At 40.4% G+C, this 61101-nt stretch overlaps 6 protein-coding genes across 9 annotated transcripts; 5 read left to right on the top strand and 1 right to left on the bottom strand.

Moving 5' to 3' along the window:
* Window positions 1–11184: 11184 nt before the first annotated feature.
* LOC144710506 (soluble inorganic pyrophosphatase 1) lies at window positions 11185–14176 on the top strand. 3 transcript variants are annotated; one of them, XM_078584308.1, is made up of 9 exons: window positions 11185–11318; window positions 12059–12168; window positions 12261–12289; window positions 12363–12428; window positions 12518–12625; window positions 12931–12996; window positions 13090–13210; window positions 13782–13863; window positions 13943–14176. In XM_078584308.1, the coding sequence occupies exons 1-9, from the start codon at window positions 11188–11190 to the stop codon at window positions 13983–13985; spliced, it is 756 nt and encodes a 251-aa protein (XP_078440434.1). In that variant the 5' UTR covers window positions 11185–11187; the 3' UTR covers window positions 13986–14176. The 3 variants fall into 3 exon arrangements, with proteins under 3 accessions (XP_078440434.1, XP_078440435.1, XP_078440436.1); XM_078584309.1 differs by having other exon boundaries at window positions 12055–12168; XM_078584310.1 differs by lacking the exon at window positions 11185–11318 and adding an exon at window positions 11372–11391 and having other exon boundaries at window positions 12055–12168.
* Window positions 14177–16835: 2659 nt separating this feature from the next.
* RRP41L (3'-5'-exoribonuclease family protein) lies at window positions 16836–19116 on the top strand. Its single transcript, XM_078584311.1, has 8 exons — window positions 16836–16992; window positions 17118–17270; window positions 17346–17424; window positions 17501–17603; window positions 17702–17822; window positions 17938–18026; window positions 18715–18864; window positions 18941–19116. Exons 2-8 carry the CDS (start codon window positions 17156–17158, stop codon window positions 19016–19018), a joined length of 735 nt encoding a protein of 244 aa, XP_078440437.1. The 5' UTR covers window positions 16836–16992; window positions 17118–17155; the 3' UTR covers window positions 19019–19116.
* Window positions 19117–19151: 35 nt separating this feature from the next.
* On the top strand, window positions 19152–20389 carry LOC144710505 (uncharacterized). Its single transcript, XM_078584305.1, has one exon. The coding sequence runs from the start codon at window positions 19152–19154 to the stop codon at window positions 20289–20291; it is 1140 nt and encodes a 379-aa protein (XP_078440431.1). The 3' UTR covers window positions 20292–20389.
* Window positions 20361–22820, top strand: LOC144710508 (histone acetyltransferase subunit NuA4-domain protein). 2 transcript variants are annotated; one of them, XM_078584313.1, is made up of 7 exons: window positions 20361–20467; window positions 20552–20646; window positions 21145–21245; window positions 21889–21958; window positions 22317–22344; window positions 22461–22521; window positions 22614–22820. In XM_078584313.1, exons 1-7 carry the CDS (start codon window positions 20455–20457, stop codon window positions 22720–22722), a joined length of 477 nt encoding a protein of 158 aa, XP_078440439.1. In that variant the 5' UTR covers window positions 20361–20454; the 3' UTR covers window positions 22723–22820. The 2 variants fall into 2 exon arrangements, with proteins under 2 accessions (XP_078440439.1, XP_078440438.1); XM_078584312.1 differs by having other exon boundaries at window positions 20445–20646.
* On the bottom strand, window positions 22527–26300 carry PGSIP6 (plant glycogenin-like starch initiation protein 6). The gene is made up of 11 exons (XM_078584304.1): window positions 25843–26300; window positions 25662–25782; window positions 25403–25588; window positions 25044–25207; window positions 24558–24665; window positions 24333–24470; window positions 24159–24254; window positions 23438–23729; window positions 23083–23206; window positions 22876–22995; window positions 22527–22772 (listed from the first exon to the last, which is right to left on the bottom strand). Exons 1-11 carry the CDS (start codon window positions 26080–26082, stop codon window positions 22709–22711), a joined length of 1653 nt encoding a protein of 550 aa, XP_078440430.1. The 5' UTR covers window positions 26083–26300; the 3' UTR covers window positions 22527–22708.
* A 32598-nt stretch (window positions 26301–58898) lies between these two features.
* LOC144710428 (expansin-A10-like) lies at window positions 58899–60495 on the top strand. Its single transcript, XM_078584192.1, has 2 exons — window positions 58899–59174; window positions 59666–60495. Exons 1-2 carry the CDS (start codon window positions 59042–59044, stop codon window positions 60280–60282), a joined length of 750 nt encoding a protein of 249 aa, XP_078440318.1. The 5' UTR covers window positions 58899–59041; the 3' UTR covers window positions 60283–60495.
* The last annotated feature ends 606 nt before the right edge of the window (window positions 60496–61101 follow it).

The raw sequence follows: 61101 nt of genomic DNA, 5'->3' as shown, positions 1-61101 counted from the left end.
TCTCCCTGATCAATAAGTACAAACTAGGAATAGTTGGACTTATTGAGCCGATGATTACATCAGATAGCTCCCATTCCATTGCGAGGAAACTCAAAGTGGGACGTGTTTATTGTCATCCCTCGAATAAGCTTTGGCTCTTTTAGAAGCGGGATTATTCGTTGAAACTCCTGGTCGAAGATACCTAGTACGCCACTTTTGACGTATCGTACTCCCCGAAGCCTTACATGCTTACCGTAGTCTATGCCTCACATAGACACCTCATGAGGGAGGCCCTCTAGGAGGAACTCGCCTTACACATCCATACTCACGACTTGTTGATCTCCCTTGGTTTCTAGCTAGGGACTCCAACTGCATACGGGCAGTCAGAGAACGCCAGGGAGGTCGCCCCCCTAGGCTGCAATCTATGCAGGCGTTCACCAATTTCATTCACCAGGCATCACTCGCGGAGCCTCCCGCCATTGGGGAGAAGTGGACTTGGTGTAATGGACGTCAAGCAGATGCGTGTATGTATGAACGGATCGATCGTTGTTTCACAAATAGCACTGCACTAATTCAGTGCACCATCACGATTGAGATCCTACCGAGATATTACTCAGACCACTCATCGATCCTCCTTCTCCCAGACTTGAGTAATCGAGTTCGTCGCCCTCCATTCCGCTTCCAAGCCATGTGGTTAGAGCACAACGACTTCCATTGTTTTGTACACAGCCATTGGCATGGAACGATCTCGACATCGCCTATGGAGAACTTCAGTTATCGACTGAGAAATCTCAAGTTCCACCTGGAATGGTTGAATCGACATGTCTTCGGAGATGTACATACACCTGTCGAAGCAATCAAGACAGAACTAGTTGCTGTCGAACGACAGTTGCAAGACATTTGTACCGACGACGTAGGAGAGCGCCAGCTTCGACTTAGGGAACAACTTGAGGATGCTATGCGGCGTCAGGAGATTTTCTATCTCCAAAAATCACATGCCCAATGGCTGCGAGAAGGTGATAGAAACACACGTTTCTTTCACGCCTCGATTCGTCACAGAGCCCATCCTAATTATACGACCTTATTAGAAATGTCAATCAGGACCCCGCCCAGATAGCAGGCATAGGAGTAGAGTTTTATCGATCACTCCTATCCTCACAACCAACTGTTGTGAACGAGGACCTCCTTGCATCTATCCCTCACTTTGTGACGACCAAGAAAATGCCCTCCTTACAGCCCTTCCTACTCGAGCAGAGATCAATGAGGTTGTCTTTTCCTTTGCTAGGAACAAGGCTCTGGAACCGGATGGGTTCTCGGTGGAATTTTATACCACATGTTGGGATATTGTAGGCACAGATTTAGTGCTTGCCATCAAGGAAGCGTTTACGCGAAAGTCTTCCCTCGAAGTTGGAAATCCACTTTTTTTATGCTCATTCCAAAAGTGGGCACCCCAACTACCTTTAGGGACTTCCGCTCCATTAATCTTTGTAATGTTTGCTCCAAAGTTGCATCCAAAATCATTACAAATCGACTAGGGAACTTCCTTAATAGCCTTATCTCTCCTGAATAGTGTGGTTTTGTGAAGGGTCGACAGATCCATGACAATATCATGCTCGTTCAAGAGCTAGCCTAGTCCTTAGACGCTCATATTCATGGCTCAAATGTCATCATCAAACTAGATATGGAGAAGGCCTTTGATCGAGTTGAATGGAACTTCCTTACCGAAGTGTTGAGGCACTTTGGATTCACAGATGCGTTCATCGATCTTGTCGATGTCTACATTAGAGAGAATCATTTCTCTCTTCTGATGGATGGAAACTCCACTGGTTTCTTCACGGCCACGAGAGGTCTAAGGCAAGGTGATTCTATCTCACCCACCCTTTTTATATTGATGGAGGAGGTATTCAGTCGATCGCTCACACGTGCGATCGACCACGGCCTCATCCAACCGTATTTTACAAAAAGGGGCTGCCCAATCCTCTCGCACTCTCTATTTGCCGATGATGCCATCATCTTCCTCAATGGATCCAAAAGATCCATTAGGGAATTAATGAGTGTCCTTACAGTATACGAGCAAGCTTCGGGCCACCTCGTCAATGCCTCAAAGAGCAGCTTCATAGTTGGTTCTTCCACCACTATAAAGCGCTCTGAGATACTCCAGCACTATACCCTCTACTCACGAGGATGCCTCCCATTCGACTATCTTGGATGCCCTATCTTTCTAGGGCCAGCTAGGCAACAATACTTTGATGCCTTGTTGGGCAAACTTAGAAAGAAGCTAGAGGGATGGAAACTTCATTTCCTATCCCCTGGAGGACGTATCCAACTTATTCGACATGTCCTCATGAGTATCCCACTACACATCCTCGCGGTCCACTCACTATCTCTTACAGCCCTCCGCTCAGTGGAATGCCTATGCGCACGTTTGTTATGGTCCCGTCACCTCGAGGGAGAGAGTCGCCATCACTGGGTTTCTTGGGAGAAAGCATGTCGGTCGACGACCAAGGGGGGTCTAGGGATCAGACGCCTCACGGACATCCAGGACATGCTTTAAAAGAAGCTCATATGATGTATGCGCACCACACACTCCCCAATGGGCAACTTTATTTCAGCCAAGTATGGCGAGTGGGCCAGTCGCGAGATAGATATTCGGGGCCATCGTAGATGGCGAATGTGGCAGCGCCACTGGTTTGAGATCGCTTAGGTTACACGCTGGCATATTGGTCGCGGAGAGATTAGCGCCTGGTTTGATACCTAGCATGCTGACGAGCCGTTTGGTCGCCACCCACAGTTTGTACCACAGCAAGTGCGACTCACAGTTGCCCATCTACTACTGAGCAACACGCAACACCTATGGGAGCAGCATGGGCTCCCTTCAGCCACGTTATCCGCGGTCCAGACTACCCCAATCGGGTCGACTCCTGACTGTGCCATTTGGACGTTCACACTCGATGGTGCCTACTCGTGCACATCTTCTTGGGAGCATTTTCGTGAGAAAGCCCTCATCCAGTACTGGGGTCGCTGCATATGGCATCCGGCAATCCTTACTCGTGTCTCCTTTTTCCTCTAGAGACTCTTACATCGTGGCCTTTCGATTGATGATCAAGTGATCCGTATAGGTCACTCTCTCAGCTCTCGTTGCCACTGTTGTCCCACATCCCCACACACTGAGACCATGGCACATCTTTTTTCCCATAGTGAGACAGCCTTAGACTGTTGGAGCCAAATCACACATCATTGCCGCCCACTCCTTCATACTCCACTGACCCTGTTCGAGTGTTTTGGCAAGGTGTTTCTCTCGCCAACATGCTCGAAATGGAGCCCCATCCTACACATCACCATAGCTTATTTACTATGGGAGATATGGAAAGGGTGAAACTCTTCTCGTTTTGCAGGTTCACCCATGCGTGCCGTGGATATCATGCGGCGTGTCAAGTTATGGATACGGCGCATCTCTCATCTCATCCCTCCCTGCGCATGCAACTCAGCACCCGTGTGCGACTTTCTTCGCTCTTGGGGCATTCCGGTGATCCCTACCCCTATCCGCATTCAGCTAAAGGTTCTCCGTTGGTACCCACGTCTAATCGGCATCCTCAAATTGAATGTAGATGGCGCGGCTAAAGGGAACCTGGGTCCAACAGGGGGAGGGGGTATCCTCCGTGATCATACATGGAGTATTCTCTTTGCTTTTTCCTCTTTCTATGGCATCCAAACTAATACAGCAGCCGAAGCTACGGTGATACGTGATGGTTTACTCCTCTGTGAGGAACGAAACCTTCATAATATCGTAGTAGAATCTGACTCACAAGTGTTAGTTGACATGCTCCATGTAGGTACATGCTCCCAGTGGAGACTACGCCATATATGGCAGGACATCATGCGGTGCCGACCTCGCACAATTAGCGTTCGTCATCAATTACGAGAAGGCAACTAGACAGCAGATGCCCTCGCCAACCACGCGGTACACACCCGCACCCCTACTTCTCTTTTCCTTTCTTGGCAAGCGCTCCCTCCGACAGCTAGGGGCTGCCATCACGTCGATCGTCTCGGCTTGTCGACTATCCGCACGTGTCGCATACTATCACCAAGAGGCCCGCGAGATTGGCGGATTGCGTGGAACACTCGAGGTGGGAGCGCTCATCCTTCCGCCTAATCCGAAGCCGTATCATCTCACACTAGCGGGGTGAACTAAGCCCACCTCGAATGGAGCCTCACCACGCACCCCATCGTTGCCACTTGTCGGAGGCGAGGATAGCTCCAACACTGCTCCACCATCGTCAACGCTCTAATGAGACATCGACGCGAGCACTTCTTCGAGCACCTGCCAGGTATCACTTATGTATCGTTTTCTTTTCTGCACATGGGCGTGGACAAGTGGGATCCAAGTGTAATTGGGATATTTATACTCGCTCCACGCCAATAAACATTGATAAACACTTCACTTTATAAATAAAATCCCCCTAGGTGGCGTCCAAGGCACGGATGGATCGGTTTACGGCCACAACCCCAGGGTTGGTCATACCCAACTCCGTGTTTTTTGCTAAAAAAAAGTATGAGAAATTATTTCTTGATCCATGGAGTATTCTAAGATTTAAAAGCTTATTGATATTCATTGTCTCAAAAATTCAATGAAATCAAATTTATGGTGAGGGTTCAATATAAAGTAAGTGCTTAAAGGAAAAGAAAAGATAAAGATCATGCTATGGCAATATTTTTTGTGCCTAGAAGTAATATCGTTTCATTTTATGTGTCTTTTTCAAATTCTGAATTTATGTATTTAAAAATATTTTAGCATGTTAGTATTCAGAAAAAAACTTTAAAATTTAAATTCATTTTGGATTTTCATTTCAATAAAGTAGTAAAAAATCTTGTTTATTCTCTTCTTTATTTTTCCTTCACTTTCCTTGGTATAATTTTATATTTGTTAGCAGAATTTTACTTTTCAAATAAGATCAAATCACTAGGAGGCCAAATAACATTCAAAACAAGATCATGATGAATGGAGAGGAAGAATTATCCCTTCGACAGAAAATTCCTTTATTTGTGAATTTACTCATTTCTCATGCATATAGGTCCATGCATGAAATATGAGGGGGGAGAGATTTATGCTATAACTGTCACATTTTTTCACACTTGATGCATCATTCTAAGTGGGGGATAAAAGTTTTCATGAACCTGAGTAATATTATAAACCCACCTCAGGAAGTCCTTTTATCTTTGAACATGTGACTATGTGCAGAGAAATTAGGCTCCTAGAGCCAATCATTAATATGTTTAGATGGAAAAAACTATGCTTTTAGAAACTGGTTGGATGATTCTTACATGGTGAGGTTATTTGGTTGAGTGACGAAACAGACATGAAAATCAATGCGTGAAAATTCTTTGGCCATGGACGTAGAGCCGAGGGACGTGTGAACCCCCACTTCGCCACCCCCTTTTAAAAGCCAATCATGCTTATGTGCCTTGGTTACCCAATAGCTGAATCTTATTTTGGGGTAGGGGCATGTGTATCTTCAAGTCCTAAAGTGCAGAATCCCCATTGTTTGACCCACATAAAAGTATATTTGAAACCTACAAATCACCTCCACCCATTTTCCTTAGCTTACCTTACACCATTTTGCCCACTTATTGCTTGTACCTATAAGAGCACATCTCTCTCCCATCATCTGTATATACTTATGATATGCTTTACTCCTAAGTTATTTCTCTTCTCGGCCTTATGATACCAATCTTTATTGATAGTGTTTCCTTCTTATCTACCTCTTTGAAATTACAATATATATTCTCAATCTATTTTTTCTCTATCTCACTATCATGGGAACACTTGTACCAATAGCTTTCTATTTGCTCAAACTTCCTTAATTTTTAAAAGCCTTTTTTCTCATGTTGTTGGCCCCTCTTAACAAAAGACAAAAAGACAAAAAGAGATATAAATATAAAATATATAAAATAAATATAACATATAAACATAAAATAAAAAATAAAAATATATATATAATATAAAATATACACTATAAAATAGAATATATAAAATATAAATTATAACATATAAGATATTAAATATAAAATATAAAATATACAATATACAATATAAAATAGAATCTATAAAATATAAAAAATATCAAATAAAACATAAGATATAAGATTTAAGATATAAGATATAAGGCATAAAATATAAGATATAAGATATAATATATAAGACATAAGGTATAAAATATAAGATATAAGACATAAGATATAAGATATAAGGTATAAGATATAAGATGTAAGATATAAGATGTAAGATATAAGATGTAAGATATAAGATATAAGATATAAGATGTAAGATGTAAGATATAAGATATAAGATATAAGATATAAGATATAAGATATAAGATATAAAGTATAACATATAAGATATAAAATATAGCATATAAGATATAAAATATAAAATATAAAACAGAAACTGTATGATATAAGATATAAAATATAAAATATATTATATATCATATAAAATATGAAATATAAAATGTAAAATATAAAATGTATTGTATAAAAAATAAAATATAGTACATAAATATAAAATATAAAAAATATAAAATGGAAAATGTATTATATACAATTTATAATATAATACATATTATATAAATTATAAATTTTAAAACAGGAAATATAAACAGAAAATTTATTATATAAAACATAACATATAAAAAAGAAATATATTTTATAAAATATAAAACATAAAAGAGAAAATATATTATATAAAATAGAAACTATAATACATACAATATAAAACATAAAATATAAAATAGAAAATGTATTACATAAAATATAAAACATAAAACATAAAACAGAAAATATATTAGATTAAATATATACATATAATATAAAACATAAGATAGAAAATTTAAGCTCGGATTTTGGTATGTATTAGATGATGGAAATATATGTGGCCGACAAGCCAATCACACATTCCACATCTCGTTCCATGTTCATTAATAGAACATATTCATTATAGTGAATGTGTGATGCCTATAATGAAGTCCATGAATACATGATCGGACTTAGTGAATTATGATGAGATCGTAATACGGAGATCACTAGTCTTTAAGCATGTGTTCTAAACATTCCTATTTAAAGGATACGCGAGAAGGACATCGAAGTATCCAGATAGAATAACACTATCTAGCCTCACTCATATGATGAGTATGGCCGGTCCCGTAGCCATTAGTGTGGCGACACTAAGGATAGATAGTGGGTGCTCTTTAGTGGAAAGAGTTCACTGAATTAATCCGTACGAATCCCTGAATGGTATTATACCAAACTATCAATCAAGCTGATTCACGTCACGGTTGCGTAAGTGGTCCTTCGACCTGAGACACTAAAGACATCTTGTGGACGGACGGTTGTATGGCTATGGCCAACGAGTCTCTAATCATGGGATTCTAAACGGTCTTAGTTCGAGTACATCAAGAAGTTCACGAAGACGATTGAGTGGTCAAGATGGGATCGTCCACCCACGGTATAAGAGGTGACAGCTCAAGGAAGAAAATTCAACGAAGTCCCTGGCCAAGGGAGTGAAATATCGAAGAAGAGTTCTTCGATGATTTCCGAATGCATCAGTACTAACTCGGATGATCGATTAGGGTTTGATAGTTGACCATACCCTAAGTCGTCCAAGGAGCATCAAGTGGATGAGGGATTATACATACACGGTAAATAATGACGAACAGGTTCCATGAGTGAGTCGATACACATTTCTTTGTATCTTCTAGGACACGAGGTGTAGCTTGGCACCCCACTTGTCGGAGTCTCGACCTATCGATTGGGTTAAATCGATCCGACGTTAATTAATCTATATGATGATATAGTTAATTAATTTGGAAGGCCAATAAAGGTTATTGGGCCGCTGGAGTTGTTAACTAGACTGATTGTAACACCTGTTGATGTACTTCATAGTTGGGATGTACCTTCCTCAGGTGTCAAATGTGATGTTGTACCTGGTCATTCAAATCAGACCTCCACTTGAGCAAGCTCCTTGCGGGTAGGGCGCTATTTTATGTATGCCTAGAGGGTCACACGCAAATGGTCTTTTGGAGGTTGGAAGATATACTTAAGTTTTGGGGGTTTTTATGAAAAATACCCACTTAGTATAAATAGGGGAAGGCCCTGAACGAAATTCACCCAGGCCAGAATATTTCAGGGGCCTTTCCCCTTCTTCTCTACTCTCCCCACACCCCCTCTCCATCCATGATGTGATCGGGACGATGTAACGACGCCAACGGAGAAAGAACGGGGCTCGTCAACGAGAAGGGGGAGATCCGACGTGCTGAGGACCGCGTGGATACGTCTAGAGGCTGCACACTTGAGCAGCTCGACTCGTCTCGCTCTGGGATCGAAGAAATCACGAATGAGATTCGTGCAAAGGTACTTCGTTTAATGGTTTTTGTCGATGCCGTTCGATTCACAAAAGTCTTCCGCTGCGCATCGTCTTGATTTGTTCATCCAGATCTAGGCCTCTCGAACCGAACATTAGATCGCATTTACTCCATACTTATTCATGAATTATATAAGAATGAACGTACATTTATGCATAATTTGTTGACGAAGATGTGATTGATGTGATTACACTACATAGGTTTAAATTTGCATATTTTTGCATTTCAAGATATTTTTATGATAACCCCAGTTTACTTTCTTGAATTCATATGATAATATTCTCTCTTCATCCTGTGGTTATTTGAGTTCAAGAACTTACACGGATTTTGTAACATATTGGAGTCAAGTAGAAAAAAGAAGAAGATCCACGAAAGGGCCCATGAATAAATATTTTTGCCCAAATCTAACACATTTAGGGCCCCAATAACTTTGGTAAATATTTTCCAGGTCTGAATAAATAAAAGAATCAGAAACAAAATAAAATTTCCTGAGACTCCAATTTTTATGCATCAAATAAGAGGAGAAATGGAAAATTCAAGTGGTTTATATAATTTATTATGAACATTAGAAATATTATTCTATCCCGTAAATTATTAATTATTATACATTCACGCACAATGAATCCAACCCTAATCAAATATTTATTGAGGAAAAAAATAATTTTTTGCATGAACTTAATTGCTTAAAATGGCATAATTAACCCCAAAATTTTATTCATCCATGGGATATCCACTATTTAATCTTTTGTCCTTCTTAATTAGGGATCAAGACTCATCGATGATCATGTCTTCGTTACATAAAAAATGAAATATTTGTTGACGAAAATACGATGATGGCTTGACATGGCGGCAGAAAATGGAATGCTTCATACGTGACATGGCAGAGTTTGATGATTTCCTTGACATTGGTGATATTTTTTAACAACAAAAACAGGAAAATGAGGGATTAAAATATTTTAAACTATGATATACTATAAGTGTTGGTGAAAATACTACATTAAAGCTAAAAATATACTTGTATACAACATTAAAGACTAGTGAGACGTAGAAAGAGGGATCATTGTTAGGGGGACGCTCGACTGACAAAGAAACTTCAAAGTGAGTTAAAACTTTAATTTAGAAAAAAAAATAATAAATCCAACTGTTCATTAGATTACACGCTTATTTGATAAAAAGATTGATAGTAAAATTTTTACATGAAAGCATAGACCATATTTGTTGACACCATCAATTACCATCCTTGAAGACATGATATTTTTTCTAGAGGGATGTGTGATATGAGTATTAATGTATACAGTAACTTTTTGTTGATACCATCACATTGATTATACCAACTTTCTACCATTATCACCCAGGTATCATCCCCGAACAATCCAAAACCTATGCCTATGGTAAGAAGTGTTGTCCATCAGATTGTATGGTGCCCCATAAGAGCTGCCAAAATTTTAGTAATGAATTACTTTGCACACCATCCAAGCGGAGAAACATGGCCTTGGGGATTGTGTACATGTGTACATGTCCAGCCTAGCATTTTTATGACCATTTAATGTATTTATTTTTCTCCCTTGACGTGGTTGTCCCTTGATAGGTTGTGTTATGTACTTTAAAAATTAAGCCCACCCATCATGTCCATCTAACTAGGTATTTCACTTTTCATAAACACAATAAATCATGAATACCTTTAAATTACAAAGAATGCCTCTACTTTAGGGTAGAATCACCTGGTTAATCATGTTTTTATAAGTATATATAGAGTACATGAAAATTTTTATTAATGAATTCATATATAGTCCAATCATCGTTAATATGTTTAAAATCTCGATAAAAAATTATAAATTAAATTAGGACTCGACTTGCATGTGATAAATGGTTCATCATGTTGAAGCATTTGGACTTTTCTTGTTGATAAAAACTTGGCGGGTTTATCCCCACATCAATAAAAATAAAATTTAAGGGGGGATTTCTACGCCATTGTTCACCAGCAAAAGGGTTTATCCCATATGGGAAAAAAAGGAGTATGGTGGTTGATCCCTTTGTTGCCTTTGGTCTCTATTATCCCACAAGCCTGCCTTTAACAACTAAATAGGAAATAAAAGGCTCATCTGATGTCTATAATTAAGAGATGCAATTTACTGCATCACCCATTGGGTTAATACTTAAAAGTCCTTGGTCGCCTGGTCTGCTAACTTGCTTTGTTGGAGAGGCATGATCCTTATCTACCTCACAATCACAATGGAAGTGCCTTGCTGCCTAGAAAGTTGCAGTCTATCTTGTGCTCATTAAAGTATCAATTTGTTTATTGTTACATTTTCCATAAAAACAAAAAACTCCATCCACACTTGTTTGATCATGCAGAACCTGTCCCTAATTAACCAAGCTTGGCTGGCTAACTCGTTTGGTTGGTGAGGCTTGGTCCTTGCCTGCATCAATGTTCCCATTTGACCTACCCGGTTTATAGGGAAATTGCATTCCATCTTGTGCCCATCAAATGTCCCAAATCTTGTCAACATTACTTTGGTCAAGCAAAACCCTTCCAAAATGGCTAAAAAATCCCACTTAATTCAAGTTGGTGGCAATTCATCTAAACATCAAATTCCAAAATTCAGATAGAAATCCCCAGAAAATTCAAACTTCCAAAGTTGAAATCCATCAATTTTATTTTACTCCTTTTAGGAGAGGTGAGTCAAAAATAGATGAACAAGTTTGACCCTTTCCCAGGGTGGACCCTACACCAATGCTTAGACAGGCCACGTGACGACTGCTAAATTCCCTTTCCTCTATATTTAGTTTTATGTTCGCGGAGAACAAGGCCGGGAAGAACACTTCGTCGAACCTTCGGCCTTCCTTCTCGGATAAAACTCCGATCGATCTTCTTTGTTCTCTCCATTATCCCATTTCCTCTCAATTCGGAGCGTATCTCAGGTAAATGCCGTCTGCTGTACCCGCTTTCGATCGACGCTGTTCTGGTCTCAAACTTTCGAGATTCATACACATGGTCTCTTCAACGCGTCTCTCGACGTTCTTTTAGCTTGTAGATCTTATAGTCGCATGCGTTCTTTGTTTCTCTGTTAAAATGAAGTGTTAATCTCTCTTTTGTTGTTCGTGGGTACACTTTGCTCATCGAAAGTTCCAACCGTGGGATTCTTTTTATCGAGATTATAAGCTGCAGGCGCTGTTTCACCGTTGTAGGGGCCGCATTTTTTCCGTGAAATTGATGTGATAGAGTTCTACTTGCAGAAAATCCGTTCATCTTTAACGCTTACATGGTTCACGGTAGACTACTTTTTTTTGTCATCTCTGGTTCCACCTATTTCCGGTGTCATGTGGCTCCCAAAATCATATTACTTGCGAAGATAACTTGATTTTGAGAGGTAGTCTCGATAGCATACGGGTTCTGAGACTATTCTCATCCTTATCATGGGTTCAATTTCACAATGTGTAAATTTGTATGCTGGTATGATGATAACATGATTTTGACAGTGTCTCAATAGCAGACGGTTTCTGAAACTATTCTCGTGCGTATCATGGATTCAATTTCAGAATGCGTAAATTTGTATTCTGGCGAATTTTAGGGACTGTAAATCCTAGCTGATCGATAATGTATCATCAGCTCGTTGAGAGTTAAGGAAAATATCAACTCTCTGCTATTTTGTCGTAGAAAGAATGAGTGAAGAAGGAAGCAATGGAGCTGCTCCACGCTTGAATGAGCGGATTCTTTCATCTCTATCGAGGAGATCAGTGGCCGCACATCCTTGGCACGACCTTGAAATTGGTTTGTAAATTTATCGCTGGGCTTCATTTTTCTTGAGAAATGAGGCGGTATGACACAAAGTTCACCACCCCTCTTTGTTAATTTTCCTGCAGGCCCCGGAGCGCCATCGGTGTTCAACTGCGTGAGTGGAATAATCAACAGGAGAAATTTTCTTGCATCTGCGTCAGTTCATCTCATTCGATTTGTTATAACAGGTGGTGGAGATCACCAAGGGAAGTAAAGTGAAGTATGAGCTCGACAAGAAAACGGGTTTGATCAAGGCATGCATCAATTTCTTACATCCATCTGATCATCATTCAAAGGCTGAAAAATCTTATTTTTTAATATATTTAATGGAAAATTCTGTCAGGTTGATCGGGTTCTGTACTCCTCCGTTGTCTATCCTCATAATTATGGGTTCATCCCCCGAACGCTCTGCGAGGATAACGATCCCATGGATGTGCTGATCCTCATGCAGGTTCTTCAATGAGCTCTTGGCCAACTCTTGTTTACTCTTAATTATCGAATTGTTCACTATGATGACGATGAAATTATGTGGCTTTCTCTATTTTTACTCTTGCGGATGAAAGGATGATGATGAGTCATCATTGTCCTTGTCTTTCATCTGTGGCTATGATGATGTTGTTGTAGCCAGGAGTGAGGATGATGACATGTCTTCGTCCTCCCGCCTAGCTCATGAACAAGTCATTGTTGCCGAAACCTATTTGCCATTGAACCAGGAGATGCATTGATGTTGACCATAGTTGGTTGACCCATGGGCAGGAGCCAGTTCTTCCAGGCTGCTTTTTGCGGGCCCGCGCCATCGGCCTCATGCCCATGATTGATCAGGTTGGCAGCTGGAGCTCGATCTTTCAATGGATGATTCATTTTCTCACTCGTTTCACCTTTTCTCTATCACTGTCTCTTGCTTGCTTGAAACAGGGAGAGAAGGATGACAAGATCATCGCTGTCTGCGCTGATGATCCAGAGTACCGCCACTACAATGACATCCAGGAGCTCCCTCCTCATCGCCTTGCTGAGATCCGCCGCTTCTTCGAAGACTGTACATCTCTCTCTCTCTCTATCTCTCTCACTCTCTCTTCCCCGTCATTCTTCCCTTCATTCTCTCTCTTTCCCTTTCATCTCCTTTGTGTGTCTCTCTCTCCCTCCCTACCTCTCATTTCTCTCTCTCCATCCCTCTCACTTCTCTCTCGTCCTCTCGCTCATTGTTCATCTCTTTCTCTGTCTCTCACTCTCTCTTGGCTTCTCCCTCATTCTTCTCTCTCTCTCTCTCTCGGATTCTCCCTCATTCTTCTCTCTCTCTTTTGGCTCTTCCCTCTCTCTCTCTCTATCTTTTGGCTTCTCCCTCATTCTTCTCACTCTTTCTCTCTTGACTTCTCCCTCGTTCTTCTCTCTCTTTCTCTCTTGGCTTCTCCCTCATTCTTCTCTCTCTCACTTGATACTGGAGTGAATTCAAGTAAACCATTTTATATGGTGTAATTCTAAAAGTATCAGTATCATTTTGAAGAAATTATTGTAAAATTAATGACTAAAAATACTAATTGAATACTATGTTGATACTAATTAGTTATTTATGTCTCACTGGTTTATTGGATTTTGAATGATATCTGCAGACAAGAAGAACGAGAACAAGGAGGTGGCAGTCAACGATTTCTTGCCTTCGACCACTGCCTACGGGGCCATTCAGTACTCCATGTGAGCCCTAAGAATGACTTTAATTCATATTTACATTCACAAACAAGCTTATCCTAAAATCTTGGTCAAAATTCTGCAGGGATCTCTATGCACAGTATATCCTCCAGAGCCTCCGCCGGTAGAGCGTTGACATTGGCGGGATTCAGTCAACGGTCTTCCCTCCTTTTCTTCTCTTTTTCATGGGTCTCCTAATTGGCCCAGTCATAATATTTCCGTCTATTTCTGCTTGACTTTTCTGGATGAAGTATTGGTCAACGTTCTGATCGTCGTTGACATTTTGAGTGGACTTAATGCTACATCAATTTCCTCTTAATTGATTGGGTCACTGAATCGCAAACTTTTTTCTGGTTTTTTCTCGCCTGAGGGCTTTTTCCTTGGTTGCATGAGTAGTTTCTGTCTCTGATTGATAACGTAGGAAATATAAATAATAAGGAAATTCTTTAATTGAATCAAGACAATGGTCCTGAGATAATGCGTGAATTATAGATGAAGGAGATGGGATAACTTGCCTAATATCTTGAAGCAGAACACCTCCTCCATCTACTCAGATCATTCCAGATGGAGAAATAGATGAAAGAAAATTATAGGTTATTTTCATTCATTAACCCCTAATTTGGTATTTATAAAAAGCACTATATGTGTACAAGAAATTCAAAAAGGTTGATTAAAGGACCATATAATTTAACAAGTAGCCTATATACCCTAGACTTGAAACTTCCAGCCTCCTCTAGACGGAATTCATACTCATGGTTAGGGCTTGACAGTCCTGGTTTTTAAGCAAGGACCCAAACCTAACCTAAAGTTTAGTCTGGTTCAGGTCTGGCCTTCTCCAAAGCTGTCATGGTCCTATCATGTGAGAGTGAAAAGAATAAAAGTCAAAACAAAAAATTGGCATGGATTATCATAAAAGAATAATGTATTGCAAAGTAATCTATAAAGTCAATCTTGTGAGACAAAAATAAGGTTAAAATAAGAATAAAAGAAAATGAAAGTGAAAAGAAGAAACAAGGAAGACAAAAAGGAAGAAGGAATAGAAACATAATAACAAATAAGAAAACCAAGAAGAAAATCAAGAGAACCAAAAAGAAGAAAAATAATACCATGATTAGGGATTCAAGGAAGATAAGAAAATAAAAATAAAAATAAATGGAGAAGAAAGGAGAAGAAAAGGAGAGGGGGGGAGCGGGGGAACAATGACTAACGTGATAAACGATGTGTATGATCCCATTAGTCTTTAAATGACTAACGCAAGAGATATCTCAATAATATGATGGTTTCCACAGAACTAACATCTCCAACACTTGAGTCCACAAAGGGTTGTGCTTGAATCCACAAGCACTAAAGCACTCTCCAGCAAAGAGAACACTAAGAGGGAAGAAACGATAGTTTTGACAAAATAATTGGCTTCAATAATAATCCTTTAAGGTTACATGGGGGCCTTACATAGGCCACAACAAGTGCATGGTTGTCCATAATAACTGTACCCATGAAAGGAAAACTCAAAACATTAAAAAAAACAACTCTAACAAGCTAAAACAGAGGATATGCGATAAAACATGCCCGAGCATAAATATTATGCGGATTCTAAGGCCTGTAAAAGTTGTCCAGAGATATTTGTGTGGCTCAAGAAGATCCTAATGGGACACACAAAATATCAACAGATGTGACAAGTTAGACAAATCCTGTCATAGAAAATTTGTTAGAGGATACTATAAGAGAAAATCTGGCACAGGATCTTGTCAGAGAAAATCTGTCAAAGGACCTTTTCAGAGAAAATTTTTCAAAGGACTGTTTCACAGAAAATATTGTCAAATAAAGTTTGTTAGAATATTTTGAGGGACTCCAAGTACTTTTCTGCAGATCCTATCAGCTCTAGAGGGATCTCCTTCTTGGGCTATCAGTTGCTACTGGGCCTCAAAATAGGCTTTTGGGCTACATCAACGACCCCAGGTATTATGAATATTAATACTCACTATAAATAAATACCAGTTATTACTCACTATTTTTTATGTATTAATTGTAAGTAATACATATAAAATACATAAAATTATTTGATTATCTATTACTTACTATTTGGTCCTAGTCATGTTTGACACTAACTAGGCAGTCCACCCTACAATGCCGTACCCATGGATTCGGTTATGTTTGATCCGGGCGGTCCCTTGTCCAGATGGAAGAGCCCTAATCCAGTTCATCTCATCCTGTTGATTTAATAATAATAAAAAATAATTCTTAAATCAGAATTCTAGGATGCAATCAAGAAGAATTATTCACAAGTCGACTATTCACTAGACATGGTTGTTCGGTTTGCTAGGTGCGAATCTATGCAATTTGTTCATTCTGTTTGGTTTTTCGAACATAACCTTAACAAATTGGCAAAGGTCATCGGACACACCCGTGTGCGGTTCGAATTGTTCGATTTGTGCGAATTTGTTTTAATCCATTTTTAAAGAATAAACATATGTTTATCATTATATATATTCATTATTTAAAAACATATTAAAAAATATACATATGCGAGTTGTTACTTTGTTAGGTTCTGAACTTTCAAAAGATGCTCTCCTTCCGTGGTTCCTCTCTCGCTCGGCGATTTCCTCTCTTCCCTGGTTCCTCGATGATCTCCTCTCTCCCTCAACAGCGCAGCAATTGCCTCTCTTCCTCTGTTCCTCGGTGATTTCCTCTCTTCCTCGGCGGCTCGGCAATTTCCTCTCTTCATTTTACAAGAATCATCCGACCGAATTCCTTCAACAATCACGGTAAGGTATGAATCTTCTTTAATATCTTTTTCAAAATAAAAAAGAAATTAATACATCCACATTTAGTAAGAATAAAATACTCTAAATATGTTTTTCTGAGAATTTGTATGAATTGTGCAAATTTTGTGCGAATTTTACAAATTGTGCGAATTTTGTTCCTTTCATAAGAACAGAACATAACAACCATGTATATATTCACATGTATATATACACACACACACAGGCACATGAGGGGACTGCCTCGTCTATCTTTACATTCACAGGGTTTTCGAGGAAGTAATTTTTCCAGAAATAAGCTCTTCACTTCCTCATCTCCCGCCCGCCGGCCGAAGTGTTTCTCTGCCTCCCTTCTCCGCCGGCGCCCCGTTTCAAGGTAGCTCATCAGTCTCGACTCACCTTGATTTCGTTTAGGGTTTCTCTGCGATCTGCTCTTCCGGTTTCCCCCTTCCTTTCGAACTCTTCAATGGCGATCTCAGGCCCTATTCCTTCTTGTTTCAGGGTTTTTTGAGAGAGGAAGAAGAAGGTGAAGAAGCTCCATGGCATCGCCTGCATCGTATGCGCTCTCCCGCCACCAACAGCAGCGGCGGCGCCTCCACGACGGCGACTGGGTCCGCTCCGACGGCCGCGGCTTCCACCAGTGCCGGCCCGCGTGTAAGCCCTCATCACGATCATAGTAATCATGATAATGATGATGATGATGATGATGATGATGATTGGTGTTTGTAGTTTTGAGAACTGGGGCAGCCACGGCTGCCTCGGGGTCCGCCTACGCCGAATTCGGCGCCACAAAAGTCCTCGTCTCCGTGTGAGTTTCCCCTGTTGAATTGTCGCCATCTCTCTCTCTAGATCGTCCCTGTTGTCATGGGTATCTCTCTCTCTAGGTTCGGACCCAGAGAGAGCAAGAAGGCGATGAAGTACAGCGGCATTGGCCGGCTAAATTGCAGCGTAACCTTCACTACTTTCTCCTCCCCAGCCCGAGGCCAGGTAAAGTTCTTCTTCTTCTTCATTATCTTCTTCTTCTACAGAGGTTCATTATCTTTCGATTTCCGCTGTTCGATCGAATTTGATGTAGAATTGGGCAGGAAGTGGATTGCAAGGATTTGTCCTCGATGCTTCACAAAGCCTTGGAGGGCGCCGTCATGCTCGAATCTTTCCCAAAGACCACCGTCGACGTCTTCGCCCTCGTTCTCGAATCCGGCGGCAGTGAGTCATCCATCATCATCATCATCGTCGTCGTCGTCGTCGTCATCATCTTCTTCTTCTTCTCCTTCCCGGTTCACTGGCCGGCGTATCTCAGCCGTCGATCGCGTATTTTCAGGCGATCTCCCCGCTGTCATATCCTGCGCCAGCCTCGCTCTCGCCGACGCCGGAATCATGATGTACGACATTGTCGCTTCTGTCTCCCTGGTATGTGCTCTTTCGCGTCCATCTCTCTGTCTTCATCTACCATCAAAACCCTGCTTCTCATCTCTCTCTCTTCATCTACCATCAAAACCCTGCTTCTCATCTCTCTGTCTTCATCTACCATCAAATCCCTGCTTCCCATCTCTCTGTCTTCATCTACCGTCAAAACCCTGATTCTCATCTCTCTCTCTCTTCATCTACCATCAAAACCCTGCTTCTCATCTCTCTGTCTTCATCTACCATCAAATCCCTGCTTCCCATCTCTCTGTCTTCATCTACCGTCAAAACCCTGCTTCTCATCTCTCTCTCTCTTCATATACCATCAAAACCCTGCTTCTGATCTCTCTGTCTTCATCTACTATCAAAACCCTGCTTCTCATCTCTCTCTCTCTTCATATACCATCAAAACCCTGCTTCTGATCTCTCTGTCTTCATCTACTATCAAAACCCTGCTTCTCATCTCTCTCTCTTCATCTACCATCAAAACCCTGCTTCTCATCTCTCTCTCTCTTTCTCTCTCTCTCTCTCTCTCCGTCTACCATCAAAACCATGCGTCCCATCTCTATCATCAAACCATGTATCTACATCTATCATCAAAACCATGCGTCCCATCTCTATCATCAAACCATGTATCTACATCTATCATCAAAACCATGCGTCCTATCGTTCTCTCTTCATCTCATGGTTGAAGGCGAGCATCGGGAAAGCCCTCGTCGTTGACCCGGCGGCCGAAGAGGAAGACTGCCAGGACGGCGGCGTCATGCTCGCCGTCATGCCATCTCGCGGCGAGATCACGCAGTTGACTCTCACTGGCGAATGGTCAACGCCTCGGATTCACGAGGTACCACTCCAGTCTCTCTCTCTCTCTCTATAGAGATATAAATAGCGTCGCTGACTTTTGACTTATCGGTCAACAGGCGACGGAGCTCTGCCTGGACGCCAGCTCGAAGCTGGGGGAGATCATGCGGTCCTGTCTGAAGCAGGCCATCGCCTGAACGCTACACGTCAGCGGGGTACGTGTCAGGCGGAGATTTTATCGGACGAAAATTTTGGTTTTTTTGGGGTATATTATATAGCTTTTTCGCGTGCGAAACTCGTTTTTTTCACTGGCCCGACGGCGTAGCGGCGATGATCGGCGGCGGCGGCGGCGTGCTCCGCCGGTCATCGGCGGCGTTCCTGTGGGCCCTACCCGCGCTTCTCGCCGTCTCCTCTCTGCTCTTCGCCTACCGCCTGGTCCTGCAGGCCGCCGCCGAGCGTGCGGAGCAGGTCCTGGTCAGCGACCCGCAAGTCCAGTCACTCCTCCGCCGCCTCTCCGCCGCCGCCGCCGAGCCCCGCCGCCGCCCGCCGCTCTTCCGCCTCCCCCGCGCCGTTAGCCCCGCCGACGACGACGACGACGGTGGCGACGACCTCCGCCGCCGCAACGGCGGGTTCAACGCCTCCTCCCCGCTGCACAATGCCGGTATGGTTAGGGTTAGGGTTAGGGTTCGGGAGGACGACGTCCCCGAGGGGGGGCTCCGCCTGGCTTATCTGATGGCCGTGTTCTCCGCCGGGTACGCCGCCGCCACGGCGGCGTTCCTGGTCTTGTACTCGTGCGCGGTGGGGGTCGTGTTCCTGGCGGTGGCGGAGTTCCTGCTGGGGCGGCGGCGGCGGGCGGCGGCGAGAACGCTGTACGAGGGGAGCCGGCTGGGAATCCGGCGGGTGCTGGGCTTCGTCTTCCTGCGGTGGGCGGCGCGGGACGCGGCGGCGCAGCTGCTCTACGCCGCCGTGCTGTCGGAGGCGCTCAGCCGGCGGGCCATGGTGAAGCTGCTCGTGCGGGCCAAGGCCGTGCCGTTCCTGCAGACGGCAGCGCCGCTCACGCAGTGGGCCGGCGGGGACGAGCGCGGAATGCGGTGGTTTCTGCTCGCCTGGGGGCTGCTCGAGAGGGCGGCGCCGCCGGCGCTGGGCTTCGTCTGCTGGGCGGCGGCGGCCGGCGGCGCGCGGCGGCGCGGCCGCGCGGAGGTCCTGCGGGAGGGGCTGCGGCGCGCGGCGGCCATGGGGGAGCGCGGGCTTCTGCTCAGGCAGGCCGAGATGTTGCTCTGCTGGAACGCCACCCGCCGCGTGCTGGCGGCCGCCGCCGGCCCGGCCGTCGCCGCCGCCGCGCAGGCCGTGGCGGAGGTCTTCTTCCTCGTCGTCTGGCTCCTCTGCTACCTCGACCAGCGCGCCGGCGACGCCCGCCACGCCTTCGGCTCTCGCCATCTCGAAGACTCCATCCGCCCCTTCTCCCACTGATCCTCCTCCAATCTCGATTTTTGTTCTTGATCGGAGCGGTGGAATTGCAAGTTCGGTTCGTGGGATTTAAATAATCACTTGAGCGTGAGTTAGGGTTAGGGCTTCGCTTTTGTTCGTCGCGCTTTCGGAGGAGCGCGAGACGGAATCGAAGGTTGTTCGCGGGATGGATCAGGAAGGTGAGTGCGGGATCCTCCGTCGCCATTGTTGGCCGCTGCCGGATGAATGTTTCGCGCCGTGTGTGTATGTTTTCTTGGTTTTAGGTCAGAGAGGGGCGTCGAATCCATCGGCGATGCTGACGGCGCTGCTGAGCAAGAGAGATCGGCTTCAGGAGGAGCTCCGCCATATTGAGAAACAGGTGCGGTCTCGTTCCGGTTGAGATTTTCTAATCCCGAGAACAACTCGTGATAGTTGAGCATCTTCTTCGCGGAAGTTGCCACCGCATTACGGATTCCTTCTATTGTTTCCGTAGATTCCTCTCGATTCCTGGAATTTTCTTTGTTTACGCGCTGTAACTGTAGTATGAATTGGACATCATCATCATCTATCCTCTCGAGTGCTCGAATTACCACCATCTTAGCTTTCCTTTGTTCTAGATGATTATGCTTTTCTCGGTAGTTCGGTGACATTTTGTGATTATTCTTGAGTTCTTACGAGTCGCCGGTGCTAAAACTAGAGGTTTAGATGTCTTCAAAAAAAAAAAAAACTAGAGGTTTAGAGCGCTGGAATTTCCTTGCGGTAATATTTTGATCATGATGAATGCTTTTTTTTTTTTACTTGTCATGGAAAACTGATTTGGTGCGAGAATGCATAGCAGTATGTCGTCTTCTGATGTGTGATATCCTGTGGAAGGAAGGTCTATGACTTGGAAACTAGTTACCTGCAAGATTCGGCCCAATGTGGGAATGTATTGAAAGGGTTTGAAGGATTTCTCTCATCTTCCAAGAGCACTGCAAAGTACGTCACCTGAATTCCGGACTTGTTTTTACGTCAGATTGTTCTTCTCCAGTTCAGGAATTGAAAAACCCAGTTGTCTTTTCTCTTGATTCAATCGCCACGTTCTTATGTGATCAATGCACCATTTCAACGTCCAGGTTTCAATATCAAGTATCTCTTTGAGATTTTGATACTATGCATACTGGGATTTCTCTTTAGCGTTCTCCAAAATTTGTAGCAGGATTGAGACGCTGAGTCAACTTCTTGTTGCGGCTTTATGTATTGACGTGGGCATTTCATGGCTCCTAAACTTATCACAAACTCTTTCTTGCAGTTTTTACCTTCCCTATATTTTTTGAAAAGTGATTGGAATATCGTCATGTTAATTTAACCGTTAAAAGTGCATATTCTAAAATTACACTCCATCTTTTCGTAATTGGTTTCTTAAAAAAACTGTTTCATAATTGTTAAAGCTCATTCGCGATATCTAGTTCTAAGCCCAACTTTTACACCAACATCTTTAGATATCTTTTACCGGTATCCTTGTTTAATGAGACGATGGATTACAGTTTTTGTCTCGTATTCTTCAGAAAAAAGTGTCTTGTAGGTCACTATTTATTTGTTTTTTTGGCGAATTGAGTCATAATTTTCCTTCTGGCTGCAGCCTTAAACGTTCCCGAAAATTTCAGCCAGAGGACAGGCTGTTTTCGCTGTCGTCGGTGACATCTCCCGCTGTATGAAGCTACACCTTCATTTGTGTCAAAGCAATAGCTCGTACTGTCCCTGAATTCGCTAAATTTGTGAATATTTTGACATTTCCGGCCTAATCTCATTTTCCCCATGTTATAAGAGAGGCAAGGTCGAAATGAGGAGTGTGAGCGTGAACATGGCTCCCTTGATTACTTCATATTAACTGATCCCAGAAGCCTAAAGAGAATAAGTGATCAGTTCCCTCCGGATCATTTATTCTCTTTAAGCGTTAAAAAAAACTTGTTTGTTCTCTTCAGCAAAATTAATAAATCCAATGTGCCGTATAATTATGATTGTACATTTCAAGCAGTGTGGCCTCACCTAGTCTTGGTTGGGTTTCAGGTGGAAGAGCAAACCGCCGGGCGCGATGGTAATTTCATAAACCATGGCTAGCTCTCTTTTAATTAACAGTTCTTGAAACATTGACGGTATACAAGTTTAATCTTTCACCTGTGTTTACTTAATTTTGTTCCTCTATGTTCGTAGATGGAAGAGTTGAATATGGTCCAGGACGATCCAAAGGAGGAGGCAACCCCGCCAATGGGCAGTCAGTGGAGAAAAACATATCTCTCATTATTTCTATCTGAATATTAAAACAACCTTTACGAGAATCAATATTCAACTTGTTTTATCTCGCAGAGGAAAGCCCAAGAAAGCTGGGCGATCTGCGCAGAGGGAGGCCAAAAGGATGAGGCCAAGTGAGCTTGAGCTGGAAGATGACGACGACCAGGATCTCAGTTTGAGATAAGAGTTTGCTCCTCTCTGTTTATTCCCTGCATCCCTCTGATATTTCCCTCTCTGAACTCATTGATTAGCATAAGAGCAATGAAATGATGGGCTTATAAATAGCATCATATTTATACATGATGAAACAGGCGGGCCAGCCCATTAAGAGTTCAACCTTAGCGTGCGCATTCCCTGCTCCTCCATCCCTCTTGCAAAAGCCTTGAGCGCCAATTGCTCGGAAGCATGAGTCATGAATGATGCCAAAATGATACCTCCCCCCACCATGAGCCCCAGCCTGTACAAGCCTCCCATCTCCATTTTAGAACTAGAAAGGAATATATATCTATGTATATCAGAGATTGAGAGAGATGATTCTACTTGCCTGGGGATGAGAGCAGAAATTCCAAAGATACTGGGCAAGGAAGGGGCAACGATGGCTAGAAATGCTGTGCCCAGGCCATAGAACAGTGTCCCTTGGTCAAATCTGAAGGGCTGCCGCTGGTGACCTGGGGAAGAGAAAAAATTGCAACACCCACTGATAACCTATCCTCACTAAATCTCAAGAAAACATTTGAACTAAACAGCAGAGATCTGCCATCACATCTCTCACATTTTTCATTAGTCCTTAAGTGACACGTGCCATGCCCAACTCCCCTCACTGTTATAAGCTCTTTTCCCATAGTTATTTAGTGATGCTACAGTGCTGATGAGTTCTTAAAACGTGTCAAATGGCAAACCTTTGGGAGAGTCATAGGCATCGGTCTGCGAGCGAGAGGAAGCCGAGGCCGCAGCCAACTGGATTCCTGCGGCTCTTCCCCAACCCTCGACCACCCAGAGGAAACCACCGAAGAACAGGAAGAACCATAGAAATGTCCACTCGTACATGAGGAGTAAGCCTGTCCAGGGCTTCACTTGATGAGGTATCAACACAAAAGCCAGGCCCAGTGATAGAGCCACAGCCAAGAAGCAGATGAAAATGGAGAGGACCCCCAGATATGCTGGTATCCTCAGATGGGTGCTCGTGGAAAGCTGTAATTTTAGAAAAAATCATGTTACTGATGACACAAATATCATGAGAACTTTACTGTAGTGTTCATAAGTTGGAAAGACATTGCTACATTTGGTTCCAACAGTTTTAAGAGGTATCATAACTAATTGAGAGTTAAAATAACATGCACTGGATTGAAAGGGGCTATACTTCATGTATAAAATACAGAAATGCGTGGGTCATTCCCTATCTGGTTACAAGATGTATCACTGGCGGTCGACCAATCAAAAAATTGAGAGTTTAAATTGCATCCTATTCTGATGGAAATTATTTGCACAAGCGGTAGTGATTGAAGAAATTATTTGCACGATGAACAAAACAAGAGGTAGTGATTTAAGAAAATTGGCCGTAAGCAATTAGTATTTTTGAACCAAAATGAAAAATATGAAACTCATTAACCGAATACTTACCATACTACTGGATGTGACAGAGTTGTATCCCTGAAGATTGATGCGTCGAATATAATCCCATACTAAATGCCTAGAACCTTGTATTGCGTCCTTCATCTGTGTCATAATCAGAACATGATGTTTGAATAGCGATACGGATCTTCGTATCTGTGTCGATCATCTGTCAGTTCTCACCTGAATACGAAATCGGTAAACGAAGAAGAATAAAGCACATAGTGGAATGAAACATAGAATCTTGACAACCAATTGCTCCTCATAACTACTACCGCCCGCTGTTCCAGGAAGTGTTTCTTCAAGCTTTTCCCGGACATTCTATGTCATCAAGATAAAAAAAAGTATGATCCGACTGTCTAAACTTTCAGAATGAACTGTGTAAATTAAAAAAGAGAAACTTGCTACCTGCCAAACATCCACGGGTTTTAAGAGCCAAGAGGTCCACCAGTCCCATGGTTTCAGTGGGCCAAGCGTATAGTGAATGACCTTCAATTCTCTTTCATCAACCATCCACTAAAATAATAACAAAAAAGGCATTAGTGAAATAAAAGAGGAATGTGATAAAACAGCTTAAAAGAGTTAATTCCCTTATAGGGTTCACCGTCCTAGCACTAACTTGTCATCATCATGCAAAAAACATCATCTTCACAAGCATGTGTTATGATGATGATGATGATTTTGTTATTGACAACGTCATTCTGGTCACGGATTAGAGAAGATGATGATGACGAATTCGTTTTCCCATGAAACTCAATGTGGAACAAGTGCAAGGAGATTATGGAATTATTCTCTTTGCGCTTACCAAGAAAGCATTTGGATGAAGAAAAAAAACTCAGCGAAATAAATTAGGGGGATATGCCACAGTATTTCAAGCAGCCCATGCAATTTGACCTTATTGGCAAGCATATACAATCCCACATCCGCATTGTACAAAGTAGAAAGCCTCTCCATCTCAGGCACTGGTCTGGAGTTCCTCAGTTCGGAAGTTAAGTTAGGCTCAAAAAGATGGGCATTTGGAAAGTCCTGGAAATATGAGTTGAGAAAGCCCTGATCGCCTGTAAACATAAAAACAAGTCCCTCTTTGCAATAAATAATGTGAAAAAAGACAGTATATTGATAAACACAACCAAAAAATAAATTTAAAACAAAATATGGCCAGGCGAAATGTTGATTAAGCAGTGTCTATCTTTACTTCAATAGATATATAAAATATAATTAAATTATAAGGACAAACAAGTTGAAGAGAGAACCTCCAGTGTAAGAGGGCAAGAAGGCGACTTTATCCATCATATCTTTGAAAACAGCTTCGGAGGGCTCAACAACCATCACTCCAGAATTCAGCCTCTCCGAATGCTTCAGATTCGCACAGAATTTCCCACATTTAAAAAGATCATCGATGCTCTTAACAACAATAGTATCTGCATCAAGATAAACAACTAAAAAGAAAACACAATTAGTCTGTGTTTTCTCGTATGAAAAGAGTATGCAATCCATGTAAAATTCAACCACCTTTCTTATACATGATCAGATTAAAAATCTTAAGCTTCGTATACACTCCCCAAAATCTCTTTGGCCTCTTCAGATTAGGATTCACCAGCAAACTTATCTCTTTAACAATCCAGCCATCGGCCTGAAATTAAAACATGAATCAAGACCCAGAAATCCTACACCAAGTAAACAATCAACAAACCTGAAGCAGACGCTTGGCATAGTTAGAAACACCATCGGAGACAAGAACGACCATGTCCTTGGTCGTTCCTGTGTCTCGAATTGACTTGCCCAGAACGCGGACTCCCAGGAGGAACTCATCTCCATACAATAGTGAGACGAAGGCTTCCTCCGATGCCGAAGTTCTGGCTGTAATTCCCGTCCCCAGCAAGGTTAAAAGCAAGAAAAGGCAGCCCAAACCGCATTCTCGAAGCTTCATCATCGCTCAGCGCAAGAGAATCTAGGCGCCCATCTGGGTTTTACCTGTTGATTTTCTCCAAGAAACTATCTTTGAGGACGGAAATCAGCGACCAGCTGGGTGGCTTCTCCAGGGTGGAAGCGGCTGCTTGGGGTGACTGCCGACCACGACCTGCAGTTTTTCTGGGTTTCGACCGAGCAGAGATCCGATGCTCAAATGAATCTTCACCGTCAAATGCTAAAGCTGCTGGTCGATCTACCATGTGAAGGAAGGTTATTTATATATGCCGCTATTCACATTCCTGAAACACAGAGCAATTGAGTTTCCCTTGAAAACAACTAAGGAACTTCAAAACGTGTCATGTGAACATGATTCAGTGATTACATTTGTATTAATGCAGGTGAGTTGATGAAAAATAGTGTAAAAATCTAACTATTATCTCAAAACAGAGTAGGAATCAATGCAAAATTACTTGCAAAGACCTCATATATGAAGGGTAGGGGGAATCAATGCTTCAGGGCTGGCAGGGGGAAGCATCTTCATGAAAGATTGATGATCAGCTGCTTATTTCAGAAACTCATTATCTCCATACAACTGCATTTGACCCATTTATGAATGGAAGTTGGTAGAAATTGTCTCAGCCATTCAATAGTAGAGGTATTACTAATTGGCCAATGTTCTACCATGTATATAGACCAAACCAGTCTAAAACACCTCATATATGAAGGGTGGCTCCAATCATACTATCATACAAGGCTGGCAAAATATTATATCTTAGCCAGGAATAGAAATGAAAAGAGTGGACGTGCTGTCCAGAGTTTCTATATCTAGTTGGGTTACCTTAATGTATTGTTTCCTTGTCCTAACAATTAGTCGGAGATAGCCTTGGACAATGCATCAGACCCTAACATGAGTCGCATGATGTCACGATTAGAAGCAAACCTAAAAGTGAAGCCCCCTTATTTATTTTATATATCTTCCCACTGAAGTAGCCTAGTTTGGCCTGGGAAATTACAAAAGCTTTCACATCTCAAATTGTTGACTCACATGGGGTTCTAACATACTATGAAAAGTTAATAAAAAGGTGTTCTCTAGTTCCTTTCCGGAGAAAAAAGTCATCATACATGTAAACAAATCAAGCATATCACATCATATGGCCCCAAAAAGACGATCAATGAAAAGTTGTGGGTTGATGCTTGGATGATTACTTATATTGTTAGGTGATAGATTGATCGACAACCTAGCTTTTATTATTTATTTGTGTGGACTATTTATACAACTCTAGCTTTCAATGATACATTAAAGAAAAAAATATTTGGATTAGTGGATGGATGTAACCCCCATGATTTGTACTCTATGGAGCCAACTCACAAATTGCAGTCCCCATAACCACCTCAACTTATCGAAGAGTAATACAACATGTTCGATAGATGAGGTTGAATTTGTGTCACTGTATAAAAATTATTCTAAGATTAATTTACTAAAAATATCTTATGACATAAGATATGTGTCCTCCAATACGATAATCCTTGTGGCAATGAAAATCTATTTTCTCCTACGGGAGGGAAAAGTAGTATCCAGATGTCTCCTTTGGATAACTCCTACATATACACAACTTATTCCATGTAGAATTATATTTTAGCATTCAATATTATATTTTAGCATTCAATATTCTATTTCAGCATTCAATATTGTTGTATTATATTGTGGTAGGATCATCACTCCACTTCTAATATTCCACTACTACCCCAACATATGTGATGCAACTAGACATCATTGTCCAACACATATTTGGCACATTCAAATTTAAGATGAACCTTTTGAATTTTGAGTCAATTAGTTAAGTTTAGGGCAGTCAAATTGTTGATATCCATAGTTACATGGACCGAGTTAATTGTTTTCCTTGTAACAATATAATTTACAGAAAATAAAATATCCAAGTGGGAATCAAAATATCAATAATTATATTATATCAGTCATAATAGATTGTTGAGCACCCACCTCATGGGAATTGCAACTTCTATTAATATCTGATCGTACTCTACTCCACAATGCTCATGCGGTGTGTAATTTACTCTACGAACCATTGAGTTTTGACTAGGAAGCCATTACAAATTAGTTCTCAGTCCCTCCTCCCAAAAGAGGAGATATTGTGAGAAATCAACTTATCCAACTTAAAGGATTTGGATCTTAAGACTACAAGGAAGGCGGACCATATGTGAGTCATATATCCTTCATTTGAAATATATGACTCATATGTATCATATCCAGGTTGAGAATATGAGTTTTGGTCGATCATCTGTTATAAGAGAACATAGTCAAATATTAAAACCTATTAGTTTCAGGATATGAGTGTTGATACATAATCCAATGTATGCTGTTCAGTGAAACTTAGGGGTACCTACATTAGGCCTACATAGGGGTACCTACATTAGGCCTATATAGTCTTTCTGGGTTCAACACTCAATCCAACATACCACAACATAATATTACTCGTCATGCATGATCTCTGGGTCATCACATGTAAAATGGATATCATGTGGCCTAAAAACTGGTCACACTACCATGTCTTGTTTATGTTTATTGAATTATAGATTCATTCATTATTATTCATGTTTGATTATACAATTCAATCCTTGAATACATGCAATGACTAGGTGAATTATGAGGATATCATAATACTATGATCACTAAGCATTAAACATAATTGTGAGGATATCTAAATAGAATAATTCAAATGATAAACAAGATATGTATGGAAATAAAAAATATAATATTACCCTCTAAGCCCACTTGAATGATGATAATGGCAAATCCTATAACCTTAAGTGTGGCGATACTAAGGATAAATATTCAGTGTTCCTGCGGAAAATAGTTCATTGAATTCCCTTATGGTATTATACATAAACATCAATCATATTGATTCATCTCACATTCGTGTAATTCTTTGTTTACCTAAGACAATAAAGACACATTGTGAATGACCATGAATATGATGTCAGACTCTCAAGATGTAATTCTTTGTTTATTCTTAAATAAGATGTAGCAAAAGTATATTTTAAAGTGATTGTGTGATCAAGATGGGATTTTGCCCTTGAGAGAAAGAGAAATAAATTCAAGGAAAAATATGTAGTTAAATCCTAAAAGTTTTATTTTAAAAATCAGATAACTTGTTCTCCAATGATTCCACCATGCATTATTAATAGCTAGACTGATTAATTAGGGCTTGAACTTTAACCGTAACTTGAATGATAAATTCATTTTGAAGTCGTGAACCAATGACGGATTATAAGTACATCAGCACTAATGATGTTAAAAGATTCATGATACATTTGATAACCATTCATGATGTTAAAAGATGCATGATATAGTTGGATCTTCTAGTGCACTTGCTGTAATTTGGCACCCTTTGTGTTAACAAATCAGACTATCAATCGGTTCAATTTATGCTCGATCAATTTTTATGTGTTGATATAGTTAATTAATATATTTAGTCAATGAAATTATTCCATTATTAGAGGTAATAACCAGACTTATACATGGTCCCAGAAGGCCGCATGCATTATAGCTTTAGAAGTTCATGAGTATGATCCAACTTTAAGGACTTTTGAAAAGTAGACTATAGATTATAAATAGAGGAGGGCACTTAAATTTTTGGAGCCAATGTAAGTCACACTTGGTTCCCCTCCTCTCTATTTTCTTACTCTCCCAAAAGGGTTCTGTTGTCGGGGGGCGATCCTCCCATTTTTCAAGCAATGATGTTTGAGGGAATGACAATTACATTGAAGGAAATGTATGCAGACAGAAATCTAATGCTACATTGAAGGAAATGTATGCAGACAGAAATCTAATGCTAAATTCCACATATCTAATGTATTATTACGACACATTCATATTATGCACGTGTGATGCTTAAAATGAAGTCCATCATTACATGGTACAATTTAGTAATTATGATGAGATCATATTATATAGATGATTAGTCTTTAAATATGTGTTATAAATATTTGTATTCAAAGGATATTCAAGAATTATCTACCCTTGCGTATATTATAAGTATGGTCAATATTGTAATGATTCGAATATGCAGGGGATGTAACGTGTTTCTTAGAGAAAAAAATTAGTGAATCGATCCATATAAAATTTTGAATAGTATTATACTTAACTTTAACTAAGGTTGATTCATATCACAACTATAGAAATAGTCCTTACGGATGACCTAGAGGTTCTAATCATATAATTCCTTATCATCTTGTCTCAAATGTAGCAGGAAGTTCACAAAGGTGATGGATTGATCAATGTAAGATTTTCCAGCCTTGCTAGAAGAGGAGACAGATGAATAAATATTATCTAATGAGGTCCTTGACCTAGGTAATAAGGTATCAGAAAGGAAGTATTCAATGATTTTCAAATGTATTCAAAGGGATTACCAATATGCAATTACATTTGAGCATTCCCTAAGTCATCCAAGGAGCATTAAGCTGATGATGAATTATATGTACATGGTAAATGATGACAAGAAGTTTTTGAAAAAGAGTTGATATACTCTTATAACTTTTTAAAGCACCTTACGGGATGCCAACTCAAATTGTTGATTTGTTTCAATTGGTAATTATTTATTTAATCTATATGTTTATACAATTGATTATAAGATTGTACAATAGAGGCTAGTGTGACATTACATTATTAACTAGACTAATACATGGGCTTATGGAATGGCCTTTTGGACTTCAAAGATATACTTAAATGTTAGGGTTTTCATGAAAAGTTATAGTTATGTATATATATGAGAAAGACCTCTATAAACATAATTCTTCTTATCTACAAAATTTATGCATTAATTTCAGTGGTTTTATCTTCACAAGTGTTCTTCATTGGCCCATACTTATTGCTTCACTCCTTTATATCCCTCCCCTCCTAACAAAGTTGAAAAAACAATACAAAAATGGCGTATCAATAATGGGACACATAAAGATGAAGAGGAGGATATTTGATGATGTAAGGATCACGTTTATGCAATTAGAGTCTCGATACTAGTAAAGCTCAACATGAATCACTTGAGAAACTTAGAAATCATGGTTTCAATCTGTGCAAAGGAGATTTGATCATTGCATTTTCAATTATTTTAAAGGAGAGTTGTTATTATATTTTGTCTTGTGCTACATGAACCACATACATATTATATTACTAACCACCTCAAACCCGACATAGATTGCCTATTTGGAAGATCATATTGGATATATCTAGACAAGGAGGATTTGAATAGCTTGAAGAGACTCATCCAAGAAACCAAGCAATATGGGAACCTAATTCACATAAGGTTAACAATCATTCACTAATTTGGTTTTATTACAGCATGATTCATCTTTGATTTTAGTTTTTTTCTACTTTTTTGGATACATTTTGGATTTTTTAGTATATCCTACAAAACCTAACGTTCTAATCCCACTAGGAGAAACAAGTTGAAATATTTTATCCCCATTTTACATGTAGTGCTTGTTGGGTTCTAGAGGCCTTGACATGGATGAACAAATAAAAACATTCCGTAGCGGAAGACTTGAACGTAATCAAAATGGCATAGATAAAACCATGAAACTAAGTACCGTTACATGGATCACATCCATGACTTATTGGATCCTGGAGCGAGCCGAGTCAAGCTACTCAAATGTGCAACCTCTAGATGCATCCACGGAATCCTTGGCACGTCGGATCTCCTTCTCGTTGATGAGCCCCATTTTACCACCATCGCTGTTGTTACGCCGTCCAGATTGCATCAGGCATGTAGAGAGTGTGACGAGAGAAGGGAGAAAAAGGGGAAGGCCTCCTGAACTACTCTGGCCTGGGTGAATTTCATTCAAGGCCTTCCCCTATTTATACTAAGTGAGTATTTTTAATAAAACCCCCAAAACTTAAGAATATCTTACAACGTCCAAAAGACCATTTGCATGTGACCCTCTAGGTTCATGTATCAGTCTAGTTAAAGACTCCAACGACCCAATAACCTTTATTGGTTTTCTAAATTAATTAAATATATCAACATATAGATTAATTAATGGCAGATTGATTTAACCCAATCGATAGGTCGAGTCTCCAACACGTGGGGTGCCAAGGTACACCTCGTGCTCTAGAAGATACAAAGGAGTGCGTATCAACTCACTCATAGAACATATTCACCATCGATTATCATGTATGTATAATCCCTCATCCACTTGACGCTCCTTGGACGACTTATGGTATGTGTTGGGTTCTAGAGGCCTTGACATGGATGAAATAATCAAAAAAATTCACAGCAGAAGACTTGAACAAATCGAACGACATTAACAAAAACATGAAATAATGTACCTTTGCATGGATCACATCCGTGATTTCTTGGATCCTAGAGCACGGCGAGTCAAGCTGCTCAAGTGTGCAGCCTCTAGATGTATCCACGCAATCCTCGAAAAGTCAAATCTCTTTCTCCTTGACGAGCCCCATTCTACCTCCACCGTCGTGGTTACACCGTTCCGATCGCATCGGGCATGCAGAGGGGTGTGGGAGAGTGGAGAAGAAGGGGAAGGCCCCTGAAAAACTCCGGCCTGGGTGAATTTTGTTCAGTGCCTTCCCCTATTTATACTAAGTTGGTGTTTTCATACAAACCCCCAAAACTTAAGTATATCTTCTGATGTCCAAAAGGCCATTTGCGTGTGACCCTCGAGGCCCATGTATCAGTCTAGTTAAGGACTCCAACAGCCCAATAACCTTTATTGGCCTTCCAAATTAATTAACTATATCATCATAAAAATTAATTAATGTCAGATCAACTTAACCCAATATATAGGTCGAGTCTCCGACACGTGGGGTACCAAGCTACACCTCGTATCCTAGAAGATACAAAGGAGTGTGTATCGACTCACTCATGGAACCTGTTCGTGGTTACCGTGTATGTATAATCCCTCATCCACTTGACGCTCCTTGGACGACTTAGGGTATGGTCAACTGTCAAACCCTAATTGGTCATCTGAGTTAGTACCGATGCATTTGGAAATCATCGGAGAACTCTTCTCTGATATTTCATTGCCTTGGCCAAGGACTTCATTGCATCGTCTTCCTTGAGCTGTCGCCTCTTATAACGAGGGTGGACGATCCCATCTTGACCACTCAATCTTCTTTGCGAATTTCTTGATGTACCCGAACTAAGGCCGTTTAGAATCCCATGATTAGAGACTCGTTGGCCATAGTCAAAGTACAACCGTCCATCCACAAGACGTCTTTGGTGTCTCAGGTCTAAGGACCATTTACACAACAGTGACGTGAATCGACCTGATTGATAGTTTGGTATAATACCATTCAGGGATTCGTGCTGATCAATTTAGTGAACTCTTTCCACTAAAGAGCACCCACTATCTATCCTTAGTGTCTCCACACTAATGGCTATGGGACCGGCCATACTCATCGTATGAGTGAGGCTAAATAGTCCTATTCTATTGGGAGACTTTGATATCCTTCTCACGTATCCTTTGAATAGGAATGTTTAGAACACATGCTTAAAGACTAGTGATCTCCGTATTACGATCTCATCATAATTCACCAAGACTGATCATGTATTCACGGACTTCATTATAAGCATCCCACGTGCACTATAATGAATATGTTCTATTAATGGACATGGAACGAGATGTGGAATGTGTAGTTGGCTTGCCGGCCACATATATTTCCATCACAGGCAACATTAGATACCACCAAGATTTTGGCTACTAGGGCTATGCCCAAACAATTGGGTAGAAATTGCAGATAACAACCCATCATGTGATTTATGAATTTCAAAACCCCATTCAAAAGGTTTTTATCAACCAAAATAAAGATAAGAGCACCAAAAAATTCTGAAGACTTCTAGAGAAAGTTCAAAATATACATTTTTATATTTTTATGACTTATCATTTATCTATAATAATTTAATAATGTATTTTACCTTAAAAATGGGCCTCGCTACATGTCGCCATTCGATTTGATTAAATGATAATGAATCAAAAGCATTCTGAATGATTAGCTGCACTAATCATTGCAAAAAGGTATAATTATGAATAAAAAAGTTTAATCATTGTGATGCCATAGTGTCCCAATCATTAATTAAAATTTAATATTTTTTTTATTCGTGGGGGTGAGGTGGACCAATATAAAAAGGAGAGATTCAAATGGCAATACATGTGATTTGTAGAAAATAAGAAAAATAAAAAGGGTAGAATAAAAATTCAAAAATTGAGGCCACATATATTTCCATTAATGAACGTGGAACAAGATGTAGAATGTGTGGTTAGCTTGCCGACCACATATATTTCCATCCGTGCTCACCATCCATGAGGCAACCTCCGTGTGTCATTGGGGATAAAATACGTTCTTTAAAAATATGATGTCTTTAAATTCTAAGAAATATGTAATAGTCCCCGTTTTAATCGTATATATCAGTTTTAATGCCTTGAAACTTGTAAAATGAGATTAATGCTATGATTAATCTCCCATATAATTCATTTATATTCCTAGAAAATGACCTTTGCATTTACATGGGTTGTCCATTCACCTAAGGAACTTTAAAACTATAGTGTGAAGTTTGACGATTTCAGTTATGCCTCTAATATCCTAATAAATACTAGAGAACCTATGACAAATCCCCTTGTGCTTTAAGAAAGACCTGGTCATCATAAGTAAAAGTTACTTCTAGTGGGGAATAATACTGTAATCTAAGACATGATCTCAAGTTTCACCTTGTCTAGGTTGTTCTTTCACAGGAGGTACTTACCTAGAGCTTGGGGTTCTTCAAAAACCTCCCTTGTACCTAAACTAATTTTCTGAACTTTGTTATCCTCTTCTTCAAGCACATATAAACGGCTGGAATTTGGTGACAAGGCTCCTATCTAATCATGGACTGAGAAACAATTCAACGATGGACATTTTAAAAGTAAAGGTTATGATAAGTAAAGGATAACATGTATGTACATAATACTTCGCTAGCTTATCCCCAAGAAAAGACAAATGAGCATAATACACCAGAATAGATAGGGCAATGAAGTCTTAAACTTGATGAAATAATGCTGATTGAAGAAATGTAAAAATGGCATAAAACCAAGGCAGATTTTTTTTAAGATTTTGATAGCAAGCAATCCACGGTGGCTCCATACACAATGTAAACAATGAAACCAAATAAAATTAATACAAAAATATATACAATTATTTTCATGATAGTACATCACTTTTTGTCTAACAATGTAGGAATTATTTTTAGAATTGGTAGCTCATAAACATATCAGCAAGTTGGAATACTTAAATGTTAAATATCATTCATGAAACTGCCCAAGCAGTATAAAAACTGTGTTTTTTAATTTTTTAGATATTTTAGAGTACCCTTCTTGGAGTTGTCTCATCAAATTACCAATAATAAGAAAATATAAAGATAAAGCCAAAGATATGAAGAAAAATTACTCACCTTTGTAAAAAATCAACCACACAAGCCAGTAAAGAAGCATAACGTGCTGCCCAAAAGTGAGAACTGTCGTGGAGGAGTTCCCCGACCAAAAAGACCAAAAATGCAAAAAGACCAAACATACAAATATTTTTGAGTAGTTCAGATCAAAATAGTGAGAGGATAAAGATTAAGACAGTAAAAATATAAGTTTCTGATTGATATTTTAAAGCAGTCAAACCCGACTATATTTATCTCTATTTGATTGTCTATAATAAGACAATAAAAAACAGAAAGATCATTACTTTGACAATGAAATCAATATCACCAATCACTGAAGAAGCATGATCACCTGCTTAGAAGAAGAGCGGTAATCAAGGAGTTTGTCAAGAAGAAAGAGTGATAGAGCTAGAGTTATAGATAGCCCAAGGGATTACAGTGAGATAACAAAAGGATAAATGGTAAGCTGGTACGTGTTCCTTGAATTTTCTAGATTTTAAGTCCATAAGCCTATGAATTATCTTTTTTATGTTAAATGTGATGAGGGGGGTGAAAGCAAGGCACAAATGTTTTTGGATAAAATAGTTTTCAGATGAAAGGGTTTATGGATGGGAGAGTTTCTAAATAGAGTGAAAATTATTGTGTCACTTTATCAATGTTCATTAATTAATTATATCATTGCGTTATCAAACTTAAAATGATAAAAAAATATTTTTAGAGTCACATTCTGCTTTTTGTGGATTTTTGGTACTTTATGGAATGTTTCTGCATCATATTCTGAGGAAAATTTTCTTTAGTTGGAATTTGAGTTTTCCTGAATTATTTGACGGTATGTTCACATATATATAGTTATCTAGGTCAGAAATTATATTAATTAATATTTTTGGCTTTAGGTTTATTTATATGTGCATTTATGAAGGATTTTTATTGTGTCAAGTGTTGGGTTCTGTGCCTTGGTTCACCGATGGAAAACACGATTCCATGGATGAAGAAGTGTGTTGATCAATTCATAATCGATCCTTAAACAAACATCTAATGTACCTTGTGGGGAACTTGTTCCACCCTTTACTTTGACACTTTGAGATTTTTCTGAAGCCATTCACATGTCCAGCCTCTAGAAGTATCCACACGATCACTCAATGGTTGGATCTCCACGTTTTCTTCTTCTTTAAATCTTCTTGAAAATCTAGAAGATATTCTCACCATGAAGACACTCTCTTCGAATGAGTGGAGAAGAGAGTGGAGAAAGGGAGGGGTTCTCAAATCTGGTTGGCCTGGGTGCTTGAAATGAGTGCCCCTTTCCTATTTATATTTTACTTACGTTTTTATAAAAAACCCTACAAAGTAAAATATATCCACCAATGCCTTTATGACCTTGTGCGTGTGACCCTCTAAGCCCGCGTGTCATTCTAGTTAATAACTTAGTGGCCTAATAACAATTATTGACCAACCTTATTAATTTACTATCAACATATAGATTAATTAATTAAGTATTAATTTAACCCAATCGATAGGTTAAGTTTCCAGCCCATCGGGTGCTAAGCTACACCTCATGCTCTAGAATATATTGAGTAGTGTTGAGCTCTCTCATGGAACCTTTACCGTAATCGGTTATCGTATATGTATAATACATCATCTGTGCAAGATTCTCAAATGACTTAAGATATGGTTTATGGTTAAACCCTAATCTATCATTCGATTAATATTGATGCATAATGGAGATCATTGGAGAACTCCTACTCTAATATCCTCACTACCTTGGCCAGGGATTTTCTGCATCGTCTTCCTTGAGTTAGTGCTATTTTATCCAGATAATTCGATGTCCATCTTGATTATCCATCAAATAGGAATATTTGCATTACATATTTAAAGACTAGTGATCACTGTACTATGATATCATCATAATTCATAGATCATTGCACATATTCATGGATTTCATTATAAACATCACACTAGAATAATAATGACATATTTTATTCAATAAAATTAAATAAACATGGCGGTGTGATTGGCTTGACAGCCACATAATCTACATCATTAAGAAGGTGCCATTATTGACATCACAACTTTTGATTACATAACAACCAATCATTGATTGAGGCCTTATTTTTTTGATTGCAAGGGATGACGTGGGCTTATGGTGCCAGAAATTGCATTGCCAAGCCATTGTGAAATCACTGTACATGTTTCATCTTTGTGAAGACTGACATGCATCAGCATGTCATTAAACCAAAGCCAAAGTACTGATTGTGGCGCGCAATAGAGCATCACCGCATAAACCAATCATTAACTAAACAAAAAATGTGTGTTGCTGACATGTGGTACTCTTAGAGTCATCATTTATGAAATAAAGGAGAAAAATAAAATACTTAAAAGGAAACCTATCAAAGTTCTAAAATTATTAATGGAAAACAATGAAGTGACAATAATATCGATGATAATGATGGAAATATATGTAGTCTGTAAGTCAATCACACATTCCACATCTTATTCATGTACATTGATAAATGTAATCATTATAGTAAATGTGTGATACTTATAATCTGTGAATACATGATCTAAATTAATGTGTTATGATTGGAACATAATATGGGTATCACAACTCTTTAAGCACATGTCATAAATATTCAGATTTTAACGGTACTTAAAAAGGACATCTCAGCATCCAAATAAATATAATTATGTAGTCGCACTCATATCTTGAGTATGGTAGAACTAGTAGCCATTTGTTTGGAAACGTAAAAAATATATAGATTGTGGGTGTTCTCTCAATGGTCCCCAAAATGCCAATCTAATTGATTCACATCAGGTTTGTGTAAGTGGTCTTCAGACCTGCGATGTCAAAGATGTCCTGTGGATGGATAGTTATACTTTGACAATGACCTAAAAGTTATTAATCATGGAATTCTGAATAGTCTTAATTTGAGTTCACCAATAAGTACCCAAAAATGATTGTGTGATCTAGATTGATCTTCTACCCTAGGAATAAGATGAGACAAATCAAGGAAGATGAGACAATGACATCCTTGACCAAGGTAGTGAAATATTGGACAACTGTTGTATGATGATTTCTGAAAGCATCAAACTAATTTGCATGGCCAATAAGGTTTTGTGATAAAATCAAAATTAGGATAATATTACATCATTGTTGATTTGAGTTTAGTCAAAAAATTTTATAAATTAATAGTCGCATAAATATTCTAGATAGCAGATGAGTACAGGTCGTCTCCATAGGGAATGAATCGTCGGAAAATAACTCTCTCAGTAGGGTTATTTAAAGAGGACGAGAATGGATACGGATAAGATAAGAGGTAGTGATATAATGAAGATGGTGAGATGATATGGGGATATTAACTATTTAATAAGAATAAGACGAATATTACCATGAGTGGTAGATAGCAGAACACAAAAAAAGCAAGTGAAAATGAGAGAGTGGGATGGACGAAGACATTAAAAGGTGATGATGATAAAAGATGAAGAGTAAGAGGAAATAATAAGAATAAAAAATTGAATTATTGTTAATGATTTAAATTAGGGTTTAAAGACAAGACGTGATGGAGATTAGAGGATGTGGCATAGTTATGAAGGTGGTGGAAGTAGGTAATGAGTGAGGAATGAGATAGATGAATATAATGGTTTCGGGTTTATAAGGTGAACTGAGAGGGAAACATGGAATGTCTCGTGACAATGTAGATGATGTGTGGCATAGGTGGTAGTTGATGATGGTGGATAGAGATGATTAAATGGAGTGATCTGCCAAAATGAATGCATTAAAAGTAGTTCGGTGTTTGGCAAGAGACTAACATTATATTCCTACGTTCCATCGGGATCAATGCCTTTTAGACATGTAGATCAACCTTCCCACTTCCTTCTTAACCTTCTCCAATAACTCAAAGCACCAAGAACACCCTTGATGGACTTTCAAAACCCACTTGCTTTATATCTGCTTCTCTAGGAAAAAATGAGTTTAAAAATGCCTTTTACATACGTTGGGGCCTCAATTTATAGATCCCACCATAGATATGAATAAAAGGGAGAAAGACAACCTAGATTCAAAATTTCAGCTAGATCATCAGCCTTCTAGATGATGAGATATCTTTCTCCCTAATTTAAAGAAAATTATAATCCAAATACTACGCTCAATCTAGATGATTTAATCCAAATATTTCTTTCTTCCTATCCCCATTAGTGATTCTCACATCGCTTTTAGTGTTTTATCTTTAATATTCCATGAAATATAATGATTGGCTCATATTATCCACATCATCCTCGAGTAGTGGATTTCATTACACCATGTGTACATGCAGGAAAAGACAAAAATCTAATAATGGTATAATATTATATTGATATATAAGAATAGGAGAATATTTTAAAAATAAAGACCACCACGTGCCACATCAAGTCTTTTTTTAAAGAAAGACTAGTTAAAGAGGGACATGTGCACACCACGTGTCTTCTGGCACCTAACTGTGCACCACTAATGTTGACCAGTTAAAGGAGAGAGTTATATTAAAATAATGCATTTTAAAATTTGCACTTCATTAGTCTCTAGATCACATTTATTACAAATAAATACTATGATTTTCATTGGGCCGCATCATCACTTGCAGTAAAAAATAATAAAAATATCTCATTGGTAATTAATTCCAATCATTAATGGGGTTTAATGCTTGGTAGTCACAATTCATGAACTGTAGTTATCATTTGGTCATTGTTCGATGAATCAAACGGCGACAAGTGGCACATGGATAAAACTTGAAATCATATTATCAATTCCTATAAAAATAATATAAGGCACAAAAATATAAATAAATAAATAAAATTTAAAATTTAGAAAATTCATAACTTTATGAACATAATATCAAAGAATTCCATATGAATCTTATTCTAGCTCAAACAAAAATTTTCCTTCAGAATATGACATCAGAAAAATCCCTAAAACACATAAAATTCAAAAAAATCAAAAAATTCAAAACGCCAATATAAAAAGGTATTTAATCATTTTTTGGCTAGATAACATGCATATATAACAAATTTAATGTGCATAAATATGCAAGTATAATTATATTAACTTATTGATAATGTGTGATATCAATTTGACAGTCGACCATACCTTCAGTTATTTTAGAAGCATCAAGCAGATGAAGGGCTACACACAAAAAATGTTTGGTGATATAGAGATTCCATGAGTGAATCAATACACAATCCTTTCTATCTTTTAGAGCATGAAGTGTAGCTAGGATATCACACAAGTTGGAGACCCAACCTACTGATTGAGTTAAATCATTCTAAGACTAATTCATCTATATGATGATATATTTAATTAATGTGAATGCCAATAAATGTTATTTGGCCATTAGAGTTGTTTACAAGATTGCTACATAGGTTTAGATGGTCACACCCAAGTGGTTTTTTGGACATTAGAACTTAGGGAAGGCCTTTAATGAAATTCACCCGGGTCAGAATTATATAAGGCCTTTCCCCTTCTTCTCCGTTGTCCCTTATCTCCTCTCCATTCTTGTTGTGATAGGGACAGGGTTAATGGTACTTGTCAAGGTGAAGGAGGAAGTTTGACGTACTAGGTAAGTAATTTATAGGGCCCTTTTACTTCTTCTCCCTTTTCCTATTTGCTCCTTTCCATTATCCATGTGATCGAGATGACATGTATGGGACTCGTCAAGGTGAAGGAGGAAGTTTGATGTGGTATCTAGATGGGGGACCATCTAGCTTTGAAGACACAGTCTCAACCAGTTCGTCGAGTGAGGACTGACGCGTGAGATCCGGCATTCAAAGTACTCGGCATAGACAACGGGCCCTAGAGGTTTGACGCTATCTTTTGCTTTTATTTCCTTGCTTTGTAGGCCTTGTATGTGGTCTGTGTATGTGTTTATGTTTGTTTGTTCGCATGTATTTGGGCTGTTGCATGAATCGATTGTGGCTCGTCAATAGAGGTACACTCATAATTTACCCATTTGGCATTACATTATTTCCTTCAGTGCCTTTGAACATTTTCCAATGCTGGGATTAGAGTAGGGATACATAGGAGTAACGTACAATGGAATAGGTTTCTATCGGTACGACCTTGGTTGTTGTGTCTAGGGTTGGTCCTTTGGTGCAACCAATGCAAATTTAGGTCGATGTGCGGTGCGGTTCGATGTTTTGGACTGCGCATCAGACAGCTCTACAGTAAATCTTACTGCACATCAGCCATGGTCATGTGCAGTACGATTGTGTCCGTTTTTTTTTTAAAATCTTGAATACGGTGTTGCGGCGGTTGTAGGGCACTCAGGCACTTGGCCGTCAGGCTGAAGAGTTCAAGAGTTTTTTTTAATCTTCAGTCACTGAAGATTGAAGATTCAAGAGTTCCCCCCGTCTGTCTCCGTCGTGCCTCCGGCTGAAGATTGAAGACTTCCCCTCGTCAGGCTCCGTCAGGCCTTCGGCTGAAGCTCTGGGCTCCTCTCTCTCTCACTCTCATTCTGAGTTTCTGACCGTTGCTCCGGGCCTCCGACTGAAGACTGAAGACTAAAGCTCTTCCCTCTTCACTGTTTGGGTCCCCTCTTCACTCCCAATATAGCCTCCATTGCAAGGTATCATGTATATACATTACACAATCCAGCTATCTCATACTAGATCATATATTTGTTTGATCCTGATAATGATTTAGATCACATACCTGTGTGAGAAAAGCATCTATCATTTTTATTTTATCTTTTGGCCTCTCAATCAAGCATAGATGCCACGATGGTAGTTGGTAAAGTATCAGATTTTTGTAAAAGTATTGGGTACGTCATGGAGATTAGTTTCAAGATTCATAGACTCCTCAATGATAAATTATCATGTTTTTTCATTATTATTGGGTTCGTCATGGAGAATTGGAGATAAATTTCTGAAAAATACCCAAGATTAGTTTCCTTTTATCTCTTGGCTTCTTACTCTCTTTCTCTCAAATCTCAATTACTTCCTACTCTATCTTACCCCTATTCCTCTCTTTCTTTCTATCAATTACTCTCTTACTCCTCTCTCTCTCTCACTCTCTTTCTCTCAATTACTCCCTACTCTCAGTTACCGCTATTTCTCACTTTCTTTCTCTCAATTACTCTCTTACTCCTGTCTCTCTCTCTCTCTCACTCCCTTTCTGTCAATGACTCCCTTACTCCTCTCTCTCTCAGTTTCTTTCTCTCAATTACTCCCTAGCCTTCGTTACTCTCTTTTTCTCATTTACTCACTACTCTATCTTACCCCGAAGTCTCACTTTCTTTCTCTAAATTACTCTTTTACTCCTATCTCTCTCTCTCTCTCACTCTCTTTATCTCAATTACTCCCTACTCTCTCTTACTCCCTATTTCTCACTTTCTTTCTCTCGATTACTCTCTTACTCTTCTTTCTCTCACTCCCTTTCTGACAATGACTCTCCTACTCTCCATTTCTCACTTTATTTCTCTCAATTTCTCCCTTAATGTCTTTCTCTCAATTACTCCCTTAATCTCTTTCTCTCAATTACTCCCCACTCTCTTACCCCTATGTCTCACTTTCTTTCTCTCAATTACTCCCTTACTCTCTTTCTCTCAATTACTCCCTACTCTCTTACCCCTATGTCTCACTTTATTTCTCTCAATAACTCTCTTAATACTCTCTCTCTCTCTCACTCTCTTTATCTCAAGTACTCCATACACTCTCTTACCCCTATTTTTCACTTTCTTTCTCTCTATTACTCTCTTACTCCCTCTCTCTCGCACTCTCTTTCTCTCAATGACTTTCTTACTCCTCACTCTCTCACTCTTTTCCTCTCAATTTTTTCCACTAACTCTTACCCCTTTTGTCACTTTCTTTCAATCAATTACTCTCATACTCCTCTCTCTCATTCTCGTTCTCTCAATTACTCCCTACTCTCCCTTACTCTCTTTCTCTCAATTACTCCCTCCATCCCTTACCCCTATTTCTCACTCTCTTCCTCTATATGACTCTTACTCCTCTCTCTTTCTCATTTCTTGCTATTAAGAACTTACATCTAACTAATGTTACAAGTGCCATTGTGGTGGTGCCCCAGAACAAGATTATTCTTTGGAATTGCTCTTTGGGTTTGTGGTTATTTGTTATTGCCTGTTTTCTGTTTTTGGGTGTTTAATTGGTGTCATTTTTAATTTTTTTCCAATATATTCTCTACTCTTCAGTCTTCTCTCTCTCTCTTCTTACTCTCATCTCTTCCCTCAATACACAGATGTTTTATCCATGCCACTTTCCTTGTAAATATTAGGATGGAAGACAATGAATCATCACACTGCCCATAGTTCATAGTTATGTTTGCGGAGGATGAGTCATCATACATTGGCGCAAAGAGAGAACATAAGAAGCTTCACATTAATAGATGTGATGCATTGAGGTACTTCATGTCTCACGGACGACAAAAATTCAGATGCAACTTATGTACTGTAATTCTGGACTGCATCAAAAATCTGAGCAGCACTCCTCTATGGAGACATCTAGAAAAATCTCATCTAAAGGTTTCCTCATCCTTGAAGGGCAAGGGGAGAAGTGTCAAAAGGGAGAGGTCAGTGGCTGAATATTTTGATGCAGGAGGCAGTAAGAAGCAATATTATATTGGTCATGTGATAGAGAATACAAAGGAACAACTAGTGCGCTTCATATTCGATTCACCATGGGCAATTGTTAGGAAGAAGCACTACATAAGACTTCTATGTTACATCACACAAGAAGAGATATATATCCCATCTGTATGGGATGTCAAATCAAAAGCACATGCTCTTTAAAAATATATGAAAAAAATAATAAGAAAAAAACTGGATGACGTTGCTCGTGTATCACTAACACTAGATGCCTGGACTTCTAAAAACAACACTGCATTCTTGGGGGTGACTGTGCATTGGGTGGACAAGGAGTGAAAAGTGTGTGAGTATGTGCTTGGAATACACCAATTGAAAGGATCACACATTGGGGAAAACCTTAGCGACTGTCCTCCAAATTTTGGCAGAATTTGACTTAAAGTCAAAGGTATGCATAATAATGTCATCAATAATAGTTTGTGCTACTGCATTCTCACATTTTTGATGTAGTTTTACGCAGGTGTGTGTAGTGACCACAGACGATGCATCAAATAACAAGAAGATGATGGATACTCTAGAAGATGAATTGAAGCAAGGGAACCATCATTTCACTGCAAGTTGGCACGTATTAGGAGCGGTACACATAATCAACCTTGTAGTCCAGGCTCGACTCAGCTCGCTACAGGTTACAGACGCACCATTTGAGCAAGTCATCCTAGATGATAGTTATAGTCTTGGTGCCAATGACAGTGACAAGTTCAGCCCTATTGATGACTTTGGTTCATCCACTTTGGGTGAGGGTGTGCTCCGATCGAGGGACATTGTGGTTACAATACGTGGGTCAACACAACGCGCTTGATGGCGCAGCCCCGGCGACAACCCCGGACACGCCTTCGGAGTCGTCACCATCGCCCTCGGCAGCACCGGCTCCAGCCCCGGATACGTCTTCGGAGACGTCACCGCCGCCCTCGGCAGCATCAGCCGTTCGCGTTCAGCCCGCTCGGCAAGCCAAGGCGACGGTACGCACGCCCGGATTCAAGTACTCCGGGTAATCAACACCGTATCGCTATCTTTACGTCTTTTCTTTACTCGTCGTTTGCTTTAGTCTTCGTCATTCGTCGTTTTAAACTCGTCATGCTCACATGTAAGGTAAGAGGGTAATCCTGTCTGGATCCCCTCTCCCTTCCCTCTCGTTCAGTCTCTCCTTCCTTGTTGTTTCATCTTCTTGGTCCTAGGTCATAGGATTCCCCTTATGATTGCCCTTGGGTTTTGTTTCTTCTTTTGGTGTAAGCAGGTCACCCCACTTCCCCCTATATAAGGGAAGAGGGTTGCCCTAATCTAGGGCGCTGTTTTTTTTTATGAAAGAAAGTTTCCCCTCGTTGGGTTTTTGAAAAAGCTATAAGCTCGTTCATGGAGATTAGAGTTACGATCAGTTGAAGCTGAAGAAGAAGAAGGAACAGAAGAAGAAGGAGAAGAAAGAGTAGCAGAGGAGAAAGGCCAAGGAGGAGGAGGACACCTGCGCCGCTGCTCCTCTGCGCCGGTCGCGCGCGCCCAGGCGCGCCTCAGCGCCGCTAGCACCCGCAGCCGCGCGCCCCGCACGGCCGCGAGCCGGCAGCGCCGCGGGGTGCCGTTGATCCACCGCTCGGTATCTGCATCACGGACTTCCACCCGCGCCGCCCCTGGGTCTCCCGTTGTGGTTCCCGCTGGCAAAGGCACCTCCCCGAGTCACCTGTCCGCCTGCGAATTCTCCCTCCGTACGGCGGAACTAGCTCTTTGCCCGGCCACGACCCGACGTGACTATCCCCCTGCGAACGAGCGCCTTTCCCTCCGTCGCACCTGCCCGCAGCGGTCCGTGGACGTCGGCGATCTTCTGCCTCCGCCGCTGGTGCACCCCGTCCTCCTAGACGCGCCGTGAGCAGTCCCGACGACCCGCAGCCGACCTCATCGCCCCATCGTCGTCGCTCGAGTTGCACTGACGCGTGCGAGAGCTCTACGATCGTCTGGGTCGAAGCTCGCCGCCACCGCCGGTAGCTGCGGTGCACGACCCCGCCCGTGGTCAGAAAGGGGGGCCTCCCGTGTCGTCCCCCCTTCGGCGTTGCGCGCTCCGTTGTGCGGTCGCCCCCGCCGTGACGCGTGCACCCGCTGCGCCGCGCGCCCTCGCTGCACCGCGCACAAGCGCCGCGCCGTGCGCTTCTGGCCGCGCCGCGCTTGGCGCCCGAGCCGTGCCCGGCGCACGCGTTGCACCTGCCGACTTGAGCCGCGCCCCTGCGCCGCGCCACACACCGTGCCGCGCTGTGACCCTCCACTTCCTCGTTGTGCCTCCCCTGAACGTGCCGCCGTTGCGACGTCTGCCCGACTCAGTTACGCCCTCGACCCCCTCTCCGTCAACGGCAACTCCCAGCGAGCCGACTGAGATTAAGTGTGACATCGCCGGACGACTGCTTGGTACGCCATCCTCTCTCGTCTCGTCTTTTATTTCTTGCAGTACATCTTCTTTTGCCTCCACCGAGCTCGGGTTAGACGTAGGTGAGTGAGACAGGCGAGTGAAGAACTACGTCTTATTGAGAGTCCCACCCGGTCGGTCCGAGTTGGTTCGCCCGTCGTGTGCTGGCAACCTCCAGCGGGAACTCCCCGTTCGACGTCGTAGTCAACCTCGTCCATCTGGACGAGGGTCGGGAGGTCCCCTTATCCATCTCCGGGCGACCCCGTCGATCCCTCGGACACTGGCTTCTCCCTGCACGTCGGCAGCTTCACGTACTACACCCCTCCCAGATCATTCTCATCCTAGCTCACCTTCATAGGCTCCCCCTGCCCAACAAACCCTTCGAGCATTCGTCGCGCACCGACGCGCCATGGACCCCGTACGAACCCTCGGTGACGGCGGGACTTCGTCTCGGACGTGGTCCTGCATCAGCGCTGAGCGCTATGTATCACTATGCAAGCAGTTTGGATTATCTAACCATAAGAAGATCCCCTTAGGCTACACTAAAAGGTGGAATTCAACGTATGAGATGCTTGTCGCAAACATCGAAAAGATGGATATTCTTGATGTAATGGCGGTATATGTCTTGAAGAACCAAGAAATAACAGATCCAATTCGTGCTATATTATTCAATCAACATAATTATTGAATGTCTTTTGATTCAATTATCAGTCTTTCACTGCATTAGTCACTTTAGTTATATCCAAATCAAGGCCATATAACCCAACAGAGGAAAGAGAAAAAAAGACATCCATGATTTATCTAACTTTAGGGCTTGATATTCGATGATCTACATGGTCGATGTGGCAAAACTGTCAAGGGTTGCTTCATCTTTGCCCCATTTTTCCATACACATCCTATGATCTATAAATTTGGTGTGGATATTCATAAAAATCATCGAGGTTCATACATTTGGTGGCTGATTTAAAGAGAATGAGTTTTCGACATCCATCTTGGTTGTTTTAGAAGAGACAAAAGAGAAGAGGGATATTACCTAAACTCACAAATCACTGTGAAACATAAAGGTCCAGTTCTTGAATTTTTTATTTTCATCATTAACATTAACATTCATCCATTATACTGTCTCACCATGTCTTTACATGTATTGACCATGCCTCACATTTGAAAGTCATTGTCTCTTTATCATCTTAATGGCATCCCCTTTATATGAATCATGTCTACCATTTCCTCACTTTCATACATCATTATCGTCACTCCCTTCTCGCTCTTACTCATTATGCCATTATCTTCATTATCAGTTTCTATTATAATCATCTTAATTTTATTAATATTTATCACCCTCCCTTCATAGATTTTCTCATCTCAATCCTAAATTATTATTTGTATCTTCCCTCATCTCATTAATTGCCATTTAAATAATATTAAATACTTAATTATTCTAAAATGTGGAGAAAATCTGTACTTGTCGCTATCTAAATTTACTTAAATCATTAGATGTTTGTATTTTATTGATTTAACTCTTAAGCACCAAAGAGAATCAAAATCCTAAATTTTAATTTCTCAGTATACATGTGGCACTATAAAGAGATATAATGCATCAAGTTTGATTTGAAAAGTTGATATAAAGCATGGTCATGGCACATTCTAATGTGGCTCCACATCACAATCTCATTTTTTATTAAAGAAGTTTTCCTTTTTTTTCTTTTATCTACAAGGACGTGTGGTGTATCATGAGCCTGTGATCAAGAATGGTGCACTAACATTTGGTGAATCTTTGAAAAATATTCATAAAGTTTAAGGAATAGGAACTGTTGGCAGTGTGGGTTTGGAAGATAAACAATTAGATTAAATAAAGACTAGGAACTGTCCAAATTCAGGCCTTGATATCTAACGATTCAGAGAGCGAATCGAGCTGAAATTTTAAGGGTAGTTGCATATTTTTCCTCTCTATCTATTCATATGGTTGACTATATGAGATGACCCCCTCAATCTTTGTGGAAAATATATTGAGCTCTTTTCCTCCTTTCAGAGGCTGACTTGACAGAGTGAGATTTTGAAGGTGCATCATGTGTCCTTTGGTGCATGAAGTGCTTGGAGAAGATCAGTAGAGAAAAGGAGAGATTTTCTTGCATCAGAAAGCCACCATGATATTGGAAGAACATAATGACCTATGGTATGTACGCTTGCCTTAGATTGATTTTACTCAAACACATCTATTATGTCTCTTCTTCTTCAATGGATTTCTCAAAATTTTAAGCAGCTAGTTACTTTTCTTCTAGTTTTTTCCCCATTGAACTATTATCTGTGCATCAAAGGTCTTTGTCATGGAAGCCTACTATAAAAGGAAGTTGTAAATGTTGCTAATATCTTTGCCAACACTCTTCAACATTCAACCATTGAGAATAGAGTTCTGGCATCAAGAGCATACTTACGTGTTCAAATTGGTTCAAGATTTATCGTGAGCATTCCTATTCAAAACAGGTCAGAAGTAAATTTTGGGGTTTAGGTGTCCATTATAAGCCCTATAAATGTGAAAAATATTTTATGAGTAAAATTAAATTTCAAGTCACATTAATAAAAGAATTTCAATTTCATTGATCACTTCTTACACTACTGATGAATTTACATTTTGATGGCTAGTAACTGATTGTTCTAATTTAAATGCATCTATATTTTCAGATTGAGCAGAATGAAGGTTCCAGTCCACAAGGATAAGGGCAATTGCATATCTATTCTAGGATATGATTAATGAACCATACTTCAACCAGTTCAGGTCTTCCCTTAGATTGCACGCTATCGACACCAAATTATTTGATACTTTAATCTTGAATTTGGAAAAACCTAGTTGTGCCATGACCTTCAATTATCTCAGGACAAAAGGACAGTTGGTATACACAATAAAATACATCCCTTGGATAACCTACAGTGTTCTAGGTTTTTGCATCATTGTGCAGTCTCCCAAATATACATGTTTCCCACTTTCCTTGGAGAATCAGAACCTTCATTGACAACCTAAGGGTGATGATAGTGAAGAAGCTTAATGCTGTTTAGTCATTTTCACCCTTCATGCAATTTCATTTCCTCTACCACGTATAATTTCTTCCCCATAAATTATGAATACATTTTGCTTATACAGCCTTAACTTGTCTATTCAATATTTATCGATTTATTTAAAATTTTGACTGTTTTCTATATATGTGAATAATATAAACCCTTACCTCTTTCTCATGATAACATGGATAAAAAGTCCTTTGATTTCCACAAGCAAGTCCCAATTGCTAAAAAATTACAGAAGAATCCCTTCATGTCCTACAAAACGCCCCGCTATGAAATTGTCATCACCAGAATGTCTACGGCTGGCCATCCACATCAGCAGCTGTAATGCTGGCCCCATAACTGAGAATGCGAATGAGTTAAAATCCCTTATCAAGAGTGTTGACTTGTTCAAAAGGGGTCAATCTTAACCCCAAGCCTCCACTTAAATCTCTTTCAACCCATATTCCTACTTTGGATGGACGGAAGTTGGATGTGCCATTGTGTATGCCACAAAACATGGTGGATTATCCTGGACCTCCCCAGAAGTAGCCCATAGTTATAGTAAGCTTTTATGCATCACCACTACTTTCTCGCATTCAGAGGTGCCATTTAAATTAACTTTTTGTCAAAAAATTTCTAATTTTTACCCATTATGCCTATAGCTATAAAATCTTGTTTATTTAATCTCACATGTGATTTTGGAAAGACTGTACACATTTTCATGTAATAAGGAAAATTTTTTTTTGTAAAGAAATTCATAGAAAACATTCCAGTTTCCATCTTGTGAGTCACCCTTCAAGTAAAGCTTTCCAATAAACATGAAACATGAATTTTGAATTTTTCCCTAAACCCTCCACATCCATTAACTTTCTTATTTTAGTCTTCTCTTCTTATACTAGAAAGTTGGTGTATACTTATAATACTTTGGCTGTTAACTGTGTTTGACCAAAAAAATTCCTGCTTACCTCTTGTCAATCAATCATGAAGTTTTTAGTTAATGCCTCCTAATGAATGAGTGCCATGAAACTTAATTTATTTTTTGGGAAAGGATTAAAATTTTCCTACGGTCTCCCCACAACTGTATCCTTTTTGCTTTACTGGTAATACGAAAAGGTCTGAATCAATTTCCCAAAATCAGTTCATTAATCATATCATGTTACAAGGTGTGAGCCCATATCCCAACTAATTAACGGATTCCATGAAATTCCGCTCTCCGTAGCTACAATATTGTTCATTTATTCTCCCATTATGATAATATAACGTCCCTACATCATTTTGGAAAACAGGGAGGACCATTAATTGTGATTATAAATGAATTCATATTATAAGAAAATCCGGCGTCTGCCACCTAAGTGAAATCCATAGATTCGCAACAAAAAAAACTTAAACTATGATGAAAATAAATCTCATTATTATCTCCTTTCCATTCTCACCACAAGATTGTACCCAGATGGGACAATAACTATATTCTGGAAAACGTTTCTGCACACAACCATTGGATGTGTATGTGAGTTATGATATCAACCACAGATGTAGAATACAAACTGAAACTGTGTAGAAATGACACTTCATTATTATCTCCTTGCCGTACCCACCACTAGTAAGCGGATAACTATATTCTACAAAGTTTTCTGCATTAAACCCATGGATGTGTTTTTGAGTTGTGATGTCAACCATAGAAGTATAGCACAAAAGTTGAAACTGTGTAAAACTGCGTAGAAATATAACATAAACTATTATTGGGTTGCAGTACCCAATTGAAGTTTCATAGAATAAAGGCAATATGTATTACATAGAAAAAATCTCTGTAAATATTATGTGTCTATGAGTTATGAAGTCAACCATAAAATTACAGCACAAAAATTGAAACAGTGGAGAATCCACATCTTATTGTAATATCTTTGCAACCCCCACCTCATGATTTTACCCAATCAAACCAATCATTAAATTCTAAAAAATGATCTGCATAAATACTATGGATTTACACGTGCGATTATTCATAGAATAACAATTTTATAATTGAAACCATGGATAACCCACCTGTCATATTAAATCCTTAGAACACCCAACCGAAAAGATTTCACAGAATCCAGCCATTAAATACATTCCATAAAACCTACGGCTGTGCGGCTGAGTAATGAAGTCAATCATCGCATTAAACTACAAAGTTCGAAAGCGTGGAGAACCCACGGATCACCATCTTTCCCTGAAATACGCACCTCAAGATTTCACATAATCAACGGGGACTTTTCAAATCTGGCCCATTAAATGCAGAGTATCAATGGACCACGTGACCCACGTCAACCTGCCACGCATCGGACAACGAGAAGCGCAGAATGGCATTATCCATATGTATCTCTCTCTCTCTCTCATTACTAGTGTTCACCCATCCCGATACCAGTACAGGATGCCGGTATCGGGACGGATGCTGTACTGGATACCAGAAAGGCAATTTCCAGTATCTGGTTTTTTCGATATCTGGATATTGGATGTCGGTATCGGATATCGGTTACTATAGTGTCGATATCCGATACTGATATCCGTCCCGATGTCGGCATCCGTCTATGTCTCAAGGGGACAGATGCCGGTATCGGATATCAGATGAAGATATCGAAAACCGATATCCACATCGTATTTAACCTATTTTGTAATTTTAGTTAGGTCCACCGTGTATATTCGATTCAAAATTTTCAATAAAAAATACACGGTCAGAGACTCAGAGCTCAGACGAAGCTGGACGGCGGAGGCGGACGGTAGACGGTGGCAACGGACGGCGGTGGCTACAGCAGTATGTCTTCTTATCGTTCACCTCTATGTCTCTTTTCTTGTTGTTGAATCTTTTGTCTCTGTTCTTGTGTTCTTTTCTTGTTCTTCTCGAATTCGAGCTGGATATTTGATTGTTTGGTGGTGATGATTCTGCTTATGGGTGTTTAAAAAATGATCTGGTGGTGATCTTTTTTTTTTCAAAAATGAAAAATATTGAATTTTCATTTTATTTTGCCATTTCATCTCTTGAGTTTGGGTATCTATGTATATATCTTTTCGTCTCTTCTGTTTGTCTCTCAACCTCTCCCCTCTCTTCTCTCCCTCTCATACATTCTGACTCTTTAATTCTCTCTTCTCTCCCTCTCATTCTACATTCTGATTCTATCTCCCTCTCTCATTCTCTCTCACCCTCTGCTGTTTTTTTACTCTCCTTCTATCTCCCCCCCTCTTTCTCTGCCACGCTCTATAACTCTCTACCTCTCCCTCTCCCCTCTCTTCTCTCCCTCTCATACATTCTGAATCTATAATTCTCTCTTCTCTCCCTCTCATTCTCCCTTTCTCCATAACTCTATGATCATTGAACTTACTCTCAACTCCTTCAAATATCCTCCCGTTCTCTCTAAATGTCTCCCACTCTCTATTTTTGAGTCTCTAATCTCATTCTCCTCCGCTCTCTTAGTCTCTTCCACTCTCTTATAATTCACTGTTTATTTATTTGTCCTATTCATTGCATCCGTTACTTAATTCAGATTTTAAACCCGCTGTTTGGCATCATGTGATGCCGTTGTATTGAATTTTAGCTTACCAAATTATGACTTCAGAAACATGAACCCACTCGGAGGCAATGACCCAACCCAAGACAGATCTGGGTCAGGAGCTGTAGGCCTTCAACGTATGGATGTGGGAAGTTCTTGTGTCGTACAGAGTCAACCTCGTTCGAATCGTTCAGTCATCATTGACTACTTCGAACAGATGGAAGATGGATACTATGCATGCTTACTGTGCAGGGAGTTGAACCCACACAGTAAGAGGAAACCAATAAAGAGGCAAGCTGACAAAGGCACCAACATATTTTGGCGCTATTTCGAATCCTGCTATCCAGCTCGTCACGCGGAACTTAAGGGCGAAGTGTCGGAAGACCTTGATCAGCCACGTATCACTAACATAATGAAAAGCAAACAACAGGGAGAGCCTAGCCGACGAGGGCCGATTAGTGGGCATACGCCAGATGAGACGAAGATTCATATGCTTGACAGATTCACCCTGAAGCATTGTTGACAATGTTGCCTTCAAGGATACGTGGCGTTATGCGACACTTCTCGACTTGGATCCTCCAAGTGCGAAGGTCATAAAGAAGTGGACCATCCAAATGCATGGTCACATGAAACATGATGTGAGGAAGCTCTGGGAGAATGTGGACCGAGTGTCACTCATCATAGATGCATGGACTGCCGAGAACGGAACTGGACTACTAGGCATCACCGTCCACTGGGTGGATGACACATGGGTGTACAGAGAGCGGGTACTTGCCATCCGAGAAATCGTCGGCAAGCAGGATGGGGAGAACATGGCGTCCATCGTTCTCCATGCCCTAGATGAATTCTGTCTGCGGTCGAAGGTCAGCATTCAACGTCTATCTCATTTTAATAGTTGAACTTGTGACTTTAAATGTGGAACGTACTTATGCAGGTCTATGCCGTGACTACTGACAATGCCACGACAAATTAGAGGATGTTGGCATTGATGGCGAGAAAGATGAAGAGCATTAACCTGGCGTTTAACGCCTGAAGGCACGTCCTATGTGTGGCACACATTCTGATTGTCATGCAAGCGGCAATAAAAAGCTTCGGTATTCCTTCGGCCCAAGCTGTAGAGCCCGAAGAAGGCGATGTGACAAGGACAATAGAGCACTACGACAGCAAAGAGGATAACGAACTCGGTGATATATTCTCAGCATCTGACGACAATGAGGGACGACGCCGACCTTTATGTTTGGGTGATGCAATTACAAAGGTGCGTACACTAGTGCGTAGTATTCAGAGCTCTACGCAACGGAGAGAACATTATACAAACGCATGTGAAGATGACCCCGAAGTCGAGGACTCCAACATGGTTGTCTTAGACTGTCCAACCCGATGGAACAACACGTACACTATGTTAGCGGCCGCCGTGAAGAAGCGTGATGTAATTGACGAAGTGTCGAAGGCTTTTGGCCAAAAGGCGACATCGCCGAAGTTGTCGAAGGACAAGTGGGAGTTGGTGAAAGATTTATGTCGCATCCTTGGATGATTCGCCATATTAACTAATCATGTTTGCAAGACAGTGATGCCGGCGATTTGTGATGTCTTGTATCTCATAGACGGCCTAAAGGTTCACAAGGAGGAAGTGGTCCAGGAAATCGAAGATGGCATCTTCTTCACATTGATGACGGTTGCATGAAGGAGATCGTTCGAACATGGCGCAAGCGTGTAAAGCGATGCATTTCAAGCTTGCACAGTATGCTGAGATATTGTGGGCGAATGAGGCTATCACTACCGCGACATTGCTGGATCCATTCCACAAAGGGTCAATGCTCCGCCCGGGTGTCCGAGAAGCAACCATCACATACGTACGATCGTTATTACCAGGTGACTTGCCGAGTCGTGGACCGAGAGGGGCCGCTGTGGAGGGGCAGTCAAGAGGTAAAGAGTTGGACACTTGGCTTAAGAGCACTATGCGGCACGTGCAACCGGCACATGCGTCAACGAGGTCGGCGTGGGAGGAATTCAACCAATACCTTACGGAGATTGTGCCTAATGAGGGTGTGTTCACTCCACTATCTTGGTGGGCCAGCACGGGGGCGAAGTGTTTCCCCTTACTTGCGGCCGCTACGAGGGACCTATTGTCCATATGTGCGACGAGCGCTCTTGCCGAGCGCATGTTCTCGGTTGGCAACGCTATTGTCACGTACAAGTGTTGGCTCCGTGCAGACAACAAATGGTGGTACAATGATGTTGAGCTAGATTCAGATGGTGACGACGGACAAGATGGTGTGGTTGCATGTGCTCGAGGTACACATCACTTAAATGAACTACATTTTCCTATTTTTACGTAATCATCATTACTTATTTCTTATCTTGTGCAACACAGGTGATGATCAAGTAAGCACAAACCTCTGACAGAGCCGTGGGGAGATTTCTACGGGAAGTGCGTGTTTTTGACAGAGCCATTGTCATATGTAGTTAGTGAATTTTGCTACATCTGTCGAGTAAACACCGTATAAGTCTTTATAATTTTATTTACAAAATTTTGAAACATTTTCCAAAAATTATTTTGAATATCCCTAAATTACTATAAAGATTTAAATTACAAATTAAATATAATTATTTATATAAAAATAAATAGGCCTATTCACTTCTTGTTATATTTTTATATCTGTCATTACTATATTCCTCTATCTATCCAATAAATAATCTTAATATCACTCAAAAAAATAATCCCTATAATTAAATATCATGCCAAGTAGGATACTTACTCATCTATCTTCATAATTACATATCATGCTAAACTATAAATCTAATATGACCCTTCTACTAATATCTTACATTCTCTCGTTATTATTAAACCGCCATATCTATTTCTCCTATTACTAAATATTTCTAGTATCTATAGCAAATATAAATTATATCATGCACCTTTATTCTCCTACGCATTTGCCATGGTATGCATTTCATCCTCTCTTATATTTTTAATTCTATTCATACCTTACATTATTATAAAGATTCAGATTACAAATTCCACTAGTATCTTACACTCGATGCTTATTATTAAATTGTCAGTTTTATTATTCCTCTTACTAACTGTTTCACTTATCTATTAAAGGTGTTAAATATATTATGTAATTTTATTTCCTTAAAATTACATTACAAATTCGTTCAAAAATTAGTTGTAAGTCTAAAATAACCATTCCACTAATATCTTACACTCTACCCTTATTATTAAACCCTCGTATTTATTATTCCTCTTACTAACTACTTCTATTATCTAGTAAAAGTATTAAATATATTATGCAATTTCATTCTCATAAAAATACAGTGTACTAATTTCGTTAAAACATTAGTTGTCGGTCTAAAATAACCATTCCACTAATATCTTACACTCTACCCTTATTATTAAACCCTCATATTTATTAAATTTATTAATTATATTATGAAATTTTATTTTCTTTAAATAACAATATATTAATTTCGTTAAAATGCTAATTGTAAGTTTAAAAAAACAATTCCACAATATGCAATTTTACCCTCATTATTATGAAGTTTTAGATTCTTAAGATTCCATTATATTAATTTCGGTCTAACATTAGTTAAGGCCCACATAAATGTTGCATTTTTCACATATGAAATTCGACATATGACAACAATATGTGAAAAGGACGTACTTAATATTTCATTACATAGCATCTGTGGGCGGCGACAGTGAGATTCAAATGTAAGACTGCTGCGGCAAATATAAACTCCCAAAGAAATTAGAATTTTCCCATATGGGATCCCGGTGGACTGAAAAAAAATATCCGGTGGATACCGGCTTGCGATATCCGGATATCGAAAACCGATATCCAGATATCGAAAACCAATATCCAGATACCGAAAACCGGTATCCGGCATCCGATATCCGCCTCGTCCCTCCACCTTCGATATCCGATACCCATATCAGTCTATCCCCTTATAGACGGATATCGCCCGATATTCGATATCCGACATCCGGCACCGTCCCATTTTTTCCCGGATATCGGATATCGGTTGGGCGAACCCTACTCATTACAATTTATCCATCCGTTTCTCTCTATCTATCTCTATACTCTATTGCTCTCTTGTCTATCGTGACCATTTATCCACCTATATCTCTCTCGTACCACAACCCTCTTATCTCTCGTGACTATTGATCCATCCGTATCTCTCTCACACTGATACTCTCTCCAGACCAAGACCGTCCTTTTCTCCCCACCCTATCGTTTTCTCTCTCTTCCATCAGCCTCTTCCATCAACCTCCCCATGTATTTTCAATTATCACTCTATCTCTCCATATCAATATCACATTCTCTGCCTTCTCTGATTTTTCCTAATCTTTCTCACATCGACCTTCTATTTCCCGTGACCAATTCTCCACCATCTCTCTCTCTCTCTCTCTCTCTCTCTCTCTCTCTCTCTCCATCCCCGGTTCTCTATTTTTCATGAGTCGTGACCATTTATCCATCTACATCTCTCTCTATCTCCGCTCGTTGACTTTTCTTTCCAAGACCGTAGCGTATCTACTTTATATATAATACCGCTACTCGATACCATTTCCTGGGGGCTACTTCATGACTATTGGCATCCACTGAATTTGGATTCCGATCATTTATGGGAGAAATATAGAAAGTCGATGGATTTGATAATACCATCGGTCTGGAAATTATCAACTGCGTCTCATTCAATGAACCAAGTCTAGCGGTACCATGATATCTCTACAGGATAGAGTAACATGGCAGATGGAATATTTGCTCGCTGATTTGGACATGGAGATTAGTTTAATGGATTAAAAGAGAGAGGGGGAACGCACATAAGTTAGAGGCGCACCAGCGACCGCTTGGAAAATAGCATACAAGTTGGGGAAAATCAGCAACGTATTGGCTTATTAATGTCCTACGCCACCGACATAGTATTTTTCTAATCTTATGACTGTCATAAACATTAAGGATGACCTTTAGGGCTAATTACAATGAACGCAACCTCTCTGCATGTGGTATCCGCAAATAATTATCTTCTTAATCAGCATTCTTCATTGCCAAAGACCGTTGCTCCGTTATCTCCCTATAATTAGCGTTAATGTCTGGTGGTCAGTCTTTTCCACGCTTGAACCGCTTTCGTAATTTGCATAAATGATGGATAATTAGTAAATTATCCTTGGACCTTTTTGCAAGTTAGTGAAAATAACGCAGACAAGATGTGGTCTCATTGATTAAATGCTTTTTAAACTCACTAAGCCACTGCCCCGAAACTTTTGTAGCATTAATCCTAGGAGATTAGTCCAAAATTCGCAGAAACCAGATTCAATTACCGTCGTAATTCGTCCGGCCCATTGCTTATCGTCTACCCACAACTAAACATAAAAGATGAACCCAATTTTTTCTAACTATGTCACAAGATACACCTTTCCAGCTAACAAAAGGAGAAAAGAAAGGCATCCAAGCCTGGCCTCTCAAAGGCGCATCGTGTACCTATAATTAAATAACATTAATCAAGAAAGATTAGACCTAAATTTGCCCGCACCAAATCTCTACACTACCCTTTTGGGCAACCAGATGCAAATCAAGTCAGCCATCCCAAGAAACCCATAAGATCATCATCTACGTATAACTAATTAACATTAATCGCTAAGAATTATCCCTTAATTTGCCGAAACAGATATCCGTTGGTCTCCTGCAGCGGTCCACATCGGCAACAGGCCAGCCCATGTTCCTGGTGGGTCCATCCCACCAAGACAATCGCATGTGCTCCCAGTTATAAAAAATTGCTCAAATATTTATGCGGGACCCATCGCCAAGCTCCCCTCCCCCTTTTATAAACGTACCGAGCTCCCCTCGACAACCCATCATCAACTTCTCTCTACAGCTCGTCATCTCTCTCTAGCTCGTCATCTCTCTCTAGCTCGATCTCTCTCTCTCTCTAACTCAGGAAAGAAGAAGGCAGAAACAAGCCACGTTCTCTCTCTATACATACAGCCATGGCAGCAGCGGCGGGCTTTGTACTCGGCTGTCTCCTCTTCGCGGCGGTTCTCCGGCTGAGCGCCGCCCAAAGCGGCTGGCAGAACGCCCACGCCACCTTCTACGGCGGTGGCGACGCCTCCGGCACAATGGGTACGTATTTCCCCTTTCCTGAGAAAGATAGATAGCGAGATGCAGATGAGAGAGAGATGGATAGATCGCTAGATTCTGTGAGGGATCGATTCTTTTCTCTCTCTTATCACCGGTAACCAGAGGGAGTTCCGTAGGTAAATAGAGAGAGATGAAAAGATGGGTAGATAGATGGAGAGACATCGGTACCCCAATAATGCGTGACTGACAGAGAGAGAGATAGACGGAGAGAAAAAAGATAGAGAGCAGACTGACTCCTGCCTCACTTCTCTAGAACACCGCGAACCAAACAGAGTTCTAGAGTTGTACAGAGAGAGATATAGATGTAGCGAACTGTAAAGAGAGATCCAGATATAGAGAGTTGTAAAGAGAGATAAAGAGATGTAGAGAGTCGTAAAGAGCGAGAGAGGGATCTTGAGAGATGTAAGGAGAGAGAGTTGTGGAGAAAGAGAGACGAAGGAAGAAAGCTGAAGAGAAATTGGATAATGGTGCAGGTGGGGCATGCGGATACGGAAACCTATACAGCCAGGGCTACGGGACGAACACGGCGGCGCTAAGCACGGCGCTGTTCAACAACGGGCTGAGCTGCGGATCCTGCTACACGATCAAGTGCGCTGGCGACCCCAAATGGTGCTTACCCGGCACCATCACCGTCACGGCCACCAACTTCTGCCCGCCCAACCCTTCCATCCCCAGCGACAACGGCGGCTGGTGCAACCCCCCGCGCGAGCACTTTGACTTAGCCCAGCCCGCGTTCCTCAAAATTGCGCAGTACCGCGCAGGTATCGTCCCCGTAGCCTACCAGCGCGTCCCCTGTGTCAAGTCCGGTGGCATCCGCTTCACCATCAATGGCCACAGCTTCTTCAACCTCGTTCTAATCACCAACGTCGGCGGCGCCGGGGACGTCGTTGCCGTCGCCGTGAAGACTCCCACCTCTGGTTGGCAGGACCTCTCTCGCAACTGGGGCCAGAACTGGCAAAGCAACGCCAACCTTGGCAGCCAGAGCCTCTCGTTCAAGGTCACCACTAGCGATGGGAGGACGGTGGTGAGCTACGACGTGGCCCCCCGCGGTTGGTCTTTTGGCCAGACCTTCGAGGGCAACCAGTTCTAGCCGGCTCGGGCTGCGGCGCCATGTCTGACGCCTGCCCGCATACAATTTAAACTATCTTACTGATTTGTATTATTCATAGAGTGGCCACCCTCGGCTGCCCTGTCTACATTGGTAGGGCTCAAGTTGAAGGGGTGATCTTCAGTTGTATAAGGTGAAAGAAATTCTTTGAAAAAATGCCATTGGAAAACATTCCATCTACAGAATTAAGAAAAATCCTTCAAATCCAGATGTCCTTGTCTATACTATTTTAAGAACGAAGAAGACTAAGGAAACCCAATAAAAAACACATCATTAGACGTGGAATGACATAGAAACCCTCAAATCCAAATGCCCTACTCTCATGTCTTTTAGCTGATTAGTGTCATTCAAATGATCATGCATCCATGTTATTAAGGCTGAAAATAATTTATTACAGTTTTAGAATGAGGGTCAGCTTTTTTTTTGTATTTTATGGTAGTTTAGAAGATTTTCCTTACATTAATTTCATGAATAAAATAATTTCACAAGTCAGAAAAAATTATTTATAGTTATTTCAATATTTTTGTAGTTTATTGTTGTTAGAATGATACTCTAATTTTTATGATTTATTGGTATTTTATAGAATTGTGAAAGGTTAAACTTATAAATAAAATAATTTTAAAAGCTAGAAAGTATCATTTTCAATTTATTTAAATGTTTTAAATGATTTTTTACTTTCTCCACTTCTATAACTGCATGGGAAATTTACTACATAAGTTGAAGGACAGAGATTATTGGATGGCTTAGATTGCTCAAATAACTAAAATTTATCATTAATGTATAGTTTTAGGATATTTATCT

Source organism: Wolffia australiana, chromosome 12, assembly GCF_029677425.1.
Source record: "Wolffia australiana isolate 7733 chromosome 12, ASM2967742v1".
In the NCBI taxonomy this organism is placed as follows: Eukaryota; Viridiplantae; Streptophyta; class Magnoliopsida; order Alismatales; family Araceae; genus Wolffia; species Wolffia australiana.
The sequence above is the reverse complement of the archived record's forward strand: the minus strand, read 5'-3'. Positions and strand labels throughout refer to the sequence as shown.

What these genes read in the sequence shown, in the direction of transcription:
- LOC144710508 (XM_078584312.1), top strand. Translation starts at nt 20,455, where the DNA reads ATGGATCAGGAAGGTGAGTGCGGGATCCTCCGTCGCCATTGTTGGCCG. An exon ending in CGTCGGTGACATCTCCCGCT is followed by an intron (nt 21,959 to 22,316) that starts GTATGAAGCTAC and finishes GTTGGGTTTCAG; the next exon opens with GTGGAAGAGCAAACCGCCGG. An exon ending in GGCAACCCCGCCAATGGGCA is followed by an intron (nt 22,522 to 22,613) that starts GTCAGTGGAGAA and finishes TTTATCTCGCAG; the next exon opens with AGGAAAGCCCAAGAAAGCTG.
- LOC144710505 (XM_078584305.1), top strand. Translation starts at nt 19,152, where the DNA reads ATGATCGGCGGCGGCGGCGGCGTGCTCCGCCGGTCATCGGCGGCGTTC.
- LOC144710506 (XM_078584308.1), top strand. Translation starts at nt 11,188, where the DNA reads ATGTTCGCGGAGAACAAGGCCGGGAAGAACACTTCGTCGAACCTTCGG. An exon ending in CCGCCGCTTCTTCGAAGACT is followed by an intron (nt 13,211 to 13,781) that starts GTACATCTCTCT and finishes TGATATCTGCAG; the next exon opens with ACAAGAAGAACGAGAACAAG. An exon ending in GGGGCCATTCAGTACTCCAT is followed by an intron (nt 13,864 to 13,942) that starts GTGAGCCCTAAG and finishes AAAATTCTGCAG; the next exon opens with GGATCTCTATGCACAGTATA.
- PGSIP6 (XM_078584304.1), bottom strand. Translation starts at nt 26,082, where the DNA reads ATGATGAAGCTTCGAGAATGCGGTTTGGGCTGCCTTTTCTTGCTTTTA. An exon ending in CTGTCACATCCAGTAGTATG is followed by an intron (nt 23,730 to 24,158) that starts GTAAGTATTCGG and finishes CTAAAATTACAG; the next exon opens with CTTTCCACGAGCACCCATCT. An exon ending in ATTTCTGCTCTCATCCCCAG is followed by an intron (nt 22,996 to 23,082) that starts GCAAGTAGAATC and finishes AGGCTTGTACAG; the next exon opens with GCTGGGGCTCATGGTGGGGG.
- RRP41L (XM_078584311.1), top strand. Translation starts at nt 17,156, where the DNA reads ATGGCATCGCCTGCATCGTATGCGCTCTCCCGCCACCAACAGCAGCGG. An exon ending in CCACCAGTGCCGGCCCGCGT is followed by an intron (nt 17,271 to 17,345) that starts GTAAGCCCTCAT and finishes TGGTGTTTGTAG; the next exon opens with TTTTGAGAACTGGGGCAGCC. An exon ending in CGTTCTCGAATCCGGCGGCA is followed by an intron (nt 17,823 to 17,937) that starts GTGAGTCATCCA and finishes GCGTATTTTCAG; the next exon opens with GCGATCTCCCCGCTGTCATA.
- LOC144710428 (XM_078584192.1), top strand. Translation starts at nt 59,042, where the DNA reads ATGGCAGCAGCGGCGGGCTTTGTACTCGGCTGTCTCCTCTTCGCGGCG. An exon ending in CGACGCCTCCGGCACAATGG is followed by an intron (nt 59,175 to 59,665) that starts GTACGTATTTCC and finishes ATAATGGTGCAG; the next exon opens with GTGGGGCATGCGGATACGGA.